Genomic DNA, 71,336 nt, shown 5'->3' with positions numbered 1-71,336 from the left:
GACTGCTGAAACCTGAATCTATTTACACAGTGGCGTTATAACAACATGCTTTACTCAGAGGCAAACAGGAGTCCCCCAAATAATATGAATTAAAATATCTTACGAGGACATGCTTTAAAATTTCAATAATCTTGCTTCAATTTGAAGGTTTAAGTCTACAGGAAATTAATGTAGGTCAACGTAAAGTCGCCTGAAGTTATGTAGACACGACTGTGAGTGAGAACGCGCAGCATACCATGCGTAGTTCCATCACTGCTCTTATTGAGGATTTTGCAGTTTACCTACAGCGGCCTTGATTTGTAGGTATTTATAGTAGAATTTGTTTAGTTTTTTTTTTTTCTCTCCTGAATCTAAATGAGCCCTTCATGTTAGTGTAAACCTGAGGGCTTTGTTTTGTGTCGTTCCCATGCCCCACTGTCACACACAGCAAACAGTCACGTCCCAAACGCAAGGTATTTCCTCTGTCATTATTATCGGCATTAATAATATTTCTTTTCATGGCGACCCGGTGAGGACCCCTGTGCCTCGCCGCATAGCTCGCATTTTCACACACAACTGTTTACACAGCTGCGTATCCTTCGGAGTCTGGTTCGGGCCGGGCTGGGTAACCCAGATGTTTGGGTTCTGCCCGATGCCATCTGGTCCGCCCCGGCTCCCGGGAGGACTCAGCTGGACGGCGGATTTCACGGGAGGAGACGGAGAGTGGAGGCCAGATACAGTGTCAGAAACATCCAGTGGGAAATCGGGAAGAAACTCAAAAATGACAAGTTAAAGAAGGCGCTCCGGGGAATAAGGGGGCTGAAGGAGGGATTTGGGCGAGCAAGGACGCAGTCGAGGCAGGAGCTGGATGGCGGGAAGGAAAAGTGTTGGAGCTGGGAAAGGCGGAGGGCTGCATGGTGGGAACTTAGCGTGTGAAACTGCTGGCATTAGGAAGCAGGAAACAGCAGGGCGACAGGACACACGGCGCAAGTGTTACACTATATGTACTGCAGAGAGAGAGAGAGAGAGAGAGAGAGAGAGAGAGAAAACTCTAACATGTGTTGCGAAGCTCATCTTCTCACTGATTTGACAGATAACACATTCCTCTGCATGCTGCAGATTTACAACTCCGCCCTCATTTAAACCCGTCAAACACTGACGACACCATTAACAAATGAAATTATGCCTAAATAAGCAATAATTTATCACCAGAAACACCCAGCCAAAGGGATTTTTTAAACATTCCAGAGAATTTAGTTATTTCCTTTTCCATAAATAAGTGATACAAGAAAATTGTGAAGTCTATACGTCAGGTTTTTTTTAGCAGGAAAATCATGTTAGCATTTGCACTCAACTTTAAAGTAAAGTCTGGCTGAGGCCAAGTGGGTAACTCAGCTGTACAGTACGAAACATTTAACTCCTGATTTTTCACATCAGTGGGCTGATGGGAAACGGCAAAAGGGATCACTTATCTGCAGAGCTGTTCTTGGACATATTGAAAACATTACACATTTTGATTGCAAACATATTCCCTTCAGGTTTTTCCATCTTTTGGTCGGGGTAAATTAGCCAGTCAATCAGCGAGGCTACGTACAGCTGTATCATGTTAACAGAAGGTCAAAGCTATGAAACATCTGGACAATTACCTCGCCCTCTGCTTTGGAGGAACAATCATGTGACTTTGGCACGGAGACGTCGGTACCATATGACTCGCAGCGCTGGTCTGAGGGTCCCATTTGGACAAATAATCCAAGAAAAATGCATTATGAAACATTTCTCCAGTTCTCGTTCAATTTTTATTACTTTTAACGATGAACTGTAGCACCCAGTGGGACACTGCCATTCAGTTAAATATATGTTTTATCATAAAGTGTCACACAAAAAGGCCATGTCCTGATATCCGCGATGGCACATACCATCCCTGAATTTGATTTCCTTCCAGACGACGTGAGGAAATGGAGTTTGCTGCGACAGACATGTTAAAAATGCCATAACGCCCCGCTCCATTTAAAAGCCCGTGCACTGTCTGCGGGTCGTAGCCTCGGGCCTCGTCAGGGCCCCCCCCACCCCCCCATCCTCGCTGCTTTCCTGTCTGTGCCCCCGCCTGCCACTCTGAGACTCAGCTCAGCTGTAACAACAATGACTCTGAGGTTCCGCAGGTTGTTCTTCATCCAGCCAGAACTCAGAGGAAGTCCTCTCAGAGCAGGAATGGCTGCGATGTAAGGTGTTGTACGCCACGAGGTGAAAGGCGGGGCTGGACGTGTCGTTATGTCGTATCATTGTGGGACTGGATGACTTATGAAGTGCTTAATCATCTCAGCGAGGAAATAAATCCCGCATAACTCTGGCAACGGTTCCCGTGACAAGTTTTATAGCAGGAGATGTTCTCATTCCAGCTCAGGGAAAACCGCCGGGGAAACCATTGTTAAAGCCTTTATCTTCCTCGCAGCGTCTGCGTGCCGATGAGGTTATCCAACTCTCGTTCGGAAGTGAATAATTTCTTGATATCAAATTCGTCATCAGTGAAATAATACGGCGCTAGCTCAAGGCAGCACATCCCAAGGTTTCTCTGACATTTCACCTCTTAAAAGAATGAAATCCACTGTTGGTTTATCTCTGACTTTTACCAAGAGAGCACTGCTCTGATTTTTCTGATTCTTAATCTATTATTATACTCTTTTTTGACATTTTATACATTCATGTTTCGCTCGACACGCAGATCTAACAGTCTGCAAACAGTCTCCACACAGAACCCTTCTCATTGAACTCATTCCTATTATTTATAAACCGTTTCATCTAATTAGCAGCAGGGTAAACCCTGGACAGGCCACCAGTCCAGAGAGAGACAGTCAGTCAAACACACACACTAACACACACATGTGGTCAATTCAGAGCCACCGATGAATCTCACATGCGTGTTTTTTTTAGTATTCCGAGAGGAAAATAAGCCCAAACTGGAATCAATCTGGGGCATTTCTTCCACTATATGACTGCGTGACGATTTCACAATATTACATAAGACATTTACTGGTCCTGATCGCCGGTACGTCATCGTGCTGTTCTCTCGCCAAGATTATGTCACTGTACTAACACTGCACTTATTCTTGGCAAGCACGCACGGTGTATATATGATGTAAGATGTATTGCGCTGATGCAAAAACACACTGGGTCATACAAGGTAAAGATAAACAACCCCTGATTATTTCATTTTGAATCAAGCAGACGTGTGTGCGCCAAGTCCAGACTGAATGAATCAACACAATCAACATCAATTCTGGTCTTTTCAGTAAAGCATTTTAGTTTTACTTTTAGCCTTTTGTGACTGCATGTAATGAACATGATTCTCCTCATGTTCTCTGTCTGTGTTCATCCCAATGATTTACAATCCAGCAGGGGGCGGTGCACACAAATCTGAATGTCACGCACAGTCACTGAGGTCAAGTTGACAGGCCCATTTTCAGGAGAAAAAATGATGCAACATGCACTCTACAACGTTTAAAAATAGTCTGCTGATATATTTACTGATCGTTTTTGTGTGTGTTGACCCTTCGCCTCCCGTCAAACTCACATCAAAGAGCACGCTCCTTTCTTTTGCAACATTTGTGGATATCGGAGTGTATTAAAGAAAACAAACATCTGCGCTCGGAACCTTGTTTTTCATGTCACAACAATCAAATTACCGGATCAAAACATCTCCCTCCCTTTCCCAATCCGTCTTGCCGCAGACGGCGAAAGTTTCACTCTCTCTCTTCTCACAGAATCCCAAAACAATTCGTCTCATAAAACCCAGACTCGGCTTGCCATATGTGAAAATGTATGGCTCCCACGGGTGCCCTGAAGGAAAATTACTGGCTGCAAGACAAGGATGGAGGATCCTTGTTTTCTTGCTTTTCGCTGAAAAAGAGAGGAACATGTGTGTATGTATTCTGTGTGGCTGGATGTTTTTTTTTGATGGGAACGGGTGGTGCTACTTAAACCCCGTTATTCAAAAGTCAAACTGCAAGATAGGAGTCAACTCCGACTGTGTCTTTGCAAGGAAACGTGAACTTGTTTAGCAAACAAAGAGCTTACAGGAGAGATACACATTTTGCATGTAGAATTTTTTTTTTTTTCCCCCCAGGATCTGAACCCTGCGACCTCAGAATCATATGATAAACAGGTTTTTCATAATGGTACAAGCCTGGCCTTCAGCACATGATTGTGTATATTCAGGAACGCCTGTTTGGCCGCCAGCTTACATTACACATGCACGAAAAGCAACAAAAGTCTCATAATCCCCTTTGTAAGCGCTGCTGCAGTGGTTGCATGCCCACTTGTAGCGCTTGTCAAACCCACATTCGTGACATGTGTATCGTGTTTGTCATAGTTTAGTTAGCTCTTTGCGTTGTGAAGCCAAGTGGTTTCAAACAATCAGGTCAGGTGTAACAGCAGCCTGTCAAGTGAAAAGCTCCGTTTGACTGATGAATTGTTCGTAAACCAAGATTCCTTGTTTTTTTTTTAACCGAGGGAGTGAACGGGGAACTTTTAGCAGAAATGGTGACTCACTTCGGCGAGGTGCAGCAACAGATACACATCTAGATAATATATTAAAACAATTAAGTTTGACAAAAAAGGCTCAAACTTTGTAAAAATCTTTTAGGCTAGTCACTAAACATTCATCCTTTTAACCATTCAGCTTTAATAGGCAGGAAGAACATGCAAACCGAGCAATATATACAGTATATTCTCATTTTGAATGGACACTCCACCACATTGCAGCCTAGATCGTCAAGATCATTAGGTTTGACCCAATAATTTGCACCTACAGTGAACTATTTCTGCTGCCGGCGACTCGAGGAGGGATGCATGATGCCTCCTCTGCAAACAGTGGGAGTCGCATCTTCCTCAACCTCCCTCAGACTTCAAACAGTTTTCTTTTGACAGCTTTAGTCCTGCAAGTTAGTACAGTTTCTTTACTGCAAAGCCCCCTTGGGTGCATTCAGAATTTCAAATGCTTCCGGTTTGTGCGCAAGCTGTTGGGATTAACATGTTGTGAGGGGCACAGAGAGAGACTGTGTGTGTGTGTCTGTGTGTGTGTTGCTTGTCGTACTCTCTGCCACTTATCTGTCTCTCAGCCCGAGGCGACCTCACATCAATAACTTTCCTTGTAAGATGCGCCGCATCCAGACAAAGGACATGTCATTTGATTTCACAGCGAGACAAGACGTTATTATCTCGTCGAGAAGAACAGCCGAACTCACAGTTTTACTACGGTCTTAATAAAACATGTTGACAGTGCATAATGTTGTTTCTAGTAAAATAATCTCTGATTTCATGGGGGGAAATACTGCTCTTCTTCTGTTACTTCTTTCTGCTGACATGGTGATTCCAAAGATTGGAGACAGACAAACATAATTCCAGAGAGGAAATTTCAGCATTCAGGAATCTCCCAGGTGATAATAACAACATGCTAAAGGACCCTCAGGCTTCTGACCTTGATGGATAAGGGGTGTGTGCATGTCGCCTGCAGCCTCCCATCTGTTATTATCACTGGTACCTTTGGAAGCTGAGGTCATGGACAAAATCATGAGAGCACAGGGAGAATATGCAAACTCAGATTTGATTTGAGGTTCTCGAAGCAAGAGTGCTACCAGTGCTACCAGTGCGCCAGTGCGTGACCATTAAACTGAAAACATGCTGGTTCGTTGTCATCTTTTTACTGTTAAGCTCTGCTTATTTGCTAACGCTGCATTTTTGCCCCCATCGCAGCTGCAAATCCCACATTTTGTCCTTTAGTGGAAAATGTGACTGTTCGAAATGATGGGAAACTTTTACTACACTAACATGTAAACTTTGAAGAAGCTAATTGTGTATCATTATGCTCGCTACACTGCTCTGTTACTCCTCTGTGTTTATTTAACTGAAAGCAAAACCCAAAAAGCTTGACTCTAATTGTGCGGTCGGTTTATTTTATTTGTTTGAGGCAGCACTACGTTCCTTCAAGCTCTGGACCGAGTTCCCCCGATATCTTGGGCGCAGACTCCACACATGTCTCCGTGCGAAACGTTATGGAATCGCAAAACAAACCAGCAACCTCTGGAACCGGGCGCTCTGTAACGTGCGCTTGCCGCCACACTTCTGTTTATGATCGAGGTCAGTCCATATTGCTTTTGAACGCCGGCCAAGCACTTCGAGTCGCTCGGCCGTCCTGTTGTGACCAAGACGAAGCATGTAAAGAGTCAATGGCGCGTGCATCAACAAGTCGGCCGCAAAGCACGCGGCGTGGCGTCACCTGCCTGCCTCTCGTCACGCCGGGGGGAGGAACAATGGCGGTGGGGCCGGGGCGCAGCGTTGAGAAGACAGCGCCGACTTACGTCTCTTTTCATCTCGCATGAGCGGAGCGCGATGTGGCAAACCTGGATTTCATAAGGGGGGCCCGTTCTCTGACTCAGACCGTTGGTGTGTGTGGTAAGGCCGCATGTCTGTTGGGAAGAGGGAAGGCGAGGGGGGAGGGGGGAGGCGGAGGAGTCAGGAGTGAGTCTGTGGTATGACCAGCGAGCGGAGCGCCGGCGAACCCGCTGACCTCGGCAGCCCTCGCCTTCTTTCTCCTCTTCCTCGGCGCTCTTGCCGTTTCTTTCACCACATGTCCATCACGTACCCACTTTTAATAATAGGCCAGAGCATGTGAGTCATGTGCTGCACTGCACTGGCATGCAAGTGACGTGCGCTGTGCGTGTGTGTGTTATTTTATTAAAAGCAATGATGTAGTCATGCTTGAGTACAATTTGCAGCATGTATTTTTTAAAAATTATGGATTGCTTTTATTACACTCCGACATGTTTTTTATTTAATTGACAAAAATCCTTGCTTTTATGAGTGTGTACAACTGAAAATACAATAATACATCTAACAGTTAAAAGAAACAGACTTTAGATAATTACTTTGCACTCCTTAGGTTTTATTTTTCCTGTAATTTAGTACAATTCTCAGTGCTTTTTCCACCTTTGCTTCCCTTCATTGTCTAAATCTGCATGTTGTCAAAGTCTCCATCAAACCAAACCAATAAATCAGGTTGTTTTTTTTTTTTTTTTCTTTTTTTAAGTGACATGCATTTCTTTGTGTTGGGCGTCTGAACATGACAGTTATGGTTCCTCATTATTCAGACCTCAGCAGTGGTTTCACAGGCCTGTGCGGTTTGCTGCACCAGACAGCGGTTATCAACAGTCTGTCTCTCAACTGTATCACACCGCCCCCCCCCACCCCCCCGCTGTTCAAACGCAGCCCACTCAAGACACACACACACACACACAAACGCACACAAAACACGCCGGCGATTGTTTCCCAAAACGGGGGTTATCGTCGACGTACAGATAGAAGCTTTTACACTCAATATCTCGGTGACGTCCGCTCTTCGGCTTTTCCCAGAAGTGCCTGGTCTGCCGAAATTAATTAGCGGGACGCAGATGGCCGCGAGACGAAATTCACATGGCCGAGGTTTCGGTTTGACTCGGCGACAGTTGCTTATCAGTCGGCTGGCGAAGGCAGAGGTTGTGGGCCGCATAAATCTGTCACAGCTGTGCTGTGAGTCTCAGCTCGCTAATAACTGTCTTGGAGTGGGCGCCTCCACTGTCCGAGCGCGCGCGCGATCGGCTATCGTTTTCGAAAAATCGGTTTACATGAATTTCATGCGCGTTAGTGTTTCTGAAATGGCAGGAAATGATGCGTGACACGTGTGGACAAACATCAGTGGCGCTGCAGCTCCGGCATGCTCCCGCCGGTCGCAAGTTTGGAAACTCATCAATGAGCTGAGACCAGAATCCTTTTTTTTTCCAGTAAAGCAATACTGTAATTTTTTCTGGCGTGTTTTCCAAGGTCTTCCCAGAGCTGTGCCGCTACCGTCCACAGTGAGGAAAAAGACATCCTCTGCTTCACGTCGCCGCTCGGAGGAGGCCTTTAAGCCGTTAATGTTACAGATTTCTCACACGAAAACAGATTTGTCGCCTCAGAATCCAAGAGCTGATGGTTTATCCTCCATCTCGACCCCAAGTCCAAAGCTCACTGCTGTGCAAACACGTGTCATTTACTGTGTGACTGATAATAAAAAGTGCATCGAGACTGCTTGGATGAGAAAATGCACTGTGTAAAGTTTTTAAAAACGCATGCAGGGTGGAGAAGTTCAGTAGGAGTAGAACAAGCAGAATAAATGGCGCGGAAATACCCATAGTTGTGGAGTCCGTATATTCTGATTATGAGCTCTGTATCAAAGTCAGAAAGAAATGTTTTCGATTTTGTATTTTTATTAACATCTTCCGGCTGTTTTATTGTAGGAAAGTCATTCAGGAGTTTGCCAAAATCTGGCAATGCTTCTCCTTCCAGCAGATTTCTTATTAATAACTAATGTCATTTGGAGGAGTAGCTTTTTTTCAGTTTTTTGCTGAGTTCAACATTTTATTTTATTTTTTTTTTTTGTATTCCTTTATGCAATATGCTAGTTATTGTGTTGATGAGTTTACCAAAACCTCACTGTGGTCTTGTAACACAGGCAACCAAGACAGGGAGGGGAAAAAATTGGGTTACTGTGAAAGGGAAAGAAAGCGGCAGGAAAGGTTTGTGGCCAACAGCTTAATCATAAACATGTTGCTTTTACCATGAAAGAAATGCAGAGAAGAAGGATAGATAGTGGAAAAAAGAAGAAGAAGAAGAAGGAGAAAGCAGCCAAAACAAAGTGGAACATCAGTCAGAGGCATCATTTGTGACTTGCGCGCCGGGGACAGCGGCGACCGCGCTCAGATGTCCGCCGGGCCTGGCAGCGGTTAAACTCTGTAGCTTTGCATCACGTCTCACGAGAGATGAGAGGATGCAGAGCCCGGCCAGGGGTCAAAGGCCGCGGCGGCGCTCTCTTCAAGCGCCGATCGGATTACAGGCGTCTGAACCTGCTGACACTTCGCCGTGTGATGAAAGGCTTCGCTGACTCATTGGAGACCCAGAGGAGAGGTTATTTATTTGTCAGTGTCAGGCTTTAAAATTAGAACAAAGAGAAGAAGAAGAAGTTGAGGGAGAAGAAGAAGAAGAAGGAGGAGGACATCAGTGAGGCTTGTGAGTAAGTCGGCTCCGTCCCTCGGTTTTTACCGATTATTGAAAGCAGAAGCAGCACTTATCAAAGCAATGCCCTTCAACAGTAATGATTTAAATACATCAGAAGTATTCTAAGAACAGAGGGGAAAAAAAATAGCCTCTGCAGTTGCACACTGATTATGATTATGCTCATAAATTAATTTGAGTATGTAACATTACGTAACAGTGTGTTATTTTCAAAAGCAGTGTTGTGCAATTTGCTGAAAATCAGTTCTTGATGACAGTTCCGAATTTGTGCACGGCTGGAGATCAATGCATCAGCCTGTTGTCTGAAAATGACATTTGGAAGCCTCACAGCGGCTGGATATGTGGGCCGGGTCGGCGGCTCTCACTTTCATCTGTCTTCGGCGCTGCTCCACTCGGGAGATAAAGCGTTTTCACTCCAGATCCTCCTATTGTCTGAGACAGTGCTCCGTCGTGTTCATCACGCCTGACCCTGGCAGCCGTTTGACCCCCGGCAGGCTTCAGAGAGAGACACTCCACTGACAGACAGATGAGTTTTTTCGGTATGCCGTAAAGACTCCGCAGCGTCGCTACAGCTGCCCGATAACCCCAGAGGGGGCTCGGATAAAAAAAAAAACGGAAAAAAAAAAAAAAAAAAAGGCTGACAGTGAAGGTTTTTCACATTCCTGCTGCAGGAATGTCCAGGCTTTGGACTTTGTTTATCGCATCATTTCCTGGTGACAGACAAACAGCTCGTCCGAGGATCGGAGCCTTTGTAAGAGCTCTTTAAACTCTGAATATAGGCAGGAAACATTGGGTCATTAAGATAACGCCGAGAATTATGACACATATTGAGTAAACCTGAAGGTCTTGACCTTAAAGTGTTTGTATGTTAAGATAACAGTTTGGCAATATTTGACATTTGGGTCACTTTAGCATACAGTTCAGCATCAATATGGCTCTCCAGTGTCGCCAGTATGCTAATTTGTTTGTTCACAATACAACTAAATCTGTATAAAACATCCCATAATATTTTCCCTCCGTATGAGTAATTATGTAACTCAGCATTTGGTACCAGAACAACGCTGTTCCCAAAACTTCTCCTTCCCTCGTGATTATTATTTTGAAATGAGTCAGATTGTGTTTTTTTCAACAAACCACACCCCCCCCCCTTCCTCCCCACTCGCACACACACGCACACACACACACACACAGAAATGTAATCCCATTCCTAAATCGCTGCTAATTCAATGGCTTACATGCTTCAACTGTAACATTTCGGGAGATGAGACTGAAACGCTCAATCAGCACCTTGGCAGCGGCGGGCTGGGACTAAATCAAAGGTACTTCTTACACCTGAGTGACGAAAGGAAAAAAAAAAAAAAAAAAGGTTCAAGAGTTCTGTTACTTTCAACAAAAAGCAGTCGACGGTCTGTCTTTTGTCGGTCAGAGGCGGACACTCCTGTCCTGATAAACTTCCAGTGTGTCCCGGCTCCAACACACCTACGTTTATTAAATGTGTCATTATAAAGCGCAATTACACCACGACCTTCAGAGAAAAGGAGTCGGAGCGGCTCTATCCTGGCATGTTCAGGCACATAAATCTTGATGCCAATTATAAAGTCAAAGGGGGGAAGAAGGAGGAAGGGATTTAGGGAGTGGCAGAGAGACACCGACTGTCTCCAAAACCCTTGGAGTTTTCTCCGTCTTGCTGCTTTATGTCGTCTGGCTCACGTTCTTCTGTTTCTCTTCCTTTGTGTAGGTTTTCCACCGGTGACTCAACGCAACTCATGAGGTGCAACATGTGTTTAATCACAAGCAGGACGCGACTCCCTGAGGCGGGGGGGGGGGGGGGGTTACCCACCCAGGGAGGGATAAAATATAACTCCCCCGTATAATGATCAAAGCTTCTTCAGCAGCAGACGGGATAAATGTATCTCACGCAACGATGTTAAAACTCACTCAAAGAAATCTAAACCCAAAGACTTCACACACTCGGCAGCGTGTTGAACTCATTTGTGGGAACCTTTAGACCGCCGGTGGCACACGGCCTCCCTTTAGTGGCAGATTACTATTTTTGCAAATGAAAAATTGATCTAATGAAATCGAAACAGAACAAAAATACATGGAACATGAAACTAACCAATTAAAATAGGACTTATTGTTAAAAAACGAAAGCTGTGATTTGTAGTGTTGTTGTGAGAACATCGAACAGGTCAACCTGTGTTTCAACCTCAGAAACATTATGTGACGTTTGTCTTACAAACTATGCAATTTAGAGTGTTTTGTAAATTCCTCAACACAATCACCACTGCAGAAAGAAACAAGTCACACCATGAAGAAGCCATGCAGTTACGGACGCCATCACCCGTCAGTCAAGCCGACAATTAGCCGTTTAGCAGGCCAATTAGACTGGTAATTATAGACTCAGTCAGTCAGCTGTGAGGGAGCACTCCAGCCTGTCAGCCTGCCAGTTGCTCACTCAGACGCTTAAAGCCGACGGTTAACTGAACATAAAAGGAACAAAACACATAAAAACTGGCAATTTGTGAAAAGAGGCTTAATGTAAATCTATATTTGCAAATTAAATCTCCGTTCGTGAGTGCCATCCTTCTTTATTTGAGCTACACGTAATAATTTTGCAGTGTTTTTTTGATCAGACGCAGCTGCGATTCCGGAATAATGAGCCGAGTTGTCAACACGAGGCCAAAATAGAGTCCCTGCTGTTTCGTGTTGCTTTGAAAACCGTCCCGATTTCCAGATCTCTGTTAAAACTAACAGGAGATTCAGATCATCTTCTTCTCATCACTCAAACCAGTCGCTTCGATTCAGGATATCTGCTTAAGAACTGCATCAATTAATGCGATTAAAAGTCTTTGGCGGCCTCGACGTGTGTTGCAGTGGAGTCCGCCGCCGGCTCTGTTTCCTCCATCTCGCAGTCCTCGGCCCTCGGGGACAACAGCTGGCGGGACGCCCTGTGTTTTCCTCTCAGACACGCTATCCCCTGCCTGCCACTCGCGCCTTCTTTCTGCCGCCGCCGCCGCCGCCGCCGCGCGGCCGGGCCCCGGCCAATCACGGCGGGGCTCAGGTCGCCACAGAGGCCAGACAGGGCGGTGTCCTCTCCGCCGAGAGGACCGAGTGGGAGAGGAGCTCACGTGAGACCTGTTTATTTGTCAGAGCAGAGGGAGAGAGAAGGAAAAATGAGACAAAAGAGAGAAAAAGAAGGAGCACGCCTCAGAAATGAAGCGGAGAGTTTCAGTTGGCGGGAAAGCAGGAAGGGAGGAGACGAGAAAGGAGAGAAGGGAGGAGGAGGAGGAGGAGGGTCTGAGGAAACACACAGTCCTGGACTCTGCATTCATGCTATAGATATTTCCACTCATCAGCTGTTAGTCATTGCTTTGGCTCATAAACTGCACACATCATTCTATGCGGCGTATAACATCACCCAACCTGGGACTTCAAATGACTGCACTGATTGGCCTTTTTCACTTTTTAGGGGGGAAAAAAATCTGGTTCTTCGGATGCATTAGCGCACTTTTCCGAGGTAAAGCAGCTGTTCTACTTTTTGGAAAGCAGAGGGAGATCGCTAACAGTGACATCAGGGGAAGTATTTTATTTTTATTGTATCCATTTAAAGATTTTTATAGAATTTTCAGAAATGGATCATTATCTCAGCCCAATAATGTTTACAAATACACTTTTAAATACATCCGGTCAAGTATTTTGCTGTAAAATTGAAGATATGTTGTAAATCAGCTCCAAGTTAGAGACCATTTTTAAGGAAAATAAAAACTCCAGACAATTAAATGTGAGAAACACCAAACAAAGTGATGCTTGGTGGAAGAGGAGCCACCGTATCGAACTTGTGGGGAAGCTTTTACGAAGGCTGGAAGGCCCACATGAGCTAAATCAGCTGACGGGCCAGAACTGCCTTGAGGACAATAGACAGGGTGTAATAAATCAATTAAAAGAAGATGTAGCGAAAACAAATAAAGTGCAGTTGGTATCACTCTTACCAAGTCTGAGCTTTTCTCACACAGTCTGTAAACATGTATTCCATGTAATCAATGAGCTATGAGATGGAAAACATTCATGTCGGGGGGGAAAAAAAGAAAATAGTTTGAACGTAAAGTTGAACAATTCAGATGTGTAAAAACTAGGATTTTTCCACAAGATACCCATCAAAAAGTTCCTAGTGCAATCCTGTGACCATCTTAAGGACCAGAGAACGCATTTTTTATTGAAAACTGCAGCCTGCCAAGATGCACATTGCTGTAATAAATCAGCAGCGGTGTACATGTTCTTTGTGGATGTTGTCCCAACTGTCTTAGCAGCAGCTCCCCTGCCCCTGTTTTCACCACTCCGAGACTTGGTCGGCCTCCAACGAAAGCACAGGCCCTCTCTCACTGGCCGCCTTCACTTTTCCATCACTATCACTCCGCCGTGCTGATCTGCTGCGGCCTTCAACATCCCATCCAAGAGGCCAAAATGTGTAAATAATCCACATAGTGTAAGCTGAATAAAGCAGAAGAGGATAAGAAGCCTCTTCGATTGTGATTTCCACAGCCGAGCTTTATTTTAATAAAGCGGTGAAACTCTATTGGTTTATTCCGTCAGCTTCCTCGTACTATAATTGGCATGACATCAGTCTCTGAAGGTTTCCATACGCCAACGCAGACTCGCACGGGGAAGGAAAGCAAGGCGGATTTTCTTCACCCGCAGGTGACCCATAGGTCTGATGACTTTTCCACATTTAGCTTGTGATGTATAGATCACATACAGCTCATTACCACTCCTGGACAAACCCAGATATCAAGAACTGGGAGCAGCAGTTTCCACTGATTTTCTTGGATTCAGTTGGTTTGGTGACGACTGTGGGGCTTTAAAGTGATCGTTGCGGGGCGCGAGGTCTTAAACACTTAATTACTGATTTACTCTGGAGCTTATCTAACTCCATCATTGTTTTTTCCTCCCCTTTCTTCCTTTCATTTGGCCTCTGAAACTACACACGCAGTAGAAAGTGCAATAAGCCAGCCGCTGTATCCTCAGGATCTTAGAGGACCATTAACTCTGATTTTTACTTCGCCACATAAAGGGATGTAATATATGCACCGAGTTTACAAGTTTGTTAATCGCTGCCAGGATCTTGATCTCAGCCATTAGTTTTCCAGGTGGTGCTTTTAAAAAATGTGCTGGTACAGCCTGTATTTTGGAACAAAGTGGCCCCACCCACTCATGTTTTGAGACACACCCAATCAGCCAGACATGGAAGGCATTTAGAGCAAGGACACAAAAGATAATCAGCCCCACTTTCCTTTTTTTTTTTTTTAGGTACATTCCTTTTTAATTAGTTCATTGCAGCAGTAGGTGACATTTCAACCTTGAAGTTTGAAATATGTTTAACTGTATTTTTTTAAAACAGGTACACAGCAATTCTTCACACATAAATACACAAATTTATGAAGTATCATCATTATTATCCATTATGCAGATGATACACGGGTATATATCGCAATGTCTCCTGATAACACAGGGCCAGATGACTACTGCCCGAAACCAATGAGATCCCCTCCTATATAAATATGCTGTTAAAAAACTCCACTATGTTAGTGTTGCTTTCAGATGCGGCTGTGCTACTTCTACTTAATCGTGAAGGCCTGAAGTATTAAGTGTCTCATATTGACAAAGAGGGCTGAAACTTCAGAAATCCCTGTTGCCTTTCTGGCTGCAGTAAAAAATGATTCAGCTTGGATTGTATTACACTGAATTTCATCCCGGCAGCTTCGCCAGAATGGTGACGCTGCGGTGGAGCAGTTTGATGTGATACACAGATACACTGTTTCCAGGTAAGTTCATGTGACTCCAGGATTTATCCGACGAGATGAAAATACCCTATACACTGAATTGTCCTACCCAACAACACAGCTTTACTTGTATGGTGACCTTTGATGGTTGTGGTGCAATCTGCATTCAAAACCAGCGGTTTCAACCCCCGCACAACCACAGCAACAGCTCTCTGATCTGACGCTGGTACTCTCAAAAGGCCACGTCTTCTTGGCAGTCTACCTGCTTTGTTGTTTCAGGAGGAAGACATGTGGTTCCTGCAGAGATTTCGTCACGATACCGTCCAATCTGCTTATCAGGGCTTCATCTCACAGAACAGCAGATGTAAGCAATTCCACTACCTGCTGATGTTTTGTTAAACACGACTCCAGTCGTACTTGCTTGGCAACCAGAGACTGATGCCATGCAGGTGTGATGTGTTCTGAAGGGTACGTGGCACGCCCGCTCTCCGTCGCCAGGCCTGCATAAGCGCATACATTTAATCCCATAAGTACCGTCGATGACTGCGCACGCAGTCGTCGCCCTCGCCAGAACAGAGCGTGCAGCCAGCGTTGGAAAAGCTTTAAAATGGAATTATATTAACCACCTGCTCTCGATCCAGCGGCATTAATGGACGGGTGGAAGTGTGCTGCCTGCGGTTCAGACATGGTAAAGAAACAGACAAGGAGACGTGCGGCCTTCTCCCAGAGCACATTAAAAAAAAAAAAAAAAAAAAGACGACGGTTGAGGCACGACAGAGAGCGAGTGGAGGATAAATGCGTTAGCGGAACCGGTTAGGTAAAAGCAGGCGTACAGAAATAGCGCAAGTGATGAAAGGTGAAGCTAAGAAGAAAGGATTTCATCGGATGCGGGTGATTAAAGTTATTTACCAGACAGAACTTCGATTACAGGCATTAAGCGAAGGACCTTTTTTAGGCTGCTAAAACACTTCGGTTTTGATTAGAAAAACTTAACGATTCCCCGACTTCCCTTCCTGTTGCATGTCAAAACTCCATTAACAAAACGCCAAGAATGTTGTTAGAAAATGCAGCAAAAGCAAAAAGCAGGTAATAAGAGCGAGATGAAGACTGATGAAGTAGCGGTGACTCAGATAGAAATGCAGAAAATTACAGCAGCATTAAAAGTAACCACCTCAATATGTCACTGATATTTTTCTGCTTCTGTTCCTTTTTTTTTTTTTTTCCTCTTCTCATCACATTGGAAGCCACAGACAGTGAGCACCAGCTGGCTGGCAGGATCGCTTTCCCAGCTACTCATTTGGAAAGCTCCCGATGAAAACAGGTAAATGCATTCGGCAAAGACCCATCGCTCGCTTCCTCTGGGCCGTTCTCCTCTCCTTCTATGGAAGTGAGAAGTGACTGCTTTTTCAAAAGCCCGGCTCAAAGATGAAATACGCCGGATACAGATTGCACTTGCCGAAAGCTATTTAAAGAGCCTTCTGGCGCCTTACTGAGAATTTAAAACAGGCTTAACGTTAAATACACCTGTGGAGAAGTACATTAACTAACTCCAACGGCAGTTTAGACTTAATTAAAATAGGCTTACTTTTACTGTGCACAATATATTTTGGTGTATGACTTATTGTGAGAGTCGTGGTTAGCACTACGACCTTGCAGCAAAATGACTGTTCATCTGAATCAGGGATGCTGAGGTAAAGGATGCCATGTGTAGATATCAAGAAACTTATTTTCCCCTGGCTGAAAGCTGTTTTCGTCAGCGCCGTCAGCGATGCGGCAACAGGACAGACCCACGTCTCCTCTCGTCCAAGTTTATTTACTCTTCTAATGCAATAATCAAACAAGAGCAAAGCCATCGGGCACCGCATCCTGAATCCACACACGACTGCAACTTCACGATGACAGCAGCTAAAATCAATTGAGAAAATCTTGAGCAACATCTTGATCCACGTTTCGCCTGTGAAGACAGTCCTGTGTGAATATGTGTGCTTTCAGTGTCATAACTTTGCAAGCAAAAAGCTGTAATCCAGAAGATTTCCTTGGTGTGGCTCTTGTTCTCTGTTTAGCTTTTGTGGCTATCGCTGCTTAGGCTAACTACCCACCACTTCCTTCTTAATCAAACAAGGGGTGTGTGTGTGAACGTGTGTGTGTGAGATCTGGCCAAGTTTCGGTGACATCATGGATCTGCTTGCTCAGACCAAAGGCCTCAGACACACCGAGACTGTTTCACGCCTCTCAAACACAGGAAGGCTTCAGCTGACGCTGAACGCTGCGGGCTACAGACACTACTCTTATGACTCGGCTCGATACGTGCTTCTTCTCAGCTGTGCATGAATGTCGCATTTCGTAAGAATGTTTGATTGCCACGATAATTCCCTTGGAGATCTCCCACTTTGAAAGTCTGAAGTGATCGTCTGTGTATTCTAGTGATAATCGACCGTCTCTGAAAAATGTGAGGCAAAAGCGTCCAGCCAACTTTGAGTACAAAAATATGCAAGAATTCAGTTCATGAATCCTTAGATTTTTCTGTAGATTCCCCATTGAAGAGATTTTTAGTTAAACCGAAACCAGACATGACACATTTCAAATTTCAACGGCTTGAGGCAAGAAATGAATCATACAACTTAAAAAAACCACATCGACGATAATGAATGCAGACCGGATCAGTCGGGTTCACCGGTCAGACTGCAGGAAATCTCCCTGTTCTCTCTGACTGAAGCTTGTGAAGCGATCATGCAGGTGATCTTCAGCTCTCCAGTCAATTGGTTTCTACTACATTACAGTCTATTTCAACCTAATTTAAGCAAAGTTGTTCAAACATGAACTTAAACGGCCTTCAGGAGGTTTTAGACCTGTTGAAAAGAGAAACTTTACCTTATCGCACAGCTCATTTTCTTCCCAGTGTTAATACAAAGATATCCTGAACAGTAGAAAAGGTTTTGATCTGGACATAAATTCAGTGTAATAAGTTATCTGATTTGTAAATATTAGAAACAAATGAGTCACTTCATGCCTCTAAACTTTATTGACCGAAGATGAACTGGTGAGATAATACTTCAAATGCTGTTTTGTGGTTATTTGTTGCTGCCAGTGAGCAAAATTGACACTACTGGCTGTTCAAACGCTGAAGAAAATACAAGAAAGAAATGCAAAGCAAGGTATTGAAAATAGCGTCAGACAAGCAGTAACCTTTACCTGCCAAAATCCAAGCAACTCATCTTTATTAATGAATGTCGTGGAGTTCCTTACACTTTTAAATTACATTAATATCTTGAAGAAACATGGACAAGAAACGATCACAAGCAGTGATGTATTTTAAACTTATGAGTAAATAAACACCTCTGTTTATCTCCAGACCTCCCCGGCGGCGCAAAGCAACGCTGGTGAAAATTAAGGTGTTGCACTTTTCTCAACTTTCGCAGCTCGGCTTTGAATGCAGTATAAACATAGATTACGGCATGTTTGTGTATTCTGCAACATGAACTGTCTCTTCATTTGCAAAAGCAGTGGAATGGGGCATGCAGCGCTGCAGGCCGCGTGTGGAGTGTGAGCTCTCGCCCCAGGGAAAGACTGCTGGGTATTGGTGGAGTTAGCGTGAGGCTCTGAGCCTGCGTGTGTGTATGCGTGTGTGTGTGTGTGTGTGTGTGTGTGTGTGTGTGTGTGTGTGCAGCCTGTCAAACGCCGATGAGTGATTTAATGCATAAGCCCGCTCACACGCCATATCTCAAACAAGCCTGCGTGTGTGAATGTGTGCGTGTGCGCGGCGGCATGCATCTCAACAGAGAAACCTCAACGCGACGAGGCTCACGCCCCATTAAGCCGTCAAGGTGCAGCCCTTGAACTTCTTCCACAATCTTTAGCATAATAGCAGTCGTCTTCGCTCTTTTTTCGTCTTTGTTTTTTTCAGCGCTGTCAACAGTTTCACACTCACCAAGTGAGCGAACGGCTTAAAGCATTTGCAGCGCACGCTGACACATAAAGCAAATACACTCAAAACACAGAACACACAATGCCAGCCACCAACACACACACACAGACACACGCACGTTCTGTTCTTTGCTGCGACCTCAGCTGCGAGTTCATTCTTCCCTCGCACATATGGAGCTCTGGCACCGTCTCGGCGCTCGGCTGCTGCCCTGCTACTATCAGCACATTTTTAATTGCCTGGCTTTCGAATATAACAGCGTCTGTGATGACAGCACGCTTGTTTATTTTTATATGCAACCATAAAGGCCCCGATAGCCCGGACCATGTAAGGCATATATACGATGTGTTGCTCTCCGAGCACTTTTTATTTTTAGCCCGAGTGCAAACAAAGAGTAGTAACTAAGGAGTTTTCTAGCCCCGGGTCATGTTGCAATTACAGCCGTCGGAGTCCAGGATGATACTTGACATTCTTCGCGTTGAAGTTACTTTGGCCTCGGATCATACGCTTCATATTTGTCGTCTCACTATGAGCTAAGGCTGCATGGTGGCGCAGCGGTTAGAGCTCTCTCCGGTTTGGAGATTGCATGTTCTCCCTGTGGGAGTACGGTTTTCTTCCAGGCGCTCCAGTTTCCTCCCACAGTCCAAAATCTCTAAATTGCCCCTCGGTGGGAGTGATTGTTTGATATTTCCAACTAAATGGTGCTTGGAGGGGCAAATGGATCAAATGAATGAATAAAATTTAAACAATAAATGTTGAAATGACTAATAAACAGATTTCAGAAATTAATCACTTGTCCGCTGAAAAGACAGGAAATCGATCAACTCCATGGTTTTCATACAAGACCTAAATCACAAACGATGTATGTGGTTAATAAAACTACTTAATTTAACTCCTTTCGACCATTTTTTTTTTAAACTATGGTATATGTAAGCTTAATCTATCGGACTTGTGAGCAGTTTTCGGTGATGAACTACCGATTTAGTCACAGAGTCTCTACTGTACTCGTCACAAGACGTTTACGAAAGTGGTGTCGGGGCAGCGCCCATTTCAGTTCCAACTGTCATAAATTCACAGTAGTAATTATGATAATAATGCTCAACACGCTGCCGACATGCTTTTATCGTACTGCCCGATCTGGAGCGACTGGACCGACCTGCAGCTCTTTAAACCGCACCACGCAGTACAATGCAGCTCAGTATTGTGGCAGCGGCTTATGCAAATAACTCATTTTCACACCCTAATTGCATTTAAACCGTCGTTACCACCGAAGCTTGTCGTCCTCACACCTGCTTGTGCTGTAAATCAGCGTAAACTTACAAATTACAGCAGACAAAAACATTTTTGGCTGTAATTTATTGTGACATTTGCTTGTAAAACTAAATAAAACCCACCACTGCAGGGTGATCTCTTGCGCTTATAACTGGAGGAGAATCTCGCCGACGCTGAAATAATGACTTCAACTGTGAAATTTGCAGGAAAACTGCAACTCGTATCTTGTACGTTTGGAGGCTGTTGGAGTCATTCTTCAGAAGAGAAACTGACGCACACCGGAGGTGTGGACTGAGGAGTGTCTATTGCAACAGCTGACAGAAGGGCAGGGCTTTAAAAGAAATAAGAGAGTAACAGTCGCACCTTTCTGGAAGCCAGCTCAAGCAGTTATGCCTGGAATGCGACAATTTTTTTAAAAAAACTTTACCTTCTAGTTAAACCCCTTGACCTGCTTCTAAACCAGAACAACTGCACAAATTGCCACTTTAAATCAACTGTAATCATTTTCATCGTAAATGCATTAGGTGATCGTTTTTGCTGCTTCGTGATCAGATTTGCTCATCTCTGCCTCTGAAGGACAGTAAAATTCCCCTAAACTACTTTTGCACGTTATGCTACGATATCCGTGCCTTCTCCTTGCATGTGACTGCTGGTCTGTAGTAATTTCGCCTTGTGCTCAGGACCCGCCCTCCTCCCTTAGAGATTTACACTCATAATAGTTTTAATATTGTCACCGCCCCGTACCATTGAAAAAAAAAAAAATCCAACACTAATTCAGTAATCATGTCAGGGGAATTCCTTGATGACTGTAGCGTAGAGTGCTTTGGCAGCACCTTTTCAATACATAATCAGGGATCCTCTTTAAAAGCTGCTTAGTTCTATTTTCGGCAGTGCGCCGAAGAATCCACCTCTGATCTTTGACCATTCTTTCACAATGTTTATGAGTGCCGTACACACACACTACGGTACACCAGCTGCTGAGCTCCTTCGGCTGATGAAACGAGTCGATTCAACCGCCGCAGCAGGATGGGTTTCAGAGTTTTGAACTCCGGTATTACGAGTTGAAGTGATCATAAAACAAACGGCACGAGTGAAAAACCGAACCGGTCGAGTAGGACGGCCCAGCGAGACCTGTTCACAACAGCTTGTTTTTTTTTTTGTTTTTTTTTTTTCAGAACGTGTGACCCGCCCAGAAGCCTGTCAGAGGGCGTGATGCATCAGCTGACTGCTCTGGCACAGAAAACAGTCCAGGCCACAGTTTGTTGTCTGTCTCAATGCAGGCGTCACGTGGCGGCGTTACTTTTCCTTTCAGTCTCTCTGCAGTGAAGCTGCAAGTGAAGCTGAGGTGTGTGTGTGTGTGTGTGTGTGTGTGTGAATTTTGGTTTTGATGTGGCTTGACCTTATCTAGCTACAAACAACCCATGAGAGACGAGCGCAGTCGGGCTGGACTTAAGATGCACCGGAAAACCTCTTTTTTTCATTAAGTTGTCACTTATCTACTTTTCATTAATATAATTCGTACAGTGACTGAGTCGGTTCCTGCTCCTGACATCTTGTCCAAAAAGTTTGGTGTAGAAACTGTCATTACAGTGAATTTTAATGCATTTCAGGCACTATTGTAGAATGCATGCCAGCGGATGAAGCCTAAAATGAAGACTGGTTCATCAGATGCAATCTTCTGGGCCTTCTCTACACTCAACAAACACACACAGCATGCGACCTGAGGAGTGCTCCCTATACTTAGCGAACTTCTGGCGTTTTAATGGGCCTGACGTAGTTCCATGCTGCGGTCTGAGGTCTCTCCACCAGCGTCTATTTTCCCTCAGAAACGAAGAGCTGGAAAAAAAAGCACAGAGCATTAAAACAGGCTAAAAATGTATCTGATGGCAACCGCCGCTGGCTGAAAATAGCCCAAACAGGGTATTATTATCATTAATGAGGGATAAATTTGTCGGCCGACTTGCTCCAGAGTCAGGAGCGCTTCAAGTTACGCTGGAGTTTGAATCCCTGCCCCCCATTCACACACTTTTAGTCACTTACTTTGACAAATTGGCAAAGATGTGTGTGCAAAGAGTGTGACGACCCTCTGATCATGAAGATGCTGTACATTCTTCTGGCTCGTTTTGATCGGGCACAATCCTTATCAGCGTCAGGTCTTAACTTCAGATTTCTCGTTGTGTATTTGACCAGCCTTCATTCTGGAGTTCGCAACTTTTATAAATTTCTAAAATGAAATCGCCGGACAGCGAACTCTTGCTTCATAATGTTTATCCACACAGCGAATTTCCTTCGCCTCTTCCTTTCTTTCTCTGTTTACCAACGGCCTTTACAGTGTTCTCCTCCGGACACGTGCGGCTACAAACACCAACACCCGGCGTTTCCATGGCGACCCGAAAACACGTCAACAAACATGAAGAAAGACAAACTTCTCTTTCCTTTTTTCTCTCCCCCCCCCCCCCTTCCTTGGTCTTATTTTAGAAGTTTTCCAACACTGAGGTTTCCTCATGCTGCCCAAAAAAAGACCCGAGGCGTGTTGAAGTAGAGAAATATTACAACGCTAAGATTACAAGGTCAATTTTCGAAATTCATTCGAGGTGTCAACATATAGGTGAATACGTTTCTCTTTTTTTTTTATTGGGAAAGTGCCTTCTGATTCCAGGTCGCGTTGAGGTAAAAGACCCTCCAGTTGTTTTCTATTACAGTCTTGGCGAGGTTATGTTAAATACGGAGAGACGCCATCATTCTACACTGGATTTCTTTGTTCCGTCCGTTCCTCACATGGGGCCAGTCGGTTCACGATGACGCATTAACCCCGTATGAACCAGACGGGGCCCAGATAAAGGAGGTGTGACGAGAGAGCAAGAGCAGAAACAAAGAGATAAAGCGAAGTATTGCGAGATATGATGACAAGGCAGGACAGGTGGAGAGAGGGCTGGAGCACAGGGGTGGGTGGTGTGCATGCGTGGGGGGGGGGCGGAGGCAGTTGTAGGTGAGGTACAGGCCCGGGAATGGAAGAAAAAGCGAGGGAGGACAGACGGAGAGAGTGCCGGGGAGTAATCTTATCAGGAACCGTGTATCACAGTGGCCTGCTCTCGTGCACATGGAGGAGGAGGAGGAGGAGGAGGAGGAGGAGGAGGAGGAGGAGGAGGAGTTTTTTTTTATGGCGAGCCAGGAACAATCAAGCTAACGCTCTTATAGTAAATAACCATGCATTCGCAACATGCGGTGCAAAATCCACTTCTGCGTTGTCTATGGATGTTTTGAAAGAGAAAAAGGATCCATGCAGATTTTTTCAAACCAACATATTAAAGCAGAAGTACGCGTTTGCACAAAACACTGCACATGCTTTGTCATTTGACAGATCTACGCCGTGCATCACATGCTGTCAAAATAGGGAAAGACGGAGTCGTCTGCCAACAAAACACTGCAACATTCTGAACAGACAACACCAGAGAAAAGGCTTTATTGGCCACGCATTGGAAGTTTTGCAGACCAATCTCAGCTAGATATAGGAAATTCTTTCACATTTGATTCTGGTATTTACGTAAAACTTTCTCATATGTGATGACTACTCAGATTACAAGTGTACTAAATTCAAAAACAACATATAAGATCCGTAACTCTTGCCTCGCAGATATTTGTTTACAGACCCTAAAAGAATGAATTGGGGTGAAGGTACTGCATTATCTATCTGACGCTTGTCTATTTACACAGCCAGTTGAAAACATCAGTTTAACAACAATTTACACTCATGCGTCTCGTTCCCAACCAATCCAAACAGATTTTCTTTGTTCAGTGTTGTTTTCTTCTGACCCGTTCCTGGCTGAACGGTCCGCGATGTTGACCCACAGAGACAAGAGCAGGGAACTAAAACAATCAGTCGAAGGACAATAAATCTGGTTTTTATGTGGGCGAACATTCCTTTCACATTACACGTAGTTTATTTTCTCTCTTCGGTTGAATATGCTACTTTTTTTTTTTTTTTTTAATTAATACTGAGAGATACAAGACTGATTGTTAAAAAAAAACATCTTCATTAGTGTTGTGCTGATGGAGGGAAGCAGTCAAATCAATCCATCCATCCTCTGATCAGAGTTAATCTGAATTTCCATGAGTCCATCACAGGGTAAACGCAGAAATATTCCCCACCGTGAGAGGAGAGTTTCTATCCATATAAATCAACAGAAGATTATGTTTTGTGTATCAATTTCTTCCCATGATATGCTGTTATCAGGGTGTGGACTCATTGCAGATCAACTAAATCAATAAACTAAATCGTTCGTGCGACGTGTTCCCGGATTAGCCCGGCGAGGAGAGGTGTTTACTGCCTATAATGCAAACGTAATCGCTCCCCGCCTGACAGATTTATGGATAACGCAGTAAATGTTTCACCTGAGTCACACGGCGGGCGCGCCTATTTGGAGTTACAGTATCGTCACACGCATCGCCTACACACACCTCCACATAAAGGTACACACACACACACACACACACGCCTATAAACAATTCAACTACACACATTTGTTAGATGTGGATCTCATCACGTCAGGATAATGAAAGTTCTGAATCTAGGTCTCGGCGAGGAATGTGGGGAAAAACACCGGCACAGACTGCAGCAGCAGCTCGGCCTCCCGGACGGGCTCCACAGTCTGGTCGGAAAAGTACAGCGCCTCTGTCTGTTTGGGAAATGTCCCCGGCCTGCTCAGCGCACAGAGCGGGCAGCGCGCCAGCAGCCCCGCACCTGTGTCTCCGCCCCGCCGTTTTGGAGGGAAATAGTTTGGCTCCTGTCGAGCTGCTGGTTGGACCGGTTTCTCTGACAGCGCTGGTAGAAAAAAAAGTCGGTTTTTTTTCATTATTAATTTATTTTTGCAAGGCGCAGTGTGAGATGTCTCTTTCATCAGTGTTTTGAGGTCTTTGTTTTAATGTTATCGACACTTTTCCGTCTCATCAGTGGCTTGTGCGTGTAGCTTCTGCGCCGCTCTGCATGTGGGTATGAATTTACGGTCTTGTTGTAAATTACTAAACAATAGACTTCGTTAACTCAAGAGCTGCCTTCCTGGGTGAACACACACAGTTACACAACACTGGATCAATATTCTCTACTATAAAAAAAAAAAAAGTGTGATTATTTAAGGAATAAGTATTAATTGAGGGGGAAAAAAAGTTGACTTTTGACCATAAAAAGCAGCAGAAGTAATTGTTTATGTGATTTAACCGTCTCTTGGAGAGCGGATTTATTGTACATGTGGTGAAGCCGTGCGCGGCCGCACCCTTGTCACAGTAAAGTCACGCGCGGCGTTGCACTGCAGCCCAAACAGAACACAGCCGGCGCTGCACAGGCCGGAGACGACACGTGTCGCCATGATCGACTCCAGGCTGCGCGATCACCGGAGTCTACGACCGTCTCAAAGCCAATCGTGACCTGTTGATACAGAAAACCTTCATGAAAAGAGAAGAGTTTCTATGATCTGGGAGGAGAAGTAAACATAAGTAAGCAAGGAAATCAAACACCTTGCATGCCTCTCATTATATGAAAACTTCTCGATATGGCTCAAGACTTCAGACACCGCCGTCTTCATTAATAGGTTTTAATTTCTGTTTCGGAGTGTAATTAGTTGTTGTCTTTCACCCTTCCCAACCTCGCATCCAACGTTTTTTGCCATGCGATCACCTGAAATGACTTCTGCGGCGCTCTTTCTGGAGACCTGGAGTGATCTCCGGCCTTCAGGCAGCTGTGGGAGATAAAATCTCGTCCTCTGAGAAGTGAGCCCGAAACGGCAAAAGACAAGAGGTGAGAAGTGAAGCATTGATGGTATTAAAAAAAAAAGAAAAAAAAAGAAAAAAGTTCCCTGCTGCACCCGAGGAGCTGGAGATTTTCCAAACCACAGTCCAAAAAAAACAAGAGAAAAAGCTCATTTTCTACTCCTCTCTCCACATGAGGCTCCACTCTGTCTCTTTAAGCAGGTCCTAATTAGATTAGTGTACTTTATTAGTGGCTCAAAAAAAAAAAAAAAGAAAGAAAGAAAAACCCAAGGAAAGGTAGGAAGACACACAAAGCCAGCGAAGGAAAACAACTATGTCACCAGGCTTTGATCCTCCGGCCTGTGAAATATGCTCTTCGTCCCTCCATATGCCCCTCATCATCACCAAATATTCCCTGCACTCGCACTCGCACGCGCATGCACGCCGTTCGCCCTCGAGGTTCAGCGGCAGCGAGACCCGGAGCACGCGAACCCGAGCCTGTCTTTCATTTGGCGTTTTCCAAAAGCAAACGAGAGACACGGGGGCCAAAAGAGACAGGGGGAGAAATTACGAGACGCGCTCCCAACATTCCTTTCAATTTAATGGCTGCTGTAGTATGTCCTGTTTTGACAAGGAATGAATCCGAGGCCCGACGCTCGCTCTCTCTCTCCGCGATTTCCTACCAGGGGGGGATGACTTACGGCTCGGTGCAGGCTGCAGCTTCAGAAAAGTTTTCGGGTGTCAGTTTTGAGGTTGAGACGTTATCTGAAGCTCATCAGTCAAACACGAGTTTCACTTCGTCTTCCAGCCATCAACATGTGGTAAATCAGTTTTAGAGCCTTCTACGACTGATTGAAAGACGGATGACGTGTTTTTGTGTGGACATTTTACTGACATGTAGCTTTTCTTGTTTTAATTGTTAAAATATTGATTCCGTGTGAAATTTACTGCTCATCTCTGGTTCGTTCCTCCCTCAATATAAAGTGGTGCATTTGAGGCTAATTTCCATCTTTATTCAGCGTTTGTTCTGTGCACGGTGGGTTCCATCTGTTGTTTTCCATTTCCCTGGTTTGACCCTGAATGAATGAATCTATTGACCTTTTATCAACTGAGCGTCCAAAGCTGGAACGGACTGAATATAAACCACAATTGGTATATTACAAACACAGAGCACGAGGTTTGAGGGGGCAATGCTTGTGGCGAATTTATAGATCAATCGAAGTAGCAGAAGCTAAAATAACTGTGTATATAAAATATGTCAAGGCTGCTTGTAGTGACAAACCAAAAGAGGGAACCAGTCTGCCGCAGTTCCCCACAGATCTGGAGCTTCTGAGCATCTGAACTTGGCCGTCTGGTTAACTCTCACCACTCTCGCAGTATCATTTCCCAACCCTGTTTTCTTTGACTTTACTATAACTACACATCCACGAAATATTGCCGTGAACTGGATTACGTTCAGGAGCATCGCAGAGCAGTTGTGGTTTTGGAACACGGAGCCAGAACAAGGTGAAAAAAAATGATATAAGCCATCCAGTTAAAGTTGACTTTCCTCTTTAGCAAAGCATACATCGCCCACATAAGATCTCCTCCTCTTTCCTTCTACATGGTCCACTGACTGCTCTTTTGTAAAAGAGGAAGACAAACAGTTTGACCAGTGACCTTGTGACACTTTGAAGTTGACCAGCGGCCCCAGCCGGAGGTGGGTAGGTGATAAAACCACTCCTTCCTTCTTCTGGACCGGCAGGAATGACCTTCTTTGGGTTTACTGAAGTTACAGAAAATGGTGGCGAAAGTAACATACCGTTCCTCTTGAAGCACTCTCCCAGTGCCTCCTTTCATCATGGATGCTGCACGTCAGAGTCCCATGTTTCATTTGACAGACACTGCTCGTCTGTCAATCATTTACACCGCTTTATGCAGACGATATAGGTCGCCTTCAGTTGGAACTGATAAAATTTGCCCAGTGGAGCCAGATATCCTCAAGTGAACTTGATCCTCCGAGCGCTTTATAGCTCGTCCACATGACTTAAACGAAGGGAAGCACATCAACAAAATGACCAGTGTGCAACTAAGCATATGTTTTACAGCATCGCAGGTGGACAAAGTGTTCTTTATTGGGATTATTTAAAGACAATGAGGGCATTTCCTTGGAGTTTCGACACCATTACTGCAGGTGGTTTTTAGGAGAGTAAAGGTGACGGGCTTGTTGGTCAGCTTTAAATATCTCTGCTGCTCCACAAAATGACTTCAATCTGAAACATTGCGTCTTTAGACATGCATCATTGGGGTTTGTGTCACTTGAGAACACAGGAAACACTGCAAGCTAATAAACAACACTTTATATCATTGTCTTGTCCAACAGTCACCAACATCCTCTATTAAATTATACAAACATTGGCTTTCATCTGAAGTTTTGTTTAAGGCACGCTTTTAATGTCCGTGTATCATTCAATCTTCTCTTTGGCTCAGAGCGCCGTTCTGGCCTTCAGAAGTTTCTGAAATGTCATAAACTACCTTCCCTCTGTCGGTCTGTGGTGGGCTCGTTCTGTTCTTAAAAGCAGAGGTTTTGAAAGTGTGGGAGGACGAGCCACTCCTCGCCACGCTGCGAACGAGATGCGCCTACACAACTCTCAGGCTTTTGGTTGAGTGACAGGTTTCTTCATGCTTTTTTTCTTTTAAAGATGATAGTCTTAATATACAGGCTGCGACTGCTGCAAATGGTACAGCTGTGGTTTTGCACGCAAAGCCTAGTTTCTCATTTTAATTTGTCTAAGAAATGACAAATTTAGGAAAAGCTTTTTTTTTTTTTTTTTTTTCCATTTTTGGAACAACTCCGCTTCCGAAGCTGAATTTTTCTCAGTTTGCTTGATGCCTCATTGGCTCCAACCAGTGTTCACGTCTGCCCTGCTGGTTTACCGTGATAATGCCGGAAAAGTGTTCGAATGCGAGATTACGGCCCGGCGCTCGCAGAACCCCAGCAGTGCAAGACAAGATAGGGAGCGCTGCCGCAGATAACGTCAAAAAATCAAATTCATGGTTTCCTCGCAGTGGTTTCCAGTCGCTGGAGCTCTTGTGTTTGATTTAGTGGGTGTCGCTGCCAAACGCACCAGTCCTCCCTCCCGCTCTGTGCTGATGATGGCAGAAGATGTGAAGGCCAAGACATTCCTGCAGTTGGGTGGCAGGATTTCTCCGTTTATTTCAGTGTCCTCACGCTCTGCTCTCTCTTCGCTCCTTCTGTTCCCTGTTTTGCAGGCTCGAGAGAGAAAAAAAAAAAGCAGCCCGCATTCTGAGTGTGTGTGTGTGTGTGTGTGTGTGTTTATGCTGCAGCAGGGAGCCTTGGGGATGTGACTCAGCGAGCAATCTAAGACGGCCCCTATCATAATGACTGTTCATTACCTACAAGCCCTCATATAAAGATATATTTATACACCCGGGGACATAACCCCATCGCTCATCTACATAACAATTATGGCCCGTTTTATGGGCCTCTTTGGAGCCGTAGAGGAAGCTCAGAATGCGCTCAGTTGCAGAAATGGACTGTGTGACAGACAGGTTGGAAAATTAACAACAGCCACCAGTCACATTCTGCTCCAACCCTCAAGCTTGTCAACCAACCTCTAATGCATGTAAACACCAGATGAGCCTCCAGTGCAAATACAAACTTAGTCCTCACTTTAAGCTACGCAGTGTCTCCAACTAGCAACTTGCCGTTTGTCTGTTTTCCCCATGCTTCATTTATCAACTGTGCATCATTTTCAGGTATGCATGTATGTAGAATAAGACCCATACTATATGTACTGTATGTTTGAAAGCACATCCCGTACTGTTAACCCTGAATGAGAGTCAAACGTGCTTGGTTTTTTTTTTTTTTTGGTTAGTAATTGCGGTGCGACTTGACCTGATGCACGAACCCTTCTATTAAGGACGGGCATTTCTTGGACTCAATTCACCACGGAGGTAAATGCTGAAGTGTCCACATGAAAAGTAATTTCAGATCCAGTTTCGGGGCGGGAAAACAAGTCAGCTCGCATCTCAAATCTGAAGCCAGAGACTTTTCACCTAATATCTAATCACTTCACCCTTGAGTGCACATCAACATTTCTTGCTAAATTTGAAATAAACAATCCCCCAAGGCCTCCTGGAGATATTGCATTAATGATATTGAAACAAAAAAAAAAACGTAACATCTGCAGCTATGACCGTCACCGGCGCGGCGGCGTAAACCTTGGGCACACTGAAGACAGATAAAACCTGCTCCGTTTATGAAACAGCGGGATGAGGAAATTACATTTAAAAGGCTGTAAAACCACACCAGTGTTTAGACATGCTTATGTAGGCCCGTGAACACACATCCCATCCAGAAATCCATATAATTAAAACATCAGCGTCCTGTGACCATAAGGAGGTTCATCTCTTGCTGGTTTTACAGTCAGAGAGAAAGAGACTCTCCTCCGTTAGATTAGAGCTCACAAGGGAAAAATAAAGAAAAACAGCAATATTAAAGCAAGTGCTGAGAGGGGACAATGCAAAAGCATGTTGAATCTGCGGAAACCGCAATTTCAAATAATCGCTTAGTAAAAAAAAAAAGGAATTAGAAAGTTGACTCCGAAATCACTTAAAAAGGGACTATGAGGACCAAAATTATTTACTGCATGAGGATCAGTCACAGCAAATAAAAGCCACTGGAACAATCTCACTTCTGCAGAAGGAGACTAAACTCGGCTGCTGAAGGCAGAGAGATAAGCAGATGTGTAATAAAATTCAGGACAAGTAACCATTGCAAGAAATGAATCAAGAGCTCAAGGACATTAGCAGAGTGCGACAAGTGTCATGCAAAAAAAATGTTCCTCTGAGACAAAGAGCTGATATTTCCTGCCATTTATAGTTTGAACTGTGAACATGGCACCTTGACAAAACCACCACAGACTACAGTTTTCCTTCCAGGCTGTCGGTTGGGTATTGCGCGCTGCACTTTGTCCCAGTGCACTTAAAGCATTTTTATTTACATGATGACCCTGCAGCTTAATCAGTTAATCATCCACCTATACAGCCCCATTACGGCTTATCGGAAGCTAAATGCATCATCACCAATCATAAAAAGGGACCATGGCTTTGGACTCAGCCCAGGTACGCGCAGGTGTGTTTTGCTGATTTCGGTGCGAGTTAATTTGCCATCGCGTGTGTGTGTGTGTGTGTGCGCGTGTGTGTGCGCATTTATAGTGAACAGATGTCCAGAGAAGAGACGGACAGGTGGTGTTAAGCATGTTGGTTTGTAAAGGGGTATCTCAGGTCGGACTCGAAATGTGGATTTTTCTTTTGTTGAAATTAAAAGCCATTGCTGTGACACAAGTACTCAGCGATTTTCTTTTAACTGCGTTCGACTGGATGTGACATTTGGTTTGTGGTTTCACCAGAGACAGACTTGTTTTCTGTTCTCGGCTTCCTCCTCTGTATCTGTCACACGTGTACACACATATCCCCACGCGCGCGCGCACACACACACACACACACAAACATGGTGCACCACTGCAGGCGTGGCGTGGGTGCAAGTTGCCTTGCCCTCTTTTCATCGGATCGATGCAGGCTGAAGGTGTCTGATGTCCCAAGAAAAAAAACACAACATGCTCGTCTTTTTTTATCATTTCCTCTCAAACCAACCAAATTTTGAATAAAAATAAGCATCACCTCATTTGTCCAACAACTGTCTAGATGCAATGCTCAAATACAATTCCTCGAAAAGCGTTTTTTTAGGCAAACCTGCTCACATCATACGATGCAAAGCTTTAGAAAAACACACCTCTGCCTCCCATCAGGCACCTTCTGCTGTGGTCGCTTCAGATTCAAGTGAATCGGCGGCATTTTCCACTCCCAAACCTTCCCTGCAACAACGAACGCTCGACTTCTCTCGCAGCGGCACGCTTACGCAAATCAGCAGCGTGGAGCTGATGCTGCAGATGTGGGGTTTTAAAACATCTGTAAATCATTTCTCTGGGTAAATGGAGGCAGCCAGGATAAATGCGGCCAGTGGCAGCGAGAAGGATGCGCTCGCCTTGCATTAAACTGAACTCCTGACTGTGGTTGTGGCTGGACTGGGCAGCTCCCAGGCCTGAATGTGGCCTGTATGTGTGTGTGTGTGTGTGTGTGTGTGTGTGTGTGAGAATGGGGAAACTTCTCAGATATGCCTATTCATTGTGTCAATCACCTTATCATTTCTATTTTGTTGTGGATGAGGCTTGTTGTCATGGCTCTAATATAATCTTGTGGACGTGCCTGTGTTCAGATAAAGATACTCCACATTACGCTCAATTGCAGCACAGACACTGCAGATTTACTGATTAACAAGCTGCAGTGCAGTTACAGGCTCAGTGCATGTGTGCATTTATTAAAAATGAATGGGGGTTATCATTGAGTCTTCTGGGACAGTGTATTTGGGCTCAAGACATCCCATTAGACTTCCTTTATCTTTAACTGAGTTAAGTGGCAGTAGATCTTGCTGGGTCATCGTGAGCTGCGTATCAAGCGGGAAATAATCCGATGTCACTCCGGCCTGGGAGCCTTTGTTAGTCGCAGTTTAATTCAAATCAAAACGTTGCCCTGTCAACCGCATTCTTCTAGAATGAGCTGCAGAAAAGCATCGTTCGACTGTTAAAATAATAGGAGGAAGAGAGAAGCACCTCGACTGAAGGTGCAGAGAAGAGGCAGAATGAGTTTCCCTTCTGCTCACTTCCTCCTTTCTCAAGGGATTCATTAGATGTGTCAGTCTCCTGAGGTCATGACTTCCTATCTGGCGTCTGATCACATGGGTGTCAGCCTCGGGGCGAGGTTGTATTCTCTCGAAAAGGTCAGCCGCCTTTCACCTGTGTTGCCCTCGTTGAAAAACAAACTTGCATTTGTGCGTCGACAAAAAGGAAAAAGAAAGAAAGCAAGGGAGGGGGGGGTCACCCGAGGACCTTTTTCAGCTTTCACTGGCGTGTAGGAGTGAGATGAGTAAACAGGCTGGGAGGTGAAAATAGACGCTCAGATGACGGGGTAGCCACAGCGTCTCTCCTTCGCCACGCAGCCGTGACTCTCGGCACAGACGCTCTAATATCCCGCCTCTATTATCACCTCTCCACGAGGTTATGGCGACAGTCACATGCTGAACTTCACGGCTGGTACGCTGTGCTCAACACTCGCCAACGCGCGGCGGGCTCAGGCGATTATGAAAACTGCAGCATCTGCAGCTTTCATCCAGCCGCAGCAGCGTGTTCCAGGGAAAACTGATTGCGGTAAAGGTTACGTCTGAGGTCACGGCTGCGGGATCTGGCCCTGCGGAGGACGGCGGCGAGGTCTGAATTTGTGTGCAACTGGAGAAAGTTACTTGTGAGGAGGATCATTCAGCGCAGAAAAGGCCGCACATGCTTCTCGTTACAGACGAACACTTTATCCAAAGCAGGCTATCGCAGTTATTAATGAAGCATGGTCGATACACTCCCGGTGCTCGTGGCATCATGTGATTACGATTACTTTTCACAATTTTGCAAGCAAGGAGTGTTCAGATTGCCTCAAGTAGCTTGGCTCCTCGAAGAGTGACGTCAGGTTTTTGGTTTGATCCTGACAGACTGAATATTTCTACTCCACAGATTTCCACAGTGTTTTTCAAGCCCCCTTAAACATAAATCCTGATAAATATCCTCGTGCGCTGACTTTCCTGTCACACCACCGCGAGTTTCACGAAATTTATTTGAGTCACGATAAAATTTACTACCTTGAAGCGACTTTCAACACTGTGGGAAATCCCCCATACCTATATAATAGGCTTATATTTCTGAATTTTATCCAGGACCTTGTTTTAAAATAAAGCCACTATTTTAACAGCTTCAAAAGACTCTGCAAATAAACGTCCATGCCAGCATGTATGCGTGTAGTATACTTCATCTGTATTCCTACAATGACACATAAAGTCTCTCATTTCTTTCACAAACCTATAATCAGCAAGGTGAGCGTCCGTCATACTCACGGCGTTCACGTCAGGTTCCTCATCGACTGGTTCATCTGCTCCCATCTCCTGGTTGGCATTGTGGAAAAAGGCCTTTGTTCAGACTCCGCGTTTCGCTCGCTCTCCTGCGGAAAAGGGTTTATCCTTGTGGTCCAGTCTCTTCCATGCCCAACACCTTTCATCTGCTCTACTTCCTTCTCTGGTTTTTACTCCACAAAGGCTGACCAATCAGGCCGAGCTCTGTGATCAGCACACAGGTGATCTCAATCTTTTCTTTACACAAGACACTGAAACCCACTTAAATGTTCATAAAGACTCTTTGTCTATTAAATTATAATTGAATTCACTGAGTTTTAAACTCTAACGCCTCACAGATAACTCTGCTCATGGAGACATTACCAAGTGACGGATGTAACTGAAAGACTTAATGGTGTCTCAAGTGACCTTTCTAAACGGAAAAGCTAACAGAAACATTCACTAATCAATTTAAAAGCTAATGGCATGCTTTGGAAAACAGGGAGTAATATGAAGCACGTGTAGTTTGAAACTCCGACTCTAAAGCTGCAGTAATGACTCCGACCTAAACGCCTGGAGCTGAATGATTTTGGTAAAATGAGACATGCATGCTCTCCACATGTCACCTCTCTCCGAGCGCTCCCCTTAATCTCTGTCTCTGACCTGAAGCAGAATTAAACGATCTCCCCGCAGCCGTCGTGTAGCCACTGAGCCGACAACATCCCCCCTCTCCCAACGGGTCGTGACCCCAACTCGCCCAGTCATAGCACCAATCAGACACATTAGAAGAGTCGGTTTTGACCTCAGCCTGACCTGTGAGCGCCGATACTTCCTGTTGTCACACGTCTGTCCACCGGTCAAACATTACTCATCGCTAAGAAAGAAGCCAAACGCCGCTTTGAGGTCGACCGTTCAGATATTATCTCCGCCTGTTTTCTTGTCTGCGTTATTTACTTTTTCGCAACGTGTCGCAGAGGGAGGACGTTTCTACGAAATCTACTCAACCACAATACCTCAGTAACAAGCTACCGATCTGCATCACTACCCAGATATTTCTTACACAGGTCAAAAAGTCAGCGGCATGCACTGGAGCCAGCCGGTCACGTGCACGCTCAGATTACGCTAAGTGCACGGTTGCATGCAATGTTTGCATACACACATGCAATTATATGAACCTGCAGTGATTAAAGGGAAATTCTCCCTCACTACTGCATTCTGAGTCTGATTTTCAGAGTGCGCAGCACTCAGGTTGATCTTGCCCCGAACATATGGAAACACACATACAGCCTCCTGAGCGCCGCATGCAATCCCGAGCTGCTCACACTGTTAGGAAGACACGGCCTCGGGTCGTCAGCCGCAGCACGAGTCACTTCAAAAGTTGATTATTGCCTCATTTCGACTGCGTTGCTCTTCTGCTCTTCCTGTTTCGGGCACGCGTCACTGAACCCTCAGGGTCAGATGAGAGAACTCAAAACTGCATGATTGAGCCATGACGATGTCTCTGGCGGCTGGCCTTGAGGTCTAAAACAGCTTGTGCAGTCCACACCTCCGGAAAAAAGGAGATATAAGAATATGACAATTCATGCTTGTGGTTAAAAATTAATGCTGACTGCAATCACTCAGTCAAATTAGTATTTATATCCACAGCACCTCCAGCTCCTCACCCACTGTGTCCGGCAGTGTGGAAAACTACTCATGCAGCATGAAATCAGATAACGGTCGCAATTATTTTTGACTGACTTTTATATTAAAAACAGCTTTGGTTTTGTTTGGCGCGCTCTGTATATAGTGCAATGAAACCGAGAAGGCTAAAACATTTTGTGCTGATAAAGTGAATTCTGACGTTCTGCACAAAAAAAAAAACAACAAAAAAAAACGCAAATGTTTGATTTGTTCTCAACGCGCACGGTCGTCTGCATTCACTTTACTGAAGAGTAAGTATTTGTGTGTGTTAGGAGGCAGCGCAGCAGGCCTGCATAGTCTGAGTGACCCCTGCTGCAAGACCAACTAAACACTCCAGCACCGGAGCGGGCCGGGCAGCGGCTGAGGTCACGGAGCCGGGCTGCATGAGTCACACAGCCCAGAGCAAAACCCAAATGTGTAAAGACTCCACATTGGCAGATTAGTTTGTTTACATCCTGCACTAGATGTGATTTGGCCGGGCTGCAGCGAGACGCAGCCAGCGAGCCGGCCTTCCCCTTTTCCTCTCGCTTTAACTCTCTCCTCCACCGCCTCTCTCCTTCTCCTTCCACCTCTGTCTTCCCCGTCTCTTCCTTCTTCCCGCGTTAGCTATCTCCGCTTTATCTCTCCCGCTTGCGCCGCCGCCAAGAGCGCATGACCAGGAGGCAGAGCGGAGGGGGAAATGTAAAACAGCTCAGCCCTTGTAAAAGATTTTAATGAAGTTTGGGGAAAGAAATCTGACAAATTAATAACCTGAAACACATGTGGAAGTTGTATTTCCTGAATAAAATAAGACATTGGTTAATAGAAAATCTCTCTCTCACACACACACACACACACACACACACACCTCCCTCTGGACTTTGCCAATGTATGAGCTCATACTTTGAATATCTTCTTTACAGCGTCAGCTCCAAGACGTCAGCTTTTTATGACCCATTTCTCCTCTCGTTATCTGCAGCGGTAATTAGGGGCCTGCTAATTTAACGCCGGGAATATGGAAGTGTTTTCCTGACTCAGGGGGCGGGGTGGGGGGGGGTTGCAAGTCCAGGATATGCTCAGATTTGAACCGGCGTGCAAAGAGGACTGATTACGCCGCTCGCGTATCTTGAAAAGTACAGTTTAGCGTACGTCAACAAAGCCGTGACGGCGGTGCGTGTGCATGTGGGTGTCTCTTTCTCTGCAGCTCAGCGCAGTGATGAAAGAGGTCAGGCCGGGGTAGCAGACTCGTGTGTGCAGGAACACACACACGCATACACACACACATACACACACAGGGCAACCACACCCTCTATTGACCGGGGTTTTGAGGTCGTGCCCAGCACAGCGCTCTCAAATCTTTGAAAGCGGTGATATCATATTTGCATCATGCCGCACTCAACGCGGATCAGGCCAAACCTGTGGCTTTCAGACCGTGGAGGCAGGGATGTGTCTTTTCCTTGCAATAGTTGTACTTCCTTTACATTTTAGAGAAGAAATTCAGCTGGAAAAAAAAAAAAGTGTAGTAAATATTCAAATTTCAGTTAAACACCCGAGTAAACATGTCAGAGTAACTATATGCCCAATATAATGCGACAAGTTTTCTTTCTGTCTCTTTTCAGCTCCTGTAAAAACACGGAAATACACAAACACAGAGAGCCCTCGCTGTAAATATGACCTTAAATGGTCCTATAAACGCTCATAAACACATCAACATGCAGCTTAACGTCAAGATCAAAGCAAAGATAGAAAGCTTTTAATTAAATTTTGACTCACTAAAACATTTCCAGACGAATTAAGACTCATATACAAGCTGTAACAGGAAATAAACATCCTCAAATGGGAAGTGATGAAAAGGGAAAAAAATAAAAAAATTCTCTGCAATGTTTTTGCATGACTGTTGCCTCTAAATATAGTCCCCCTTTTACTACGGTTCTGGTATTTGACATTTTGTGCTCAAAAGCAACAAGTACATGTTGTCTAAAAAGAATTGTTACAATTCCATCAGATAAGTTTTGAAAAGACGACATGATCTCAGTGGAAATGACTCCAACACACTTGCAGCCGCTACGGGAATAACTCTGCGCCTCTCTCACTCTGCATCTGACTCCTACACACTGGTATCAACAGGAAAGAGTCAGCCAATGAAACTAATTGGGTGGTGTGTGTCTCATGAAAAGAACAGCCTGTACTGTCCCGGGCGCCCTCCCACCGCCCTCTGACTGGCTGCCTCCTAAGTGGCCTGCTTTTCTGCTCTCCGCTCTGATTGGAGGAGGCGCGTGCCCGTCTCCGGTTCTTCTCCCCGCCTCCACCCACCCCCCCCCCCCCCCTTTTTCCTCAGGACATACCCTTGTTGTTTTCAACTTCAGAAGCAGAGCTGGCCTGAAAGCATTCAGCACAGTCACAGCCTGCACTCTGGTGCTGCGTCGGCACTCGGTGTGGGGGGGGGGTTTGCAGCACGGCTGCACCTTCTCTGCTTCCATCTGATTGAATCTCGCTCAAAAGCAGAATCGTACGGTGCACAGTGGTTGTAAAAACTAACACAGAAAGCAGCTGTGCACTGAAAAGTATCCCGAAAACTCAATGCTATATTCTGACGTGTCATGACTGTGCAGGATTAAAAGGGCGGATCATGCTCAATGTAAAGCCAGTGTTTGTTCAGGGTGGAGCAGTTGGCAATCAAAGCAAGGAGCAAACACCATTTGTTACACCAGCTTTACTTTTCCAAATATTGAATGCAGTTTGAAAAATAATAATAATAAAAAAAAAAAAATACACACAAGGTAAACATCAATTATTAGGCTCAGTTTTGCAAATTTATTGATTTATCTTAGAAATAATAATGAAAATATATATTTACAAAAAAAAGAAATGCACAAAAAAAAAAAAATTTTGGGAAGCTGTACACACGCACGCACATTACACACACACATACGCGCGCACACGCACACGAAGACGCTCAACATAAATAAGTTAGTATGTTTTCAGTGTTTTTCAAAAAGAAAGGAAAAAAAAAAGATGCACACAGGTACACTTCAAAGTGAGGCGGTGTCACTTTGTTTCTCTGCCCTCACGAAAAAAAAAAAAAAAAAACGAACAATAGTGCAATTACATGTTCCACATGAAATCCACACCACAAAGGCAACTCTTTGATTCACATATTTGCATAAAAAAAAAACAACAGGTCCAGTGAGTTGAACATATTTGATCTATGTTAACCTGGACCACCACTCGACCACACGAGAGGGCGGGACATGTGACCTGGAGGCCACTCACAATATGATCTCGCCTAATTCAAAAACAAACTCTTAGGATAATTAGCAAATACTGTTATTAAAAAAAAAAATAATAAAAATTTGGTTGGATATTGCTCAGCAGGTTTTTTTTTTAGCCACCCTCCCCTCCCAAACCTGACCCCTCACCCTCCAGAAAATGAAAAAAAAAAAAAAAAAAAAAAAGGCACAACTTTGGCAAACCCCCCCCCCCCCCCTCCCACAAAAAAAAAGGGAAAAAAAACATGAAACAAACATGAAGATGGGAAACAGGGACACATTAAATGCATGTAAACTTTACCTATCATGGCTATTCCCAGTTAGATGGACCTTCGACTTACAGTGTGGCCATCTGGGCCTTCAAAAACCAGGATATAACATAACACTGGGAGAATAAAGCCACAGAAAAAGTGAAGACATTTTTGCTTTCACATAAACCCTGACTTTTGAAATCTGCATTTAAAAAAGAAAAAAAAAAAGTATATCAATTACCTGAATAATGATACAAATGACCACTATAACAAAATAACATTTCTCTGTTGGAAATTGCACTGCAACTTCCCGAGTCAGATTCACACACTTATCATAAACACATTTAAAAACAACAGGTATGAAAAGCATAATATGCTTTCGTATGTGCTACATTTTGAAACATAGGTAGTAGATAATAAAAAGGACAAAAAAAAAATTGTTTTGAGCAAAAATCCATTTGCACACTGCTACATTGTCTGCTGCTTTTGAGGCAATTTAATTATTGTGAGTGCCAAAACTTGATAGTGTACATATTCAGTGCTTCAACAGCCTCTCCTCCTCCTCCTCCTCCTCCTCCTCTTCTTCTTCCCCTTTTCTGTCAGAAAAGGCTGCTTGGAAAGGAAAACAAACAAAAAAACAAAAAACAAAAAGTCTCTCCACTCTGTCAGATGATGAGAAAAAGGCTACAGTATTCCACCAGCAGCAGGTCTCTGCTCTGTGGGACATAAAGAGGAAACAAAGCAGTTGCTTAATATTCATGGCATCCTTCAGAAAAGGTGAACAACTCAGTGCTAAAATGCTGGAACTCTGCAGAGCTGATCGTATGTGTGTGTGTGTGTGTGTGTGTGCAGAGAGGCAGCTGAGTGTGTGTGTGTGTGTGTGTTGCTGAGGTGAGGCTTCTCTGACCTGGCGCGGTGTTTTTTCAGTGCGCCTCCTCCGCGCTGCGCGCCGGCCTGCCGGGGCTCCGCTCCGCAGCCGCACTTCCTGCACCGTCCGGCCCTTCTTCATCGTCGTCTTCGTCAGTGTGCAACACTTTGCTCTGACAGTCCCCGGAGCAGGAGCCTGGCGGGGAAAGCAAACAAGTCAATAAACAGCGCAGAACAAAAAAGAAAATCTTCCTCATGTTTCTTTTCTTTTCTTTACGCGTCCACCTGCCAAACTGTATTTTGTTGTTGTTGTTGTTGTTTTTGAGGTGTTTCACGACTGATAGCGCAGAAAGAAAGCCTCAAAATCTGAATCGAGCTTTCAAGTGGTGATTTCCATCAACAGGCAGCAGAGACGGAGTGATGATAGAGGGAAGTCAGGCTGCGGTTGAACTCGGGACACATCTGTTTCCCTCCGTCCGTCCCGGCGGCGGCGCGGATGCGCAGCTCCCGTTCGGAGAGACGGAGAGAGAGAGAGAGAGAGAGAGAGAGAGAGAGAGAGAGAGAGAGAGAGAGAGAGGAACACCCCGAGGTGACACCCCCGGCTTCCAGCCTCACCTGAACCCTCCGATCGCCTCTTCCTCGAGGCTCGTCTGCCCTCCCGGCGATCCCCCTCCTCCCCGGCGGCGTCCCGCTGGCTCCCGTGAGGCGGTCTGAGGTAAAACTCCGGCGGGTCGCGGTCCTCCTCCCACTCGTAATTCCGCGGACTGAGCGGTCTCTCCTCCACCGGGTCGAAGTTGTACGTCTCCCGAAAGCCCCGCACGTCCTCCTGCAGCGTCGCGGCCGCGTACCTCCGTATCTCCTCCGGGTCAGGTGTACCGAAAAGGTTTCTGCGCACCGACGGTCTGAAGCTGTCCGCCTGACGCGCATCCACCCGCTCCAGGGTCGGGCTCGCGTTGGAGAGGCGAACATCTGACATTTTGTTGCACATATGACAGCGAAGCGCGATGCACGAACACGAACCAGGACCCTTTAAAAAAAAAAAAAAAAAAAAAAAACTATGTCCAAGTTGTAATCCTTTCAGATGCAAAGCCACGGGAATGATGCATGCATAGTCCGCATGGAGCAAAAGGAAAAAGGAAAAAAAAAAAAAAAACAGAAAAAAGCGCAAAAAATTAAAGGGAATAACGCGTCTCCAAAGAAGCGAGAAGAGGGGGTGGGGGTGTTTAATAAGAGAGCCACTCCTGTCAAGTCCGTAGTAAGGCAGATGAAAACACGTCAAGTAACAACAGCCAACATGGCGTATGAGTGAAGAAAAGTTGACATGAAGGACTATTTAAACAGAGGAGGCGATTCATTGGTCTGCGCGCTGGGACCGCCCACAGAGCGCTCTTAAAGTTGAACAGGGGTAACAACAACAGAGCCGGGCTGGAATAACACCGTGCATGAATATGACCTAATTATTTGATTGAAGGAACGGAGGAGGAGGAGGAGGAGGAGGGAGGGGGGCACTGCAGTTAAAGAGCGCTGCTTTGACACTGACAGGCGACTTTTACGCAAAAAAACGGGCTGAACTTCCATGTCACGCAGCTGCACCTGTTTGCTCACAGCACTGTCAGATGCAGGAGATAGTAAAGCAAGTCAAATATTTAGAGACACGTGATTAGCAAACAGCAGGGGGGGGGGGGGGGGGGGGGGGGGAATCTGTGGCCTCCCTGCAGGCTCAGTATCAGCATCACATGAATCAATCATCGGATTGTCTGTGTGATCTGATCTGCTGTCAGACACACCCGAGACCGTCTCAAGGTCACTGAAGGACAGAGCTGCTGCTGCAGCTTTTTTTTTCTTGGAGAGTGCACCCTGATGTCAGACCGGCCTCCGGTGACATCAGTCAGAGGCCTTCCCCCCGCGGCTGGCACGCCGCCTATCGCCGTCACACTTTGCCACCGCTGCCACAGGGGTGGCCTGTGTGCTCCGCTGGTTGTAATTGCTGATGTGTGCTTGGAATTTAAACGCCGAGGCGGCGAGGAGAGGTGCAGCTTCCAAATGCACAAGAATCCACCTCCTGAGGGGGTTCTCATTCTGCAACTGAGAAAAAAAATAAAAGAAATCTGATGTTAATGCCAAACCTTATTGAATTTATTCTGCGAGCGCCCCAGAGCTGTTCAGAAATCCTCGAGTGACTGAATGAAAAATAGCAGCAGTAGGCGCTACTTATACGCAGGAGTTCACAATGTCCCAACTTCAACTCCACAGCCAGTGTCATCTGCATTCCTCTGCTGCGTTTGCCAGTGGGAAAAAAAAAAAAACCCACTGGGCCTTCCTTTGAGGCCATGCTGTTTCAATTAACCCCTGAAAAGATTCAAACATCTCCTGATAAATGCAGCGAGGCCATCTGCTGTAATCGATGTTATCGCCGGGCTCGCACTTAATCCATAATGTGTTTATGCTGCTGCGGACTGCGCCCAGCTCGGTACAGCGTGATCCATGGAGGGAGAGCAGATCTGGATCGCACTCATTAGGCGGGCAAGAGAGAAATGAGGCAAAAGAACATTTTGTTAAGGTCACAACCAATGCTTTCAGGGGAGGAGTTTTCATCACGGTTTGAAAGATTAAGGCAGCCTGAGAATTTTAATCCATCAAAATAAACACGAACCTGAAGATGAAATCGCTTTATTATTGTTTTTACTAATATTTCTGCAAAAAAACAGGTGGTTTGGTACATCCTGCCAGCGAAACCGTAACCGGAGAACATCTGCTGATTGTAAACGAGAGGTATGAGCCAATCACTAAAACAAACTTTACCAGTCTGGGGGAGAGATTTATTGAGTGATCACACAATCTGTTAGATGAGTCTAAACAAGGAGGGTTTGGAGGCAGACGGGCGAAGAAGCTTTATGTTCATGTGCTTTACTTAATCTAATCGAGCCACAAGTGGTGTACAGAGACCACTTCAGTAAATCCAACTTGCACAAAATCCACCACGCCTCTGATCTTGTAACCAGTGTGGCAGAACACTGGGTGATCCTTCATGAACGCTCTGGTCTCGTCTGAGAAGCTTTACTTCTTCTTTCTTCGTAATTCCTTGCCTAAACCATACAATAAAGAGTTTCTCAACATGTTTTATGCTTTTTATTTCATACATGGATGATATACGTGAGCGTCTGAGTAAGAAAGGTCTGTCTTCATAGTGGATCTAACCTATGTATTACAGATGCGTGTCGTTTTTAATTTAACCAGGATACAGGAAACAAACGTGGATACATTTTTTTTTTTCTCTTGCCTTTTTCTGTAGTTTGTCACTGTGTCTGTTTATGATCGCTCATCTGTCCTGCTTTCAAGTGTTCCTCTGTTGGTTAAAATAAATTAACATTTGTGGTCACTGTGTTTGGACTGTATGTGAGAAAAGAGTTTTAAAAAATGTAAAAAAAAAAAAAAATAAAAAATAAAATCAGAGCTTCTTCATGCTTTCCCATATAAACATAAGAAAAAATAGCAGTATAAAAATAATTACATATTTGTGCAAATTTTATCTCTGTACATCTTTAACTAAATAATGAACACTGGTGAGACAAAAAAATGCAATGAAGTGAGTGAATTATAAAAAATATGAAACTTTTCCAGTACTTCGTTGGAACAAAGGTCACATAAATAAATACTCCTCAGCGGCATTGCAGTCCGATTCGCCAGCCTCAAGCAGGAACTGGCGATGCCATGGAGGGTGATGCCAATTCCCCCCAAAAATTACAATAACCTCAGTCGTGACTGATGTTTTGCTTCGGTAGTTTTGTTCAGTGTTTCTCGAGAACGTTTTCAAGACACGTTGAAGGTACTTTGTGTTTCTGGACCTCTTGTGTCACGAGACAGCGGCCTTGGAGCTCTGCTGCTTCTTCTTCGCAAGCTCAGCCTGAATCTGATGAGGGAACTGGTCCAAGTGCTTGTTCACACACCGCATGCAGAACCTCTTGGTGTAGAAGAGACTGCAGTCCTGAAAGAAGACCCAGCAGAGGTTAACATCGGTGCCCCAGTTTCACAGAAGCACCTGGTGGGACAAGTCACATTCATTACCAGGCTTATTCAAAGACTTTTTTCCCCCCTTCTTCTCACTGTCCATTTGTGGGAACTGGATTAATTGATTCTGATAGCTTCACAGTCAGGACGCTCACTCAGCACACAAGCCACGTGATGGCAGGGTCGTCAGAGGGAAAAGATGAAAATCACAGATGCCTTCGCTGGGTCAAAAAGTGCAGCTTTTAAATGAGAGCGTCACATCACACAGCCTCGAGGCTGATTTGTCTCACAGAAACAGACCAACACTTGTTGCATCTAAGCTCCAACTGCGTGTGTTAAGTTGGATTACACGATCACATTTTTGTAGTATTTCGCACGGCCGGTGTTGAGGAGCCTTACCGATGCGACACAGACACACAGGCTGCACAGACTGCACGTCGATCCCAGAACCAGGAACTTCTCCTTCTCCGGGCTGAAGGGGTCTTTGGTCACAAAACACTCCTCAAGCAACCTACAGGAACCAGACACGGGGTTATAAACACTGCACGACCGATGACTCAGACAGGGCGCGGGTGTAAATGTACCGTAGACTTTGTATTTGGTTATTTTTTTACACGCCAGCCTCACAGTGCGATCAGCCATACAGCGGCTAACGGCGTTAGCTTTTAGCTCCCAGAGCTGTCGAATGAGCAGTTTCACTTACACAATAGCTCTGGTGTTGGGCGGTTTCTGGCCGTAGTAAACAAAAGGGCTACTTAAACCACACAGCTGGCAAGTAAATATTTTTGGAGGGATTTCAGTCGTTGTTTGATCCATTTTCCTCCTCAGCACAGAGCTACTTCAGTTCCTGGTTTAGCCCCGTTCGGGGAGCAGTAGTGTGTTTGCGCGGTGCTCTACCGCCACCCGGCGGTGTGGTGGAGTACTGCAACAGGCCACAGCCAGTGTAAGTAGAATGTTCGTTATCTCAGTACTGCAGCGGGACTTCATTGTTTTTATACTTGTTTACAGTTCAAAAGGCACTTCTGAATGGTTGTCCTTTAATAATAAATTTTTTTAGATTTTCCATTAATAAATATATGCGTAAAGGCATGTTTCCAAATATGTGAATGTTGTTGGAGATTGGAGGGTCATACTGAGGAAGGGGTTCCTGGGGGCACTGTAATAACTCCCCATGGGTGTAAGGTTTACTATCTCTGTTTTGTTATGGTTATTCACTTGTCTAGATATCTTAACCTATCCAGAAATGAATTAAGTTGGCACTGTTTTCTTTCTCTCCAAGCTTTCCCCTCAGTCTTGTCTCTTATTGTTCTTTCCGATCAGTGACTTGTATTTTCTATTCTGAAAATTTAAATAGTCAAAGTGAATAGTCATCCATTTCTGTGTATTGATCTTTTAGAGATTTTTTCCTGAAAGAAAATACTTTTTTCTCTGTTCCTTTTTTTTTTCTTCAATAAGGCCTTATTATTCCTAGCAATGAAAGAAGAGTATGACGCAAATGACAGTAAACTTAAGAATAAAAAGATTTCACAATATACATGACAAAGTAGACTGTTTTATTGTGGAATGTGCACTTGTGTACTTTTAGTTTGACACATGGGTTTGGCACTAAAATCAGGCATTCGGCCCCATTTTTCAAGTGCGGGCTCTCAGTTGACAGAGTCACATGGCCTGTTCCTCCTCAGTCACCAAATTCTTGTCATATTTACAAAATACAACAGAAACCACTTCGCCAGATTATTGTGTTTATTGTGAAAATAGTCTATACAGACCAAGCCAATACAGCTTGTTCTTGTTTTCGATGGCAGAAACTGTACAAAACACCTTGTACTCTGTAACACTGAGAATTCCACTGAAAGAAACCGTTAAACCTGAGTCATTCTAATGTGATTAAAATCCATACATAAGATCACAGTATTAAAAAAAGAAAAGAAAAAGAAATACTTAATGGTGTGGTCACCAGAGAAAAATTATGAGGTCAGACTGAAAAATATGGCACTTAATGAGACTTATACATGTTGATCTGTGAGCTTGTAGTAAGGCAATGATAAAACATGTGACAATTACATTTGCCTCATTCAAAGTCTGTATTGTTGAGCAAAATTAGCAGCAAGCCCCGCTGAATTCACGACGTCAGGGCATCTTGAGTATGTACAGTCAGGTTAAAAGCCATGTAGATTTGCACAGCATGTTGTGATTAGCTTCTGTTCACTTGTGAGTTAGTAATATTGAGTGAACTGTACACATTAAACCTCAGGTGGGTTTTTTTTTGTCCCCCTCCCTCACTCAAGTTTTCACATTCCCTGTAACAGCTGCCCTCTAAACACGTGCATGTGTCTGCTGTACACTACTTACAGTACATCATTAATAATAATATATTACATAATATCCTGTTAATGCTGGATGCAGGCACCCAGTTTTGTGTGTAGAGTTAATATTTCAACGCACGTCTGACTTTTCAGTACATGTCCCTGTATATTTCCTGCAGCAGGGGGTGCAGCGACGTGTCCTCCGTGGTCTTGATTTCCTGCACCAGCTGCGCATGCTCAGTGACCAGCTCCCGGAGGTCAGCGAGTTTCTGCAGCAGCCTGGGAAACAGGAAGGTGTCGTCCGGATGGTTGGCCAGCAGGTGGAGCCGCAGGGCCTGAACGATGCTCTCCTGCAGCTGCTCCACCAGAAGAGCGTTCACCAGGCCGGGCCGGTCTGAGGGAGAGAGACAAGACATGAAGATCTACACTCGATAAAATGTCAGATTGTGTGTTATCCAGCTTTCCTGTTACCTCCACAGCAGATGATAGCAGCCACGAACAGGGCCAGGTCGCTGTCGTCCAGCTCCAGGGAGTTGAAGCGCGTTGCGAACTGGAACTTGGGCTCCATCATGTCACTGAAGGGTCGTCGGAGGCTCTTCAGGAACTCGCGGGTGATGAAGCCTGCGCCGCGCGCCACCAGGAGGCCGTCTTTGTTCATGCAGGAGGCCAGGAGGGTGAAAAGGGCCTCGTAGACCCCGTACTTCAAGAGCGTCACCTGAAGACGCATTATGACGGCAGTGAGAAGGCCGGACACGCTGCATGCGTGAGGAACTCTTCAAACCCACCTGATCGTTCAGATCCAGGCTCTGGAAACCCGGCACGGCCTTGGCGAACTCCGTCAGCTCGGTCACCGTCTCCACCGAGGTGCTCTGGCAGCAGTGGAAGAGCCTGGCTTCCGCCTCGCTCTGCTGGAGCTCCCCACACGTCACGGCAGGGATCACCTGCCCGGCCCGACGGCCGCTCTCGGCCTCCGCCTCCTCATCGTTCACCATGTGGGCCGCCAAAGTCTTCTCCGCCAGCTGGAAGGTCTGCATGTCGTGGATGATGAAAGGCTGCAGGGAAGACATGGAGGGAACCGCTTGTAGTAACACAGATATGAAGAGTTATTCTCAAAGCGTGTCTGATTCCGTTACCGGGTTGCCGTGTTTCCCCGTGAGGATCAGCCGCGCTTTGGCCTTGTTCATGTTGAAGTTCTTCATGTAGGCTTCGTGGATCTGCTTGACCAGGATCTTGTGGTCGGCCTTCAGAGGGCTCTCCTCCTCTTTCTCCACCATCTTGCTCTCCTCCTTGAGCTTCAGCTTCTCCGCCTGGGGCATCCGACCGAACCGGATAGCTGGTGCAAAAAAAAAAAAAAAAAAGGCCCGCCATTTCTGAGTGAGCGGACGACTAAATCTCCCTCCGGTAAACCGCATACAGAGGCGTCAGGCCGCCGCCGTCAGTGTCCGGACAAGCAAACAATCCGGCGCTCCTCTGTTCTATTTCCGCATCGCCTTGCTCTCGTGTTTCTGCCTGCAGTCGGAGGCCACGGCTACGAACCCAGTGACCCCTCGGCAGCCGGCGCAGACGACAGGCCAGATGTGGAGCTACATGAGCCGCTGTTTGTTCAGCGTCAGGCCGACTGCAGCGCTCCAGAAGAAAAACCCAGGCAGTTTGAAGCACAGAGCGAAATCACAGAGGGATTCGAAAAAAGGAATAATGTTGTCTATTCACAAAGTAGATTTTCTATAATGGAACATTTACAGTGTTTCCAGGGAGGTGAATGGATGAACAATTACTCGTCAAAATCTCCAAACTTCACCACCGATTCTGACTCTTTTCTGCTGACATTGAGCTTTTTTTTTCCCCATCTGTCATTAATCTGCGACTGAACGCGACGAAATGTGTCGTTACCGTTGTGGGACATGCCAACAGACAGACACTTGTGGAATCTGCAGTACTGGCACTTGTTCCGGTTCTTCTTTTGGATCTTGCAGTTGCGTTCACACTTCTCGTACTCGAGACTGAGCCTGACGGTCCGCCTGAAGAAACCCTGAACAAAACAGAAAGGCGTCGGCACATGTTAAGATGCTCTGATGTATCAATAAAAAAAAAAAAAAAAGACATCTATATTCGCATGTGTTTTATACACCTTTGTGGACTCAATGTAATGACAAGCCCTTGAAGATGTGCTGCAAACGTGACCTCTCAGAGGAAGAGCGCTGATTGGAAGAGACGTCCAGCACACGCTGGGATCCGGGGCGGGAGGCCAGCATAAGCTAACAGATGTCCCACATGTGCAACAACACATGATCCTCTGATGTACGTTCGCTCGCACGTATCTACATCCTTGGGATTGCAGCGAGGACATTCCTCAGCCTTCACCGTCGAGAGGGGAATATAGACTTTCTGGCTACGCATCCGGTGAAACATATCAGCTGTCATGTTACGCCAGGTTTTAGCAGCATTTCCTTTGAAAAGCGATCCAGATTCACTCTTAATACAGGTTATATAGCACCTCAGGTGTTATTTGTGACGCCGAAATGTGATTTTGTGGGGAAAATTGAATCAAATATACATAAAAACAGGGAAAGGAGAAGTGAGACGGCTTATGATCCAGTAATCAGAAACCCATTATAAGACAATGGAGCTGCTCAAGGAGGAAAAACAGATGTGTGTGTGTGTTTACAGCGAGCATGTCGTCGCATGTCTGTGTACAGGGGGAACAAACCGAGTCAGACAGCATGAAGATTTATTGCCTGAGCTGTGAGTAATGAGACTCATGACGCGAGCAAAGATCTGTATTGGGAAACAATGTCCTTGCGAGACACAATCATGTGATTTCCCTCCTATAGGCCGTCCCTGAGCGCACGTATTTCACACCGTCACCACTGGCGTTCGCCCGCTGACTGAAGCAGGGTGTTGAAAACGATCCGCAGACGCTCCGCGCCACAGAAACCGTGACCGCTCGCATGCCAGCCACCGGCAGGAATTTTCCATGATGATGCAATGTTGTGAGCGGGGAGATTTATATGCTGTCAAGAGTGCGCTTCTCACAATGCGCCGGGCCCAACGGTCCAAGGTCAGCTTGTGCCTCCGTAAGAATCGACCGAGAAGGTCGAGGAAGAAAAGTTAGCAGCAGCAAGCTTCACTCAGCTTAGCGAGGCATGGCGCTAAGACAAAACTCACGTGACCACCAAAACAATGCCGAGATTATCCTGAGTGCCTTTAACATGCAAACATGGACCTGCTGACTGAGGACAAGGGTCTGAGACACGCGGTGTTCGGTTTTATAATCACAGGAATCTCTGATATCGACGCAGGGAAGTCCTGCTGAGGGAAAGTCATTTATTAACGTTTGATCTCGCGGAATCCTTCAGCAAAAACACACGAATTCCGGTTATCGCTGATATCCTCAAAAACAGGGGTTCTGTCCTGTGTGGGTCTCTGTGCGTCGGTGGACATGGCTGCACTGGGATCAGTGCCAAGCGGGGGAGAGGTGACGAGTCAACCAAGGCCACCGATCCCCCCCCCCCCCGCCTCACATTACACCGCCGCATGCCTGCAACTTTCCGCTGCCCTCTGTGTGTGTGTGTCATGTGCCCGGCATGTGTCCGGGTGTTAATGCGTGCACGGTCGCACTCAAGCGCGCGTGTGTGTTGCAGCCCTGCGTTGAAACACCTCCCTCCAGCTCTCACCTTGCAGCCTTCGCATGCGTGCACGCCGTAGTGGAACCCCGAGGCTCTGTCCGAGCACACCCGGCACTCCAGGCTGAGGGGGCCGAGGCCGTCCTCCGAGCCCGCCGCCGACGACACGCACACGCCGGAGGACGGGCTGGAGGCCGGGGTCAGGGTGTCTGGAGGGGGACATAACGAGGAGTGTGTATCGATGTTCAGAAATGACCAGAATGCATCTCTTCACTCGTACCCAGAGAGATGGAGCTCCTACAGCCGGGGCCGGCGCTCTGGTATTCCGGGAAATCGAACCCCAGCGTGTCCCCGATGGACTGGGAGATATCCCGCAGGTCCTCCATCAGGTCTCCACACAGCGGGCTGCCCAGCAGGGAGTCCCCCAGCGGGGACGGGGGGCTGTAGAGATCCGCCGCCATGGTGTGACCCCCTCACTCACCACGCTGCGGAGAGACGAGAGGCGCTTTTTTAAATTACTATCAGAATTAAAACCGTGATAGCTCAGTGAAATTCAAACTTTTTTAGACTGTTTTTCAAGAAGCGCCACAACGTGCACGGCTCGGTGTTTACGTGCATCTTGCGGCGCTGCACAGGCCGGATCCCACTTCCTGTTGAAACTGTCCGAAAACAGCTAAATCAGGAGCAGATGTGCAAAAACACCAGGCTCTGGAGGATGGACCGAGGAATTCCTGCCTCTCTCCGCGAGGGAACCGGGAGTTTTCAACCTCGGTCTGCTTATAGATGAACACGTGAAATGATGTAATATTTCTGTGTACACTAAGGATTTGATAAAAGAACATTACAATATACTGAAATTCTTCATTTGTATATTCTTTGTTGACAATCGCCTGGTTGAATTTAAGTTCCAGTCCTTGGTTCTGATATTTATAGCTGTATCTAGAAACTATGACTGCAATCATGTTGTGCAAGGGGCCCGGAAATTTCCTTTCGCCGACTGTAAAGTTTTGCAAACGGTGAATAAACCAGTTTTTCTTGTTTGGGGTTTAGCAGACAGGAAGAAGTCGCGGTCTGACTGTACTCTCTGACTAAATGGTTGTGAAATAAGTGCCGCCTCTCGGTAAGAAAACCAAATGAAGCGTCCTGGACAGAGATGGACGGCGTACCTGCCAGGTTTTCAGAGCAGAGCAACGTCTTAAAAAGCGGATCTTTTAATGGCGCTGTGTGGGAGGCGGCTCGGCGGAGCTCCCAGCTGCTCGCAGTGGGGCAGGGAACATCTGTTTGAGCCGTCGCACCACATCACAGCGCCGCGGCCGATGCTGGTGTTCTGCAGGGCTCCCTCCGACTCCCAGCAGATGTTCCTGTAGATTTATTTGCTTGGCGGATTAGAACTGTGTTTTTTTGGCAGGAGAAAGTCCATGCCTTGAAGAAGAAGAAGGAGGAGGAGGCGTTAAAGCGGCTTCAGGTGGCGGACCTGGCCGCAGACGGGCTCCGTGTATCGAACATGCCCTCAGTCACCTCCAGACCTGATGATTAATCCAGGCCTGTTTATTCTTGTTTATCTGGTGTTTGTGTTGCGGCAGTTCAGCGGACAGGCCCTGACAGAACGCCAAAACTGTGCAAGGGGTGAATAACAAACCGATCGCCTGGATGTCTTTTTCAAACCAACGCTGTGGGTTAACACAAAGTCTAGTCCAATTTCTTAATTTCTGAGTTAAGTTGACGGACTGGTTTGACAGCGGCTTCGGCTCACAGCTTGTACCCTCTGATCACATCTGCACAATCAAAGGAAAGGCTGGGGAACTTTCCACCGGGCAGCAAGCATACATATTCACGAGACTGATGAGTTCTAAGAGTTGTTTACTCTCTCAGGGCCGGAACATGAAGAAGCAGGTCGACGGCTGAGTCCTGCCCGAGGTGATTGCCTTTATTTCCCACCGCACTGATGAGTCCAGCCCAGCCCCGGTCCGCCACATTGTGTTTTCGGTCCCAGAGGAACCGCGGCCACAGACAGTCTGCTCTATCTTTAGGTCGCAGTCGAAGAGGAAACGGGAGCAGTGTGCTGAGAACCCACGAAGACCGTCCAACAAATCAAAAGATCAGGTCTGACAGAGGTAGTTATCTAATAAATTCAGCAGAATAAAGACCTCAGCGAGGCTGTTTCTGTCTCAGCCTGCCTCAGACCTTTGATCTCTCCAATCAGTCCCCACTTCTTCCAGTTCAAACACGTCCAGTTCTTTAAATGTCTCCTTGCTCGTGTTGCTGCAGCAGCAGAAAAACACACAAACCAGGCTGACAAGTCAGGAAGTTCATCAGATCATGTCTTTTCTTCTTCTTCTTTTTTTTTCCCTTATTTGAACAGAAATAAAACGACTTCAGCTCCAGCTCGTTAAACCAACACACCGAGAATCCAAAGCCTCTTAAAGTTTTACCAGTGACTCTCGCCTCGCAGCTCGTGATTTACCTTAGAAGGTGCTGTCCGAGACATTTCCAGAGCAGGTTGACAGGGGAGGAAGAGGAGGAGGAAGAGGAGGAGGAGGAGGAGGAGGTGATCAGGTCGTTCAGATCCCGGTGGTCTCCGCCGAGCCGCTGGAGCGTCGCCTCTCTCGCTCTCTCTCTCTCTCTCCGGGGCTGCGTCTCGCGCATCACAAAAGTTTCATCCTCCGCAGGAAGCAGCGACGGAGCGCGAGCGCGCAACGTGACGCGCACACACCTCCGGACACACCTATGGTTTCAGCCAATCAGCGCCCGCCGAGCAGCCCGCCGCTCTCTGCCGGGATGCGGCGCGAGGAGGTGGGAGAGGACAGGGGGAGAGGAGCCGCGGAGGATCCATCCTCCATTAGCTCCCCGGCTGCACGCGGAGAACGGCGCGGCCATGAAAGGAGAGGAGCCGTTTGGCGCCCCCTGTCTGCCAGTGGAGGATACATCAGGATGTATTATTGCGGGTTAGAATTCAAATATAAAGTCACCAAGTCCTTTTTTATTTTAATAATATTAATAATAGTTAAAAAAAAAACACTTAAGAAGAGGAATTATAGAATAATATACTTCAATTATAATCTTTAAATAAGTGGAAAAAACAAATACAAAATAAATTAAAAAATAATAAATTGAAACACAAATATATCCTTGAAAAGTAGAAAAAATTATGCGATCTGATTATTTCCCATGTAAACCAGTAAAAATTCAGTCTAGATTTCCTCAACCACTCTATATTTGTCAAAGAAACAACATTCAGAAATGTTGTAAAATTGATGTAAATCATTCCTTGCAATTAAAGATCAAGATAATATTATATTATTTATGTAAAATATTAAAAGCAACTTTTAAAATGTCAAAGTGGCAAACACTCCTCCTGATGAATAAATGATCACTGCATCGTTGATTCTTATTAGATCTAGGACATTATTATCATTAATTTTTATTTCATATAGATTTATTTTTATTTGGCATTCACGCAAAAGTTTCTTGTATCATCAGTCTATTATATATCTCATGTGTGCTTTTCCCAAGAATGTGTTTATCTGTTGTGCAGTTTGTGCAAAGAAGAAGAAGAAGAAGAAGAAGAAGAAGAAGAAGAAGAAGAAGAAAACAACCTATAATTTCACGACAATGTACACTTACTGTATTTAGGTTGAGGTTTTCCTGCTTGTGGAATCCATAATATTCAGTAAAAGATAATAACATATATAATCTCAATTCAATAATGTAGCCTTCAACCATCACATAAAATCGCTTTGAAAATAATGCAGGTCACATAACTGTTCGACAATAATGTAAAATTTGAATTTATTTGAGAGAAGATGCACTGAGGCTAATTCATTAAGTTAGAGAATAATTTTTGGCTTTTTTTCTGCCACTGTTTAGATTACATTTGCCTCCTTTGGTTAGATGATAATGAAGAAATGGGTCATTCAGGGTGAGTGTGATGAGTTTCTTCAGGGTTTGTCTGCTCTATTATCAGTGATTTACACCTTTAAGGTATTTCTTTTTCATTATTATTTTTTTTTTTTAGCAGCAAGGTTTTCTTTTATTCGCACATCTAACAAATGTCCTCTGGTCTAATTTGCTCCCTTTTCTCTGTGACCTTTATTGAATTGTAGAATATACTTTTGCCACATTACTGTTGTAAAAGTACGCTTTGCAACATGATGAACACTGAGGGAACACGTGTGAGCTGCTGCCAGTTGAACTCATTCAGATGTACACATGTCTTTTAAGGTATACTGCTATAATACACGCTTGTCTGCGGTGTAATCCTCTCCTCTTCCCGTACGGCTCTGCGGTAAACCCTCATTAAATGTACAGCTTGGGAAGTAAATCCAGCAGTAACTGTACATCCTTTGTCCGGACTGTCAAACTTGTTATATCTGGCGCCATCTACTGCAAACACGTGCATTTCCTGTCATGACAGGTCTTCATCCTGGGACTTTAGAGGGATGTATTGTCTTCTCTTCTTCAGAGAATCCAGATAGCGCAGCTCTTCAGAAGGTGCTCAGTGTCCTCTTGTACAAATAAGTGGGAGGGCGATTATTTATGGTGTATTTGCTTTTCCCTCACCACCTGGTTTCCTGCTCCATCACTGAGTATTTCCACTTCTTTTAAATTGATTTAGTAAGTCATCACTTGCGTGAAACAATCCGGAATGAATGACCTTAGTTTTTAAGCTCAAAAGACAGATAATGAAGGCACTTAAAACGTTTTTCTGCAAAGAAGGAAAGATAAACGTCTGCATGCTCCACGGCTGCCGAGGCTTTTAAGATTAGTATATCAGCACGTAATGAGCTCCTCCAGAGGGATTACAGGATAAAACAATATTTTTAACATTTCATTTCAATAGCGGAGACTTTGCTGCTGCATCTCACTGCAGTCGCTACAAAAGATTAGACTCCAATCATTGTTTGCTCAGTTAATATTTCTTCAAACTTTATTTAATTAGAGATGAAAAACAGAAAAACAGAATGAAAACACAGTGTTGCATTAGAAAAACTTGAACAAGGATGTTACAATTTAATAAGATTAGGTTGCTGTCGAATGTATTCCTTTGGCTCAGTGACACTCACCCATTCGGTGAAATCTTTGAAAACTTAAGTTAGAAAAACTTTTTAAAAAAAGGCCACGTTTCTTCTGAGTGGAGGGGTGAGGAGGATTCAAGTGCTCCTGTGATGTATTGCTGCCCTCCAGGGAAGGCAGTAGGTTGTATAGTTAGCTCCTGATGGGGGCAAAATCACAACCCTGAAACCACACAACCTACTACCTCACCCTGTACGAACACCATGAGTGGCCCAGGAGCGGGCGCCTGGCTCCACGCAGCCACGAGGTCAAAATGAAGGAGAGCAGAGTGGCTCGTGTGAAAATAAGTTCAAATGATGAGGAAAAGAAACACTAAAATTCTTCAGAGAGCCTCGTGAAAAGGGGGATAAAGAATAAACTGCATACGATTAACAAAACGTCCCGCAGAGAAGAAATAAAAAATAAAATCACAAAAATCACTTGAAATTACAAACGTTCACGACGTGTTACAGGTTGTTGGAGTTAAAATAAAAAATAGAAGACTTAAAAATGTCCTTGTGAGGCGGCGAGGGAGGAAGAGATGCCATCACAGTCGCTTCAGGAAAGACAGTAAGTTGTATAGTCATCTGACAGCTTGGGAATGACCCTAAAACTATACAACCTACTACCTCACCCCAAAGGACAGTCTGTCTGCTGCCGGCGCCTCCGTCACCGCACGGCGAGCCGCTGACCTGCGGGAACACACACTCAAAAAACACACGTCAGAGAAGAATGACTGGTCACAACTGGATGGGAAAAACACACACACACACACACACACACACACACACACATTTTCATATATTTATTTATATGTATTCAATTTTTTTCAATTGTCAGGAACGCTTTCTTACTGTTTGTTGCTTTTATTTTTATTTTTAGTCGGTGTGTGTATATCTGTGTGTGTGTGTTTGCTGAGAGGGGATTACTGCATTTGTTTATATTGTGTAAAACACTGTGTTTGAATGAAAGGCGCTATAGAAATACACATTGATTGACTGGCTGATTCCTCCCACTGAGGCGCCCCGCAGAGCGCCACAGGACATCTTCCTTCCTTTCTGTGTCCATCAAACTTTACAACTGTTTTCATAAATGGTCTTTTTTTTGCTCTTCTCTGTGTACATATTTTATTTATCTACTGTCAAGCTTTAACATGCATTTATTGGTATTTATTAATTAAATATATTTCTCTTTTTTGACTTATTCAATATTTTATGATTACTTGTTCAATTTATTATAAATTGCAGTGTTGAGAAATTACCAGGCATTAATAAAGTATTTCTATTTTATTGTTTAATAATTTTCCTGCTTTTCACACTTTTCATAATTGTTTCAAATATCTCAGTGGAAAATCAAGAAGTTTTCTCATTGAATCAACCTTAAATCAAAAGTGCTTGCTTAATCACTGCAACTTCATAGCAAATTAAATTCAATTGTATAATTGCATTAAAGGGAATCTGCTGCTGCCGCTTCCCTCTCGGTTGATGGCTGTAAATCAGAGTGTCAGAATACTTCCTGCAGGTCACCGGAGCCTGCCGGGCCGCCCGGTCCCTGCAGCCCCGTGAGCTCCGTCCGCCGGCCTCCTCTCAGGTTTCCTGAGAAATTAAAGTAGCGAGAGTGAGCTGAGCCGCCGCTCAAAGGTCGGACTTTCACTGAGTCACACACACCAGCAGAGCAGAGCAGAGCACGGCGACAGGGCACTTCAACCTGCACACACTCAACTGATGTTCACTCTGTAAACAACTGCAGACAGCCAGGTGCTCGCATGCCTGCTTGTGAACACATGAACAGCGGAGTGTGTGTGTGTGTGTGTGTGTGTGTGTGTGTGTGTGTGTGTGTGTGTGTGTGTGTGAAGGGGTCAAGGTGAAAAGCTGCGGTTGTTGCAGGAAGTTTCCCGAATGAGACAGGAGAGGCTCCGGCTCTGCTGCGGTTTCCCTTCTCCAGCCGGGGAGCGCCAGCAGAGGCGCGAGTGTGTGAGGTGTGCTCGGACTTATGGAAGTGAGTCACCGCCGTAACTTTCTCGCACGCATTCTCACACACTCCGGTTTGCGGCTGTTTTACTGCGGGGCGGTTATCCCATAAATGCCACACAAATCTCTATATGAGCTACTTAACGTCCGAGCCTGTGAGGTAAATGGCGGACCGGAGTGTGTGCAGCTCGCTCCTACACTTCTCTGGTCAATGTGTGTGTGTGTGTGTGTGTGTGTGTGAGGTATCAGGTTTACACAGGAGAGGGCCTTTTACTTAAAGGGGTCAGTGCAAGAACATTTAGATAAAAGGTGATTTATGAAGGTTCTTTTTTTGTTTTTTTGTTGTTTTTTTTTGCAGAGCAGGATGATTAAAAGACCTCCGTCCTAAATGTTGCAGTTGAAAATGACTTTTCCCAAAGTCACACACACACACACACACACACACACACACACACACACGCGCTTCCCAATAAAAACTGCTGACAGCTCATTTTATGGATTATCTACTGAGAGAGTCACACTGGTTTCAGTTCACAGGCCACAGAAAGCAGTTTGACTTCACACCAGTAAAATCACAGCACAAGAGTGTAAACAATCATAATTCAGATTTTTTTTTTTCTTCGTAATTTTAGTGCAAAAATGAACCTAAAACAAAGGGGAAAAAAATCCATACATAAAAAACTTTGAAACTTTAAGTCACTTCTTATAAAACCTATGATGAAAACCTGGAATTAAAAAAAAAAAAAAAAATCTCTTTTAGTTAATTTTCTTTGGTGGCTAATCTGAACTGGGATCCACTGATCGGGATTAATTAAGTCGTCTTAGTGCGACTCTCGAGTGTTTCTCTTCGGACTAATGTGGACAGAAAGCAGTCACTCCTCGGGATTTCTGGAGCCTTCGGCGGGTATTTTCAGCCAAACCTGAACTTTGAAGCTAATGCTCCTTGAGCAATGAGGCGGCTTACGCTGCTGCATCGCTGATCTCTCGGCTATGAGACAGATTAGGAACAGCAGTTCGCTGCCTTCATTCAAGCCACTGTCATCTGTGTTCTTCTCATACTCTGCGAGGTGATCGTGCACCCTGGATTAAACCCTCTTGTGGGCCACTTCTGGCCCGCGGGACACATGTTGGACACACCAGATCGAGAATAACCAGAGACAATGTATTCCTGGAACTTTGAAAAACTGATTTAAAAGTAAAATAATAAGTTGCCCTTTCAGAAATCGCAAAGCACCAACAGATCACTACAATAAAACTCCACGAGTTCAATTACGACAAATAAAAGGCAACATCATCACATAATACCGTCATATTTTGGTAAATTTCAACTCATGATTGCAGTGATATTTAAAATATCTCTAAAATATGTTCATAAAGTGTAATCTTATAAACACATTCAAAAAAAAGTAACAGCATGCTGTTCATTAAAAACTAAACCATGTTATGAACTAATGGAAAAACAGCATTGGTGCACTGGTTTGGATAAAGTGTAAAATCATGCAGAACAAATAAAGACGGGCCGGGATGGTTCAGATTAGGCCCTGCGCTCTTTGAAGTGATCGGACCCCTGTGCGTGTGCAGGATTGGAATAAAATTGAAAAATCAGCAAATAGGAACCAAAAGCTTTCCATTTCATTTCGCGGCGTCACCGGAGGCGTCGGGGAATAAAACCGGCAACATGAGATAAAAAACTCGTGACCCCCCCGGAATCGGACCCGTGACTGCATTCGCCCTGCGGTCTGCTGATCCACGCCGTGGCCAAAACGACCCGAGACGTTGGCGTGCGTCTGAAGGAGACGTCCGAACGGCGGGATCGGGGCGAAGAGGAGCGGAGTCAGGAGGATGTGTGCAGCGCCTCTGTCAGAGCGACTCCCGCATGCAGTTAGGCGGAGCGGCCAACAGGTGTCAGGTCTGCCCCAGAACTGGAGTGTGTGAGAGCAGCAGCAGGACTCCCGTCACAATGAGGCCTTTGTGCAGTTCCGGGGTGCCAGCCGGTGTGCCCTCGTGTCCTGTTTCCCTCTAATCTTCATTTGACCTTTAGGCTCACGGCTTTTCTCGACCTTTTTTCTCCTGACTAATTTCCTTTGAGGAGATTATCATGGAGCTGCGGCACAGACTGACAACACACACACACACGCACACACACATACACATGCATACACGTACCAACGCCGTTTTCTGACAATACGGGTCACTCTCTGCCACGCTGGCGCTTTCGATATACTAACAGAAAAATTTGGAAAATTTCTAGTGTGTGTTTTTGCGTCTGATGGAACCGAGTGACCCGGAGAGCAAACACTCAGCTCCTCTTTCTTTTACCATTAAAGCGCAGCTGCCAAGTGAAAAGAGCGAACGCACACCGACGTGAGCGATAACGTGAAAAATTGAAATAATTCCATATGTGTGGATTCAGTTAAAATGTAAAAATTGTTAAAAAGTTTCACTGACCTCAGCGTGGATAAAAGACCAGGAAAAAGGAAGTTATTCCCAAATCTTGAGCCTGCAAAAGAAAGAGACAGGCAGAGAGATAAATATAATTATACACACACACACACACACGCAGGTCGTAAACCTGCCAGGCAGTTACTTGAGTGTATCATTAGGACTGATGTAACATATGTTGGAGTGATCATGGCTCAGGATTGTGCAGCTGAATATAGACGGGATAAATACATTACTGCACACTACAACTATATTACTGAGCTGAAGAAGCTTTAATTCACCTCTCAGGCAAGTTTCCTTTCCAGAAACTGACGACTGGAACTTTCAGCTTTGATGTGTGTCACGAGAATTACAAATTACGTGTTGTGGCTTTTTATTTACTTGTTGTTTTAATTTTCTATAATTAGTCCGATTTTCATTAATTTTGGATTTAAAATTATATTGTGAATTTTTGTAAATTATTAACATTTTAAAATACAAGTAAACACAGTTTTCTATATATATATATTATATATATATATATATATACATACACACACACACACACACACACACACACACGCATAGGCATTAAATGTAAATAGTTTTTCTTCATTAATTTATTTAAGTGACGAATAATTACATTCAATTTGAAAATATGACCTAGTAAGAGTACAGAAGCCCCCACCTTTCTGTTTCTGTCTCACACACACACACACACACACACACACACACACACACACACACACACACACACACACACACACACACGCTAAATTAAAAATAAATAAATCCCAAGTGTAATTAGAAAAATTTACACACTACAAATATTATGTATATTATAAGCCTAAATTAAAAATGTAGCTCTTAAAAAGTTATTATGTTCATAACTTTTAAAAGTACTAATAAATGTGACCACGGAGAAATAAATTTAAGAAATATATTATTTTTTGATTTAAATCTTATTTTTTATGAATAAAGTTGCAATACGAAATTACTTTTCTCACTCACTCACACACACACACACACACACACACACACACACACACACACACACACACACACACACACACACACACACACACACACGCAATAAATGCAATGTTCTCCCATGAAACATGCTCCGATAAAAATTTTTCCTACAACTTTATGACGATCTCGAATTCCGCCTCATTCATTCTGCCTTTCTCATACACACAAGCGGATACGCACACACACACACACACACACAAACACACACACGCATGTGCGCACACGCACACACACGGAATCGAAACATAAAACTTCCCAAAAACTATTTCTCCTCGTTTCGCTCCTGGTTTTCTCCTTAACAAATTCCAAGTCTTTTTCTGGCAAACCTTCAGCAACAAAGATGGTTCAGCCTCACACTTAAAATCACAGTTTTAGCCGCCCTGAATAGTGATCGACACAAAACAACGTTTATCAGAAGCAAAGGTGCGCACATTTAAAAAAATAAAATAAATAAATAAATAAGCGCGCGAGTGTGTATACTCGGTAAAACGAGGCATTGTCCTCAGTTCCGTGTGTGTGGATCATACTCAAATGCACCTGTGTCTTTGAGTGAGACTGTGTGGCCATCTGTAGTGTGTGCATTGTGTGTGTGTGTGTGTGTGTGTGTGAATGCTCAGAGGAGGAGGCTGTGCCCTGCACTCCTTGGGAGAGGCGTGGGAACCCCATTCATCTCAGGAGCCAGGGTTCATTGTGGGGTACCCAGCATCAAATGTGTCTGGGTGTGTTTGGCTGCGCGTGAGTGTGAGAGTCCTGTGTGTCTGCTGCAAGACCAGGTCCGACGCTCTTCGTTCACGTTTCCCTCACTGTTAGGTTCTTCCTTTAACAAACAACTCTATCCACAGTGCGTTGTCAATTTTCTCTTCAAGGAATCAGTTCTGAAGAACACAGAATCTGTGTACGCCATTAAAAACGAATGCGGTGGCGTTTAAAAAAAGAAAAAAGAAAAAGACAGCCGTGTGTATTTTAGAATCTTTACAGGGAAAAAAAACGTCCTTCGTAGATTTTTTATTATTCAGATAAAAAATACACTGGTCTCCTTTAAGTTTTATTTTTTTTAGATATCCAGACTAGAGAGCAAGTGTGTATGTAAAACTAAAATACATAAATATTGTAAGCAAAATTAAAAAAAAAAAAAAAAAATCAGCATTTATAGATGCGCCAAATAAATAATCAGTTGGAAAACGCCAACGTCCGCTTCTCCCCGTTTTCCTAAATTCTGGAATAAAAACTACACTGCAGCCCTCCTGGCATACTGTACGTACAGTAAGAGAGTTTCAGCCACACAGACAACATGAGGAGGACGCAGCAACCAACAGACAAACCACATCCTACATTTGAGTGCTCTGTGTTTGTTTCTCGTGAGCCGATTGGTTAACGTCGCTGACGTGTTACGTGTCCAAATAGCCGGAGTTTTAACTCCTGATTTCGCCTGACGGAGGGTCCTCGGTGGCCGCGGTGAGCACAGGGGACCGACGTCAGGATTTCCTGCAGGGCGACAGTGATAGAGGAGCCGGTGCCAGGCCCTGTGGTGGGAGAGTGGCGGATGAATAGGCCTGTCAAACGTAGGATGTAGGTGGGATGACTAGAGCTATCTGAGATGACTCACGCTGCCTCCACTCCTACCTTTTGGTCATGGTCGACTCTGATGTGCTGAGGTGTTCAGCATAAAGCCACACACACACACACACATAGACACACACACGGACAGTCAGCATGAGGTGGGGGGTGAGATTTTCTGTCTGAGCTTGTTTAAAAAAGTGATCAATAAAAGATGCCGGATGGCACTGATGAAGGGTGTGGCGAGTTTTTTGATTATGTGAAAAATTCAATAAATAAAAGGCGAAATTAAAGGTCGTAATTCTTTTTCGGGTATGACGCATGTGTGGAAACTATGTTAACAACAGCGCGCATTTAGAGTTTTTATTTCAAATAACGAGCATATCGCTCTATAATATTCACCTCTGAAATGCTATGTTGTAGCTTATATTGGTCGCAACCGAATCGCCTTTTCAAACCGAGGGAATGTTTCAAGTATGCTATTTTTCTTGATTTTTTTTCCCACGAAGAACGATTTAAAAAACAAAACGCGCATTTTAAAGTTGTCCGAATACGGTACGATAAACAGTAGATAGAAATCGACTGTTAAAGCTGTATTACAGCTACATAGGGCCACGTGTTAGCATCGACACATTTTCAAATCATGCACCTTCTCTAACGAACAGCAAGCGCCGCGCAGGTTCGGGAGAATTGGGTTTTAATTACCGAAATAGATGGTGAATGACCGGGACAGGAGAGGAAGGAGAAGCATGCTCACATAGGGACTGAGAGAAACAGGGGAGGGAGAGAGAGAGAGAGGGAGAGGGAGAGGGAGAGAGAGAGAGAGAGAGCGTTGTGGTAGGGCTCGGCCTTGTGTAGCAGGCCTTGTCTGGCCCTTAGCCCAGCATTACACCACCAGTCCCTCTTTCCTCCCTCCAAAACCGTTTCTTTATCACACTCACAAAAAAAAAAAAAGTCTAACTGGGATTCAAAACTGCAGGTAGGAGCATCGCGGAAAAGACTTTACATGTGTTTCGTCAAAATTCAAAGTCCCGTGCCCTTTTCTCCCCGCTTTGAATATGTCTAGTTCAGCCTTCTCCCCCCAGATAGTCTGTAGCCCCGAAGGAAGCAACACCCAGACACCACGTTTACAGACGAGCACGAGCATCGGGTCCAACGATGTAGCGCCCCGCGTTCGTTTAGTCAAAAAGATACCCTCTGCATGCGTGCATGCTTCACAAGCAAAGTATACGTGCACACGTACTCTTACCTCGACACCCACACACGCTCTCTGACTTACCCAGCAAGACTTTGTAGCGGCTGGCAGACGCCGGAGCGGTCGGCTATCCGGGATGAAGCCAGAAATGTCCGACGCTCACGGTTCCGGACCCGTCGGTCGCTGCACAGTGTACGTCCACATATCCTCTCTGTGGGGAAGGGCAGAGAAGGAGCTCGGATTCAGTCACACAGCTCTGCACTCTCTGCAAGGAGTAGGCGGGCACGCCAACGAGAGACCCATTCAGAGTCCCAGAAAGTACCAGCCTCCCTGTCTGCCTCAGCGCCTTGGCTGTGCGTCCGTCTGCCCCCCAGTCTGGGATTTACCCTGACAATCTGGCTACCTTGCCTCCAACCTGCCTCTAAGCCTCGGGTATCCGCTCTAACCTCAGCTGGCTGCTTTTTAATATTTGCAGATCACTACCTCTCCGCTCTCCCCTGTCTGCCACCTCCGAGTCTGAGACTGTCAGGGCCCGCCACAATGGGGAGGCCATGTGGGTTTCCCATGGAGTCGCGTGTTCCTCCCGTCTGGCAGTTAACAAGGCTTTGAATGAGGAATGTTAGCAAACAGAGCTGCTGAATGTCGGATGAATGCTAAGCCAGGCAGCCAGTCATATCACGGCACCGGCCCGGGCATATGAATAATGCAGAAGACTTGGCAGCGAGGATAGGAGGCAAAGCTCCGCCTCCCTCTGCCCCTTCCCAACTCCACCCGCCCCTCCTTCTTTTCCCCGCTCGAAACTCAAATGCCTTCACGGGAGCAAGAGAGACGAGCGAGAGGGGGAAGGAAGAGAATTCAAGATCTCTGCCGCTACTCGCAAACAGTCCTGCAAGAGGAGGAGAGTCACACATGTATACACAAGGAATGGCTACAAATCAGCTCCTGAAGCACGACACTTTTTTCCTGTCGTCGGGAGCATATCACACTCTTTTTTGGATTTTTGTGTCTTTTGTGTAGAATTGGCACCTGTCCCAGAAAAAGCCCCATCGTTGCTCCGCCCTCCTGCTCCCCTTTCACTGGAGACTGCCTGAGAGAGAGAGAGAGAGAGAGAGAGAGAGAGAGAGAGAGAGAGAGAGAGAGAGAGAGAGAGAAGGCGAGGGGGGCATGAGAAAGAGAGGGTGGGGCAGAAAGCCCAATAGAGGGACAGGTTTAAAGATGGAAAGGGTGAAGGAAGGTGGAGGGCAAAGTATAGAAGAGTACAGGAAAATGCACAAAAATTCTCAACTCCATACAAGAAACATGCAGATGTAACACGAATTACAGGAGCTGGTCCAAAGATATGCATGCAACCAACTGCTGCCTCCGTCCGAAGCTTAAGGGAGGACCCCCGAGAAAAAAAAAAAAAAAAAAAAACAGGCATGGCGAGCAACCAAGCAACACAGCCGCAAGACCTTTGCAGCATAAAAAAAAAAAAAAAACCCCACAGGTTCTACCCGGTCCAGTTTATCTCTACCGACAACCCCAGACGAAGAAAACGTGAGCGGACGCGCGGGGAAGCGCGAGTTCCAAAAACGTCTTCGCAAATGGTGCCGTGATCACGAAGCACGAGTCAAAGCAAAGCCACTTGTTGCATGATATAGAGGAACAGATCTTGCAGAGAGAAGTGAGAGCAGGCAGAGGGTTAAAATCCTGAGACTGGGAGTAGTAAAAAATCCCTCCCTCTTTTGGCACAGACTAGCTAAAGGGGAGGGCCTGCTCTGTAGAAATAGCAGCAGAGCGTTTTTCCCCTCTTTTTTTTTTTTTTTTTTTTTTCTCAGAGCTGCAGCGTCCTAGTCTACCCTCTCGCATGTGGCCGGGACCCAGGGAGAGAGGAGGAGGAGGCGAGCGATGGATAGAAAAAGAAGCGAGAGCCGAGAGGGGAGGGGGCGAGAGAGGGAGGGGAGAAGAGACGTGAGTGGAGGAGAGCGAGCTCAGCTGATGATGAAACAGCGACGTGTGGGAGTGCGTGTGCACTACGCGTTTTCATCACTGGCACCGGTGCAACGTGCGCATGCACGGGGCAGGGTGGGGAGGGAGCCAAGGTGGCGGTAGAGAGTTTGAGGTGGGGGGGGGGGCACGGGGCACTTTTTCTGAAGAGGAGAGTCGTAGCAAACACACATTCGCGAATGATTACAGGATTCTGGGACAACTTGCAACACCTCATTCTGAGATTCGAGCAAAAGATTAACAATGTAGCCCTTTTTTTTCCAGAAGCTGCTGCTGCTTTGAGTTTGAGAACAGCCATTTTTCTTTGACCCACATGTCCTCTAACACAAAACTTCCAGGTGGCGAGGAAGCAATGGCGCTCCTCTAACTACAGGCCAAAAAAAAAAAAAAAGAACGCCAGGTACGGTTGGTGATGAATACTGTTTGGATTGGAGCTTCCTTTTGCCTCACGGCAGACATGTTGCGAAGTCGAACAGCTAAACGGTCCGCTTTGGCACGCAATGAAAACCAGATAAGCACCTGGGTGCGACTGACCCGCCATGATTGCAACAGTAAACCATGCTGTAAAATCGTGTAATATTTACCGCAGTGCAGGCGCTATGTGCCATGACTGGGCCACCTTCACCCTGCTGCAAAACTGCTGCAGCAGCGGCGGTCCGGTGAGCGAATAAGAGGAGAATCTCGGGCAGGAACCGAACGATAAAATGGACTCTGCCGATGACTCCGCTCATGTCCCGCACCCTCCTTCCCCCTCCGCCTCCTGTTCTGTGTCCAGCCTTTTCTGTCTTGCACCCTTTCTTGTCCTGTCAGTAGCTCAGTTAAAGCCTACAGTAATAAACAGCCCTGCGCTGAGAGTTAATTTAAGCCTGCATGAGAAGGATCTTTTTTATGTTTTCCTCTGCCAGATACCACCCCTGCTGTCTCTCTTTATCTCCCTGTCTCTCTGGCTGTCTCATGCACACCTACTAACCTCTGCATCAGCACGCTGAAGGTTATTCACACCCGTCTGGTTTCCACCCAACTTCCCTACCCAAAAACTTTTCTCTGTTTTCTCTGTGGCCAGAATGTTGCAATGCCTCGTCGCTGTTTTCAACAGATTCCCCCATGGCAAAGAAAAAAAAAAAAAGACAACTTCCTCTCTTTTGGACGCCATTCCCCTCCCCTTCAGTCTTCTCTTTCCCAAAAGAAACTCAGAACTCAACACTGGCAAATTTTCCCCCCTCGTCTCTCCCCAAAGTAGCAGCCGTACAAAAGAGAGGGAGAAAAGGGGAAATTATCCAACAAAACGTCGGATTTCTCATCGAGGAGTGCAGCTAGCTAGACTCGATTTTACATCTGTCTTTTCTTGCACATTTCGGCTGAAGAGGATTCACACGCAGCTGAGCAAATGAGAGGCGGACAAACGTCCTCATCTTTACTTTTTCATACACACGTTCTTCAACTGGGGAGAAGTAGGTAAGGAAAACAGCAAGTACGAGCTAGTGAGCAGCAAAACGAACATGGCCGCTTGGTTAGCTGCAGTGTCTCCTGCCTCGCTGCTCTCAGTCGAGGAGGCTGGAAGAAAAGGCGTTACACTGCTGTGTGCGTTTCTACCTCACAGGACGGACTTGGAGAAAGAGAGAAAAGAGGGAGAGACAGCGAATGGGTGCACTTGTCTCGCAGAACTCTCCTCAGCTTTCCACAGACGACAATAAAACTCTGTTTCTCTGTGTTGTGCTTCCTGCTGCACCATGCACGTATCAGAAACACACGATGCACAAAAAACCCCCCCCCCCAAAAAAAAAACGGGGCACGGGAGGAAGAATACGCGATTACCACCGAGGTTAGAGGAGAGGCAAGCGACGATTTCAAGGCAGTTTATCGAGATAAAAAGTTACTCGGGTTTCCTGATGAGAGAAACGGGTCGGGGACCAAACGGTTACCGGGCTGAACCCAGTGACGTCACATCTCGCCACGTCTTTGAACCAATTGCGAGCGCTGCAAGTGCAAATTTCACTACAAGTGCAGGCTGATTGTACAATAAACAATCACGTAAACAAATGCATGTTTCAGCCACAAATTGAAGTGTCCACTTGTTCCTCATCAGCCGGCAGAGACACTGTTTCTGCAAGTCAGTTGTTTACCATCTAACATGTGGCAGGAATTCAAAAAACTTGGCAGAGCCTGTTGCACCGTACGTCGTGGAGAGTTCATCTGAGGATACGGCTCTGGTTTTGGCTCAGCTGCCAACTTCTGACACTGTAGCCCTCTGCGCGGCCTCGCCCCTGCAGGAGCGGCCTGCGTAATGCTGCCATTGAAGAAACTCCAATATGAACAGCCTCATTTATGGCATCGTCATATATCTATAAACGCAATTTTCCATATATACTATCGGTCCTCTTCATCTACAGGTTAATACCAGGCCGTTTTCTGTCTTCACAGTATTTACTGTAATTGTGAAAAATGTGATTCTGGTGTGACATGAAGATCAGTTTGAAGATCTGTTTCATTTGAAATCGGAAAGCTCTTTTAACATTAAACATCCATGCAAATCTTCCAGTGATGCACAGTTCATGGTGACAACGTATCTGTGAATATCTGACAGGCAACACGAGTTATAACTCACACTGAAGTTAATCATACAACGCGCTTATCAGACTTTTAGTATTTTAACTGTCTCCATGATCTCATCATCTCATCCGCACAATCGACTAAACCACACAAACACACAAAGATAAGACTTTACAGCACACACACACACACACACACACACACACACACACACACACACACACACACACAGCCATGACATTTACCGACACATAATATAATGTATCTAAAGAAAGTGGACATATTACAATATGAGCTGCAGTGAAATTAAGAGCGTCTCATCTGAATAAAAATCAGAAAATCAACCGATAAATAAAAAGCCATGCTAAACATTTATGAGTTTTTTTTCTGTACTATACGCGTGGTTTAGATTTGGTGATGAATAAAATTCTGTGAAGGGAACAGAGAGATAAATGAGCGCTCCTCCAGACCAACTGTGTTTAAAATGTCAGAATGCGGGTCTCTTTGGGAACTGAAGACCTTCTCCTGAACGCTCAGTTCTCACACAGGATTTACCCACGTTGTATTTAAAGCACGGAAGTTACAGCTTTATCTGTACATTCCCACTGTGACCACCACACACACACACACACACACACACACACACACACACACACACGCACTTCCTCCGCTCTTCGGTGACCAGTGCGGCGGGGCCGGATCCCTCTACAAGGTGGTCTACTGAGGGGCCCCTCGGCAGCACGCGCCTCAACAACTTCTCCATTACAGCCGTGACCCCTAAGGTCAGCCTCTGAAGGGTTGTGAACAAAGGCCACGACCCCGGGGTCAGAAGTGTAACGCCGGGGGCAGGCTGGGGCCCCACGGCAAAGAGAGCGTGCTGTTTGCTTTGAAAGGTAAGGATCACTAACACAGAGGCCTAATAAGGATTAAGGGGCCATCCCCTTTGGGATGTCACTCTGGGGCCTCATACATCAGTCTCTATTAACCTCCGTGACCCCAGGCGGCCATTATGGGGCCACGGGTCACAGTCACTTGCGCTGCGGAGCTGTAAAAGCTGATGCCGCATGCATCCTTGAACTTGAGCGCTGCTGATTGTATGGACAAATTGTTTGAAGAGATAAACACCCTGTCAAATAGGAACTGTTTTCTCTGTTTTTACACTTGAAGCAGGAGGAAGGACACTTCAGCTTGTGAGGACGGCGAGTCGTTAAAAAGAAAGACTTTTCAAGCAAGTTAGATATCAGAAATGAAACGAAGCTGGACGATCAATGCGGATAAATAAAATATAACCAAAAAAAAAAGAAGTAAATGCAGTCAAATTTATTTATATGGTTCAAGAGCAGAAGCCAGAGACGGGTAGATGGAATTTCGATGAAGGCAGGTGAGCAACATCGAAGAGACAAAATCACAAAATGGAGGACAGGAGGAGACAAGATGGTGGCCCGAGTGATGCAGCCACTCACACTCTGGTTAAAACGGGGCAAATCCCCATAAAAACGCTGCGCCTCGTGCAACATTCGATCACACTCGTATAAATAAAAAAAAAAAGTTTGAAATGCTGGAACAGAGAGGCGCAGTGAGGCTACAGTGTGCGAGCTGAACATCTAAATTCCTCCAGTCTCTTTGGCTCCAAGAGATACAAAGATACAAAGGTTAACCCTGCGCTCACTCTCAAGGATGAAGAACAGACGTGGGAAATTGTTGAATAATTTGAAATGAGTTCACATCGTAGAGACTCTTTTTAATTCGTTTTGTGTCAAATGATGTGTTTCAATTGTTGTGCACATGTCTTCAGATACTTCCTGCCAGGATGAGAAAAAATGAAGTGCTGTAGGATTTCATCCTTCTTTTACCCCTGTGACATTTATTGAAGAAGCAAAAGATTCATAAAAACTAAAAAGTAAATATACATACACGTCATCCTCAGTACCGATGCATATATGTATGAAAAAAAAAATACTGTTCAGTGAATCCTGAAATCATTTCAAACAGAATTCAGTTCGGTGAAATAATGATCTGCTCAAATGAGTATTGTTAAATGATATGCATGTAATAAATAAAAGAAAATTAAAAAAGTAGTTTCATTTAAAATCTAGATTTTTTTTCAAAGGAAATCACTGTGACTTGACTTCCAGATATTTTACCTACTGAGAAAAAACAAATTGCTTTTCCCCTTTCCTCCACCAAAACTACACCTTCAAAAAAGAAACATATTTTAAGCACCATGTAATTATAATTTGAATTTCCTGTATCCTGCTGCACCGACTTTCAAAATAGATTCTCTCTTCCTCTCTCTCTTCTCTCTTTTTTTTTTTTTTTAACTTGAGGGTGAAATACCAAAGTTGAAACGGTGATGAAGGGTTTTTGAACACCGGATTATCACATACAGTTCGTTTAAAAAAAAACACACACACACACACATTATTTAAAATATATTTTCTAAATATCTAAAATGACTACAGAACCTAAAGTATAGTTTCAGTTGTTTTTTTTTTTTTAAATAAACTACAAGTTTCTATCTTGAGCAATAAAAAAATCAAAGAGGACAATGTGTGAATGTGTCAGAAATACTTCTCAAATGTAAAATTGCTATCCAGACAAAAACAACTTTATGAATGAAGCTGAGGGAATAAGCTGTTTAAATAATGGCTATTGATGAATTTAAGACCTTTTTTACACTTTGAATGTTTCAGAAAATTCACTTTTTCACTGATACATCAATCAAAAACACTTGGATCTGACAGCATGTGTTTAATTATTTAAGTCTTGTAGGAAAAATAGCAAATTCTGCTTTTTATTCTAAAGTTACTAAGATATTTGACAAACTTAATTTACGGAAGTGTTAAAAGGGGTAAAGCAACAAAAAGAAACAACACAAGGTCAGAAATAAGAACAACTAAAAAGAAAAAAGACAAAACTGTTGTGACGGGTTTTCTGAAGACAGTTCACACTTTTCAGGGTCAATGACTGAGCACTTTGACTCAAATGTATTTATTTGACAATCATTAAGCCACTCACCTCTGAAAACCCGGCGCCTGTGTGCAGGGAGCCTACTCGGCAGCAAGGAGAGCAAAGGTTGGAAAAGAGCAGAGACGAAATCGATCAGAGCGCGACTCGGCTCGAGACGAGCGGCCTAGAGCAGCGTCTAAAACAGCCAAACGGACAGTAAATCCTAAACAAGCAGCACTTTGACAGCGTCACAGCTTGTCCTTTCTGCAGCTCTTCTTCATTAAAGTAAGGGCAGTGCTTTGGGAGAATGATCGTCCTACTTTCAGTTAACCATGAAACTCCCCTCTCTAGGTCATTTTGCAACTGTCTGGTTCATTAGGAAAGTTTGGCTTCTAATTTAACTACCAAAATACATCGCCCATCTTCGAGATGTAATGAGAGATTTTTATTCCGGGAAAGAAGAAATGTCACTCTGACCCCTGGCAAAAAAAAAAAAAAAAGAAGATGAAAAACTAAAAAAAAGAGAACTCCAAAACTTTTTTCCAAGTTTCTTTGATGTAAATTTACAGCAGAACTAATATAGCCTTTTCAAAATTAGTCTCATTCAAGGCTGTTTAAAATGTTTTTACTCTGAGCATCTGCGAATGTAACGAGACAGAAACAAAACGCCCTAAATTCAAAGTCGAGCGCCCTCAAGGTTAAATCATTTGTGTCGTTTCTGTCTGGCCGATTAAATATATGAATAAAAGTCACACTTTTCGGCTGCTTTTCCCCTTCGACGCATGAAATTCCCCGCTTGCCTCGACACACACAAACACCCCTCATCCTTCAAGGATACTCACTGCTCACATTTTGGGGTCCGTCGCATG

General features: G+C 45.1%; 3 protein-coding genes across 4 annotated transcripts; all 3 read right to left on the bottom strand.

The window, feature by feature from the left end:
* Positions 1 to 39,162: 39,162 nt before the first annotated feature.
* LOC115404451 (cyclin-dependent kinase inhibitor 1B-like) lies at positions 39,163 to 41,285 on the bottom strand. The gene is made up of 3 exons (XM_030113790.1): positions 40,434 to 41,285; positions 39,859 to 40,014; positions 39,163 to 39,667 (listed from the first exon to the last, which is right to left on the bottom strand). The coding sequence occupies exons 1-2, from the start codon at positions 40,804 to 40,806 to the stop codon at positions 39,875 to 39,877; spliced, it is 513 nt and encodes a 170-aa protein (XP_029969650.1). The 5' UTR covers positions 40,807 to 41,285; the 3' UTR covers positions 39,163 to 39,667; positions 39,859 to 39,874.
* An 891-nt stretch (positions 41,286 to 42,176) lies between these two features.
* On the bottom strand, positions 42,177 to 44,764 carry LOC115404456 (cysteine-rich DPF motif domain-containing protein 1-like). The gene is made up of 3 exons (XM_030113795.1): positions 44,530 to 44,764; positions 44,226 to 44,337; positions 42,177 to 43,803 (listed from the first exon to the last, which is right to left on the bottom strand). Exons 1-3 carry the CDS (start codon positions 44,640 to 44,642, stop codon positions 43,672 to 43,674), a joined length of 357 nt encoding a protein of 118 aa, XP_029969655.1. The 5' UTR covers positions 44,643 to 44,764; the 3' UTR covers positions 42,177 to 43,671.
* Positions 44,765 to 45,555: 791 nt separating this feature from the next.
* LOC115404439 (peroxisome proliferator-activated receptor alpha-like) lies at positions 45,556 to 59,513 on the bottom strand. 2 transcript variants are annotated; one of them, XM_030113775.1, is made up of 8 exons: positions 59,356 to 59,513; positions 50,036 to 50,197; positions 49,807 to 49,964; positions 48,023 to 48,161; positions 47,266 to 47,465; positions 46,918 to 47,184; positions 46,604 to 46,847; positions 45,556 to 46,526 (listed from the first exon to the last, which is right to left on the bottom strand). In XM_030113775.1, exons 1-8 carry the CDS (start codon positions 59,408 to 59,410, stop codon positions 46,282 to 46,284), a joined length of 1,470 nt encoding a protein of 489 aa, XP_029969635.1. In that variant the 5' UTR covers positions 59,411 to 59,513; the 3' UTR covers positions 45,556 to 46,281. The 2 variants fall into 2 exon arrangements, with proteins under 2 accessions (XP_029969635.1, XP_029969634.1); XM_030113774.1 differs by lacking the exon at positions 59,356 to 59,513 and having other exon boundaries at positions 50,036 to 50,216.
* Positions 59,514 to 71,336: the final 11,823 nt, after the last annotated feature.

Source organism: Salarias fasciatus, chromosome 17, assembly GCF_902148845.1.
Source record: "Salarias fasciatus chromosome 17, fSalaFa1.1, whole genome shotgun sequence".
Taxonomy (NCBI): domain Eukaryota; kingdom Metazoa; phylum Chordata; class Actinopteri; order Blenniiformes; family Blenniidae; genus Salarias; species Salarias fasciatus.
Note: the sequence above shows the minus strand (reverse complement) of the source record. Positions and strands in the feature narration are given on the sequence as shown.

Bases quoted from the DNA above. Each gene is read 5' to 3' on its own strand.
- LOC115404456 (XM_030113795.1), bottom strand. From the start codon at position 44,642: ATGGATCAAACAACGACTGAAATCCCTCCAAAAATATTTACTTGCCAG. The intron at 44,338-44,529 runs GTAAGTGAAACT...TGGTTCCTGTAG, and splicing joins CCCAACACCAGAGCTATTGT to GTTGCTTGAGGAGTGTTTTG. The intron at 43,804-44,225 runs GTAAGGCTCCTC...GTCTTCTTTCAG, and splicing joins TGTGTGTCTGTGTCGCATCG to GACTGCAGTCTCTTCTACAC.
- LOC115404439 (XM_030113775.1), bottom strand. From the start codon at position 59,410: ATGATCACTCCAACATATGTTACATCAGTCCTAATGATACACTCAAGT. The intron at 47,466-48,022 runs GTAACGACACAT...TTTTTGCACCAG, and splicing joins TGTTGGCATGTCCCACAACG to CTATCCGGTTCGGTCGGATG. The intron at 47,185-47,265 runs GTAACGGAATCA...TCTTCCCTGCAG, and splicing joins CGGGGAAACACGGCAACCCG to CCTTTCATCATCCACGACAT.
- LOC115404451 (XM_030113790.1), bottom strand. From the start codon at position 40,806: ATGTGCAACAAAATGTCAGATGTTCGCCTCTCCAACGCGAGCCCGACC. The intron at 40,015-40,433 runs GTGAGGCTGGAA...TTTCCCCGCCAG, and splicing joins GAGGCGATCGGAGGGTTCAG to GCTCCTGCTCCGGGGACTGT.